Source organism: Rattus norvegicus, chromosome 17 (assembly GCF_021556685.1).
Source record: "Rattus norvegicus strain SHRSP/BbbUtx chromosome 17, alternate assembly SHRSP_T2T, whole genome shotgun sequence".
Classification (NCBI taxonomy): Eukaryota; Metazoa; Chordata; class Mammalia; order Rodentia; family Muridae; genus Rattus; species Rattus norvegicus.
In genome coordinates, this window is record NC_141550.1 from 27,213,892 (window position 1) to 27,284,695 (window position 70,804).

Consider the following 70,804-nt stretch of genomic DNA (forward strand, 5'->3'; position numbering starts at 1 on the left):
AGTAGGGAGCTGACCTTTACCTTGACCTAATCAGGCAGCTGTCCAGGAAGTGCTTGCCTCCCGGTCATCACAGGGTAGAAACTACTTCTACCGTAGCGTGATGGGCTGCTAGCACGATGTGCTGCCTCTTTACAGGCAGCAGGGTCAGGTAAGCAAGGATTGTAATTCCCAAAACTGTGATCGAGAATTAACCTTTCTTCCTTTTAAGTTGTTTGTATCAGACATTTTGTCATAGCGATGGAACACTAACACACTACCTTACTCTAACACGTGAAGGCTGAAATGGAGTTGAGTTAGAAACTCTCATTGTGTACTTCCAATGGGGTGACACTGAAATAGATTTGGACAGGTCACTGGGCATCATGGTATCAGAGAAAGAGACATGGCAAAAGTCAATTTCTATCCATTGAGTCCCTGTACATCCAAGTGTCAAGTTTTTTGTTTTTGTTTTTGTTTTTTTTAACCATAACCTTGTCAGCTTTTCCTTAGGGGAACACGTTTTCTTTCTTTTTCTTGTCTTAAGAAAGCAAGGGCATGCAAGGTTAGAATTTCCCTTCTCACGTGAAGGGTGGATACACAGGTGGGCTAGATGCTATTATACATTAGCAAGCAGATCAAAAGCAAGAACCAAAGGGACAGAATGTTTCTTCTGGGAAAAGAGCTAAGGCTTTGTGAATCATTTGTAGTCTTAAATCATTGGCTCTCAGAAACCCCGGGGTGGGGGTGCTAGGATCACAGTGGGTGGTCCGAAAGGCACAGTAAAGGGTTAGTGGCAAGACTTAGTGCTTAGGATCACAATGTAAGTGAAACTAATTCTATAGGTGGCCCCCACCAGAGAATGGTAAGAATACAATAGATGTTTGAAAGGCTCCTGTGGCTAGCACTTCAACTGCTTCTTCTCTGCCTTTTGAAGTAAACTGTCCACACTCCAGGCTCGCTCTTTGTGGCTATGTTTTAGAGAGGAAGAAAAACTCACAGAGTACCCAGTAGTTTGGGCATGATGTAAACAAGCAGCAGGTCCCTCACAGAGCCCCACCTGCGGAGGTAGTGAACCAGGGGATCTTATGGGAAGAAGGGACTAAATGGTTTGAACAAATGAAGAGTGACAGTGAACTCAGCTTCCTGCTGGTGTTGGGGTAAAACCAGCTCTGCCACTGAGTCAGGAGGGATTCAGTCTTGTTGGGATTTTCCTCAGTTTAGTACAAGTTTGGTTTAATGTCAGCTAGTCATTTGGTGAAGGTATTCAGATAAAGAGCCACATCTTAGCTGGACACAGTGCACTTCGCCTGTATTCCCATCAATTGGAAGTGATCCAGTGATCCAGTGGATCAGGAGCTCATGGCCAACCTCAGCTTCATGAAACCCAATCAATCAATTAATCAATCATCAATCAACCAGTCAATCAAGAAATCAGATTTGTGGCTTAAAAAAATCATGTAAAGATTAAAAATACAAAGTAAAACATTTTGCTTGAAAATAGTAAAAAACCAACCAAACAAAAATAATCCTGTGGAACAGAAATTTAAGTGTCAATTGTTCTAGTTGGCTTCTGCTGGATGTAAGAATGGTTCCTGTTTCTTACCTAGTCAGGTAGCTCCGTCCTTCCTCTTCTTCCTTTTCTTCAACCAACATAAGTTTGAACTCTCAGAAAACCATGGAGTAACTTCACTTTGAACTCTTCTGTCTGGATAAAGTGCTAACATCCATGGGAAACTGATTCCCAGCAGAAGACAGTCTCATACTATCTTTGCAGGAATGGTGATGTTCTCTTGTAAACTGGTTATTTAATTGTTTATATTTCAACATGTTATTTGTTTTATAGCTAAATGTTGCTGAGGGAGGAAAAACTCGGGTCTAAACTGGTCCAGGGGTCTTCAGGAGAATCAGAGAGAAGCTTCAGTCCTGTGGCGATGGTCTGAGCTGGCTCAAGAGTGGCAGGGAGGTGAGGCCTCTTCGAGCAACAGAGCATGCGTTTGTGGTCTATACCCAGGCTTAACATCAAACACTCCACATGCATCCTCTAAGTTCATCTATGTGTGGTGGTCTGAATGAAAATGGCCTCCATAGGCTCATGGAGAGGAGCATTAGTAGCTGTGGCCTTGTTGGAGGAAGCGTGTCACTGGGGGTGGGCTTTGAGGTTTCAGAAGCTCATGTCTCACTCTCTCTTCTTGCTGCCTTTGGATGTAAAACTCTCAGCTACCTCTCTGGTACCACATCTGCCTGCAAGCTGCCCTGCTTCCCACCATGATGATAATGGACCAAACCTCTGACCTTAAGTTGTCCCAATGAAATGTTTTCCTTTATAAGAATTGCCATATAAGCCACTACCTAAAGACTATACATGGACTGACCCTGGACTCTGACCTCATAGGTAGCAATGAATATCCTAGTAAGAGCACCAGTGGAAGGGGAAGCCCTGGGTCCTGCTAAGACTGAGCCCCCAGTGAACTAGATTGTTGGGGGGAGGGCAGCAATGGGGGAAGGATGGGGAGGGGAACACCCATAAAGAAGGGTAGGGGAAGGGATTAGGGGGATGTTTGCCCGGAAACCGGGAAAGGGAATAACACTCGAAATGTATATAAGAAATACTCAAGTTAATAAAAAAAAAAAAATAAGAGTTGCCATAGTCATGGTGACTCATCACAGCAATTGAGACCATAACTAAGACACAGCAATGGGAGGAGCTAGGTGTCTTGGCTGTCTCTACTTTGCTGATGGAGAAATTGAGGCATATATGTGTCTAGGTGAGGGCTAGGAGTGAATTTCAAGTAGCCTAACCCCATAGCTTGAAACTGACCTCCACCACAATCCATCATCAAGTTGAATGCTCCTGGAAGCTTGCCAGTTGTAAACTGCTCTTCAGGAATGACCCTTTGTTTTTGCCTTTACTTGTTTTGTGGTGCTGGGGACTGAATGGGGGGAGTCACACACAATAGACAAGAACCTTGCCTTGGAGCTCCGTCCCTCAGGAATTTCTTTTTTCACTGATGTATTTACTGTTGTTGTTGTTGCCGGTGTGTGTGTGTGTGTGTGTGTGTGTGTGTGTGTGTGTGTACGAGAGAGAGAGAGAGAGAGAGAGAGAGAGAGAGAGAGAGAGAGAGAGAGAGAGAGAAAGAGAAAGAGAGAGAAGATGAGAGGAAAACAATGCAGAATTTGTTCTCTTTAGCAAGCCTCTACTCATTCAGCCATCTTGCAGGCCCTAGGGATTTCGTGGTACCAAGAGTATAATCAAAAGAAGATATATATCTATAGATATAAATATATATCTCGATATACGTGTATGAATGTATTTCTTTAAGATAAATAGTAAAGTTAGACACAGAAACAGACAGGGAAATGCAAAAGATTTTAATAAAACACTCATTATTCGGTAGCTCGTGTTTATGAAGCCACCAGATTATATGTGTGTGTTTCTACTTCATGCTTCCTTCAGATGGCTTGTTTTGATTATAATAGAATTTGATTATCTGCATTGCCAAAAGATTAAAAAAAACAGCAACATTTTATTGTAAAGATCTAAACTGGCTTTCTTTCTGATCATTGACTCTGGTAACACTTCACGCCATAGAATAAAATAAACAGAGAAATACAAATCAGAATAATAATGCGGAATAGGAGAATGCTGTAGACTAGAAGAAATGCCACAAGTTGAGCAGAGAAGGTTGCTGCTATAGAAGGAGACTGACAGAGCAGAAAAGAATCCCCAAGTAGACCGGTGAACTAAGCAGCTCTTGTTAGGGGGAAACCAGAGACAGGCTGAGAACAGTAACTAATTGGTTAATGCCAGGTTACTGCTTGCTACTTCTCGGCAAGGATAAAGACAGAGAGAAGGAGGCTCATTAAGCTGATCGAAGCCAGCTGCTTGTGGAGTTTCTTCTAGGTCTTGTGGATGGAGAGTGGGGCTGAGGGAGAGACATCACGATTAGCATATGTTAGAAACCAAAAACAGAAATGGACCAGAAATTCTGCTCCTCTAAGGCTGATGTGTAACACAACACCCACCCTAAATAAATAAATAAATAAATAAATAAATAAATAAATAAAATAAAAAGTGCCCTGAGCAAACGTCCCAAGCAGACCAGAAATGGTACCACTCAGTGTGCAACCTTTGTTCCCACATCCCATCCTAGAAGCGTCCTCTTTTTAAATAAAATGTGTCTGTTTTGACTTCCACCATATGTCCCCGGTCCAGTTCCTAGTTTCCAGACACAAGAACCTAGAAATCCCAGCAAGTGCCTTCCATACTCCAGGGTCCACCTACAGCGATCTCTGTTCATTCCCAAAGGGCAGATGACAACTTAGTCAGTGAGTGAAACCTCAGCTCAGAAGGCATTGCTGCTCTCAGACTGGTCCTGGTATAGGACTTCAGTCCAGAATATTGACCTCCTATAATTGCTATTGATCACCGTCATCTATTGTGATATTTCTGACTCCTGTACTGGGTGCACGGGGAACACTATTCTTTTGTTAGAATATTCACTGAATTGGACGGTGTAACAAGCCTGTGCTACTTCAAGAGCCAAGGATGGCGAAGGGACAGAACTGACAGAAAACCATGTGGGGGCAGACAGCATCACGAGCTATTGCTCTCTTCCTAGATTATTTTTTTAAAACAATGTCTTCAGTGGGCAATGCATTCGTTCAGGTTTGTCAGTGTTAGGTGGAGGAAGCCCTGTGATGGCTCACTGGGCAGCCCCTATGGTGTTCAGAGGCAAAGAAAGGAAATGATCTTTCTGATGTAGGGCTCTTCACGGGGGAGCTGGCTGTCCCCTTGTAAAGCTGTGCTTGGCATCTTAGACTTTTAAGCTCACTAGAATGAAGGGGGCGTCTGATCTACACAGACGTGTTTCAGCTACTGGAATAGAACAGCGTCTGCCTTTGTCAGTCAGATGTCACACTCAGCCAAGAGGTGACGCGCATTGGCTTCTCTATTTATTGATAGAATGGAACTCTTAGAGGACAAGAGTGAGACCCTTCAAACAGTTGTTCCTCCTGCCCCGAGGAGGAATTTTCCAGATCTAGCCTCTCTAGGGTTCTGTTTGCTTTTGTTATCAGAGACAAAACTCCTGGTTGTGCTGTTACAAGAGGTTAGTGCAGCTTCAATGAGCACCTGAAGTTCCCGGCCGCCTTTTTAACCTCTAGAGTTTATTTCTAAAGCCAGCACGAGCTTCCAGCGCTGGGAGTATCCCACAGCTGCTGCTGGTGGAGAAGACCGAACTGCTGTAAATGTCTCCATGAAGCGCTCTCGCCCGCTCCTTTTGGAATAGTTTATTTTGTTGAGTTGGGTGATGGTGAAGGTAGTCTGTCACGAATTCATACACACGTCTGCGGGAGGGAAACAGACCTGTTTGTCGGTAATGGGTACTACACAGAAGAGAGAAGGAAGGAATGTTGGGAGTAGGAGCCCAGGAGGAAGGAGTGAGGAGAGTTGTTGAAAAGAAGACAGAATGGTCCCTCGATTATTTAAAAAAAAAAAAATCCGAAGAATTTGTCAGTTCAGCATTTATCCAGCATCTGCTGTGTGGGGCAGGATTCCAGACTTCGAGCTAATTAGGAGTTGAGAGGCTGTTTGTTTAATGGTGTGAGTCCTCTTCCTCCCTCTCTTTAGAACTAACACATGCATTAAAATGATACCCAAGGGAATTCAAATGTGCATGACTTTAAAATACTTTGCTTTATAAATTCAAAGTTTATCCATCCTGAAATAACCACAGTTCTCTCTAGGGACAGCATGGCTTAAAGAGGGCAGCTGGCCTTCAGAGCTTCATCATGACCTGATGACTCAGCACTGGCCACCATCCCAGGAGTCCGTTCCTACTGGGGGGAATCATCTTCCATTTCCGGGGAGTCCCCGGGAGACAGACACTCTCTCTCTCTCTCTCTCTCTCTCTCTCTCTCTCTCTCTCTCTCTCCTACTGTAAAAGCCAGCTCTCTCTGAAATTATAGAAGGTAATTTCCCATGTGTTCATCACCTTTTCAACCTTTTGCTAGAGGGTCTTTGCTAGCCCTTGATCTAGTTTGCAGTAGGAGTTATGGTTCTTGCTCCTTGTTAGTGGAATCAGAATGCACAGAATCAGAACAGGCAGTGTAATTTTTTTTTTCGTAAAAGAAAATGAGCTGGAAAGGTGCCGAGTGCTTCAGAAAGTACTCACCATGCTAGCAGAGAGCTTAGATTCCTAGAACTCACATGTAAAGTCACAGCCTTCTCTAACTCCAGGTCTGAAGGAGCCAATATCCTGGTCTGACTTTCTCGGGTACAAGGCACACACCTGGTGTTTATTCATACGTGTTGGTAAAGACTTAGAAAAGAAAACTAAGTACATAGACTTGTGTTTTTGAGATCACCTAAAGGGACTTAAACATTTGATCTGGTGTTAAGTATTGACACGGATTTCACCAAAACATTTTACAAAGAATGACTTAATTTCCCAAAACTCCGAAAAGGAACAGTCTTTCCTGGAGAAGGTCCACGTTGAACTGATCAGGTGAACCACGCATGTCTTTCAAAGCAACCCATTTTTGCATGGATGTTTGAAAGATGTCACTGTTGGACCTGGGTGATCTGGTTAAATGCCTACTGGTGCATGGATTCTGTAAACTTCCCTCATGGAGCAAACCAGGGTGCCCTTAGCCAACACTGACTTTGCCTTGTCTCACGGAAATCCACTGTCCAAATGACTGGCTTTGAACATGGCTGCACACCACCTGATTTCTTAAGTCTTCCTTGCCTCATGTCAAGAGTGAAGATCAACCCCCAAGTTTTGATTCCTAGGATCACCGTAATGCACTTTTTACCAGGGTGCTGGCCCTGAGCACAAGACCGTCTGCGCTCATAGTTTCTAGCTAGTGTTTCTGAAAGGGCTCTTAACTCTGACAGTAAGGGAATGGGGAAAGGGTAGGCCCTTGACAACAATTCCACAATTGATAACAGAGCCAGCCACAGCTGGCTTTGAGCATTTTAGAATTGATGAGCTGTTCCAAGTAATAATCATTATCAAGTATCACTTGTTTAGGGCAGACCATGGGTGAAGGATTTTGCGGGGCAGGACAGTTCTGTGCAATGGTGTCTCCAAAGGTACCGATTACTGACACAGGGAACAAGCGCCTTTAAAACGAAAAGCTCTGGCAGCCACCATGTGGCTAGGGACACTGTGAGAAGGCATAACTTTGTACCCATGGGGTACAACACCAAGGGCCCAATGTCACCTGCAAAGTGTCCTTGGCAAAATGTTTAGCCTGAGTCTGATAAAGCCCCGAGAGTTAAACTAGAGACAAGTTAAACAGTGGTGAGAAGAAGCCACCAGACAAACACAGAGCTTCGGAAATGTGTCCCCCTGCCCCAAACTGCCTTGGGCTCTTGAAATATATCTAACAGCAGGAGTAGAAATGTGGGAGGTGTAGAGAGATGGCTCTAGACTAAAAGGTCGGAATCTAAAGAGGTTCAGCGATCAGGTCTGGTCTGTTTGGCTTCATTAGACCCTGGTTCAGAGCTATAACAGCAAAGAAGGTGATGGGAGATGGAGAGGTGGGGTGAGAGGGAGAGGGGGATGCTGGGACATTTGAAGGAATTGGGACAATTGGAATATAGATTGAACATAAGATGATGATAATGATGTCTCCTTCTCTCCCTCCTCTCCCTCCTCTCCCTCCTCCTCCTTCTCCTCCCCTCCCTCCTCCCCTCCTCCTCTCCCTCCTCCCCTTCTCCCTCCTCACTCTTCCTCCTTCCCACCCTCCTTCCCCCCCTCTCCTTAGTGTGTTTATTGTGTCGTATTAGAAACACAGTGAATTCTTCCATTCATGAGCTAAGACTTAAGGGATGCATTTTAAGTGCTGGGAATTGTTCTTGGTGTTTGTGCTGTTTCCCCAGCAAAACAGCAAAAGGCCTGCCCTGATGGAACTGCCCGTCTAACAAGGGCGACATGACAGCCAGTAATCAATAGCGAGAGATGCAAGTAATGTCGCAGTACTTTAGAGAGAGAAATGGGAAGTGGCAGATGCTAACAGCAAAAGAAAAGCAGAGGCATAGGGGACAGCGCAGAGCTTGGCCTAGATCCCTCTTCGGGGAGAAGGCACCCCCATCTCTGCTGCTGGGGTTGTTTGCTCGGTTGCTCTTGCTGGCTCACCACTGCATCGCTCACTCAGACTTGCTAACAAGCCTCTTGCTAGAGTAATGCACTTCCAGGGCGAGGCTCATGACTATTTAATGTTTGACTAATCGGAGGGTGCAGGGTTCTGACACTTCCCCCATTTGGGCATTCTGATAGCATCCCAGCCCCAGGATTTCCCATAAGTGCCTGCGGCCTCAGTGGCAGTCAGCAACATATTTTTTCTCTGTGTCTGCAACCTTGAAGTGACTCCTAGATCTTCCTGAAGGCCTTTCTCTGTCTTATAGTCTTGGTCTAAGGAATGCAATCTATGGCTGGAGCAAGCAGCCCAGCGATCCAGGAGGAAGGGGACAATGGGATCATCACCTCAGATGTTGTGGCCAGTACCAGCAGCATCAGGGAGACGCCACTGGATAAAACTTGACGTCGGAAGAACAACCATCTATGAGTGGACACAGAATGCAAATATTTTTACTGAACAACCTAGCTAAGGTTTCTGTTGCTTCGATGAAACACCATGACAAAAGGCAAGTTGGGGAGGAAAGGGTTTAACTTGGCTTACACTTCTAAATCACTGTCAATTATTAAAGGAAGTCAGGACAGGAACTCAAGCAGGGATGGAGCCTGGAGGCAGGAGCTGATACAGAGGCCGGGGAGGAGTGCTGCTTACTGGCTTGCTCATCCTGGCTTACTTAGCCTGCTTTCTTTTAGAACCTAAGACCACCAGCCCAGGCAGCACTCACGGTGGGCTGGGCCCTCCTCCATCCATCACTAATTAAGAGAATGCCTTACAGCTGGATCTTACGGAGGCGGGTTTTTTTTTTCTTCAAATGAGGTTTCTGCTTTTCAGATAACCCCAGTTTGTGTCAACCTGACGTAAATCTAGTCACTACACTGAGTTTGCTTAATGGAAACATTGTAGCCTCACAAGGTAAGCATCACAGTCTCCTATTCTCCTCTAGAGATAAAGGGCGGGGCCTGCAGGGAGGACGGTTAAAGCAGGTGTCTGGGAGAAATGAGGCCTTAGGCACCTCCCAGGGGAACTGAACCAAGCGCCAATACATGGCAGCAGTTTCCAAGGCCAGATGCCTGCTGTGCCACTTGGGGCTTCCTTTTACATCAGCATGAATTGTGAATTCATACCATACCCAATGCTGAACCATCTGGGGAATGTGGCAGAGAGGGGCACTGTATCTAAGCCCGAGGCTCCCAAGTACCACAGCACAGCTAAATCACCTGAGACCCGCAGACCCAAGGGTCCTCATCCTTACTACGGAGTGCTGATCCTCAGAGTGTTTTCCGAGGAGACTCTGACTTGAGAAGCCTTATTTAATCATTCAGGATGAGGGACAGCAAAAGAAGGCCATAACCTAGAGCATTTAGGTAACAAAGGAAGCAGGCGGTCGTAGGCATGGTTCCTGTTTAAAGGGATAAACTCTCTCTAGTACCTAGCTAGCTAGCATACATAAGCACTCTCGAGGACAATGACTGAAACTGTTAAGTGCATGTTTATCCGGTGATAGGGTGAGAACGTTCCCCCTTTCATTTCAAGATGCAAGCAGGAGCTCTTTATTCGCGACGATCTTCCCACGTGAGCTGGATTTTACAGTACACATCTCAGACAAAACTCCTTTCATTCCACCTGCCAGTTAAGTAGTCCTCGGGGGAGGAGGAAGCTCCTTTCCGAGGCTCACCAGCGACATCAGCCCAGGCGCTGGGCAGAGGAAAGGTCCCCCGGCCAGTCCTGAGTGGAGAGAAGAGGGGGTGGAGGAAGAGGAATGATGAGTGTCGGCGAAAAAAAGAACGGACCTTGTTCTTACTCTAGCCTGACTGTGGCTTTCCTTGGCTACTTTGTCTGATGTTCAGAGAAGCAAGCAGAAGGTCCCAGGTCCTTCTTAAACAGACGAAGTATTAGAGCTTCATTTTATAAAAATAAACTTAAAGTGATAAGCCCTCTTGTCATGACGGCAAATATGGGTAGGCATGGGGTTTTGTAGTGCCCTCCCCGAGGCTTCTGCTGTCTAGCAAGTCTGTTCTTAATTGTGTTTAAACAAATACAACACGGAATGAACCAATCCCACCATTATTAAATACACGGCTGGACGGCATTCTGCCCATTCAACACCTTAAGGCACCACCATCGCCCCTCCACCTTCAGAATCTCACAAAACTCCTAAGTGTGCACCTATTAACCGTGAACCCCCAATTCGACTCTCCCATTCCCGGCAACCCAGTCTTTTTGTTTCAATCTCTGCGGAGGTGACTCCTTAGGTCTCTTTCTTAGAAGCAGAATCATAAAGCATTTGATCTTTAGCAAATGGTTAGCGTTTTTTGTTTTGGTTTTTTGGTTTTTTTTAAGAATGTTCTCAAGGTACATCACATTGTGACATGAGTCAGACTTTCTTCTTTTAGAAGAGCGTGTGTCAATGTTCATTGGTTAGTCTGTGTCAGTGTTTATCCGTTAGTCTGCCTGTAGGTCCTTGGGTTACTCCTTCTTTCTACCTACCTTTCGCCAGCAAACAAAGGACTCTCTAGAGTTTGTGAAGGTCTAACTTCTTAAGAGAAGGTATATTTAAGTTTTTTTCACTTGAAGTTGGACTTTTAGATTGTCACGTTCTCTGGGTTTTGGTGTACTACGCAATCTCTGAATGAATAACTCATACATTTTAAACGATAGTCATGAGAATCAAGTTCATAACCAGAGAGAGAACCATAAGAAGGAGGAAGGCATGGCCACCAACAGTCAGACTTGGGCTGTCCCAGACTGGTACCAGGAAGTCAAGAAGGGAGACGATACAACTCAGCGGCGAGCGTGCAGAACACACCCACAAGGCTGTGTGAAAGTGAAGGAAGCCTGTAATTTCCAGCCTCGTGGGCTGCAGTGTCTCAGGGCTTGGGTTCTGGATTGACAAGGAGACAGTGTGAACGAGTGGTGAGGAGTGTCAGGAGAATCAGCCTGACTTCTGACAGGAAGCTTCACGTGGGTCCCGGGATATGGCTGGGAATGGTTGTCTTCACAGTACGGTCTACCTGTTGGCCCAACCAGTACCATACACACTCATGTCTCTACCAGCAGAGTAGATACTCAACAACTATGGGTACCTAGCATCTCTGTAGCCTGGGACCCAATACCAGGACCTGCATTAACTTGGCTCTGAAGCAACTGTCCTTTCCTTCTGCCTCTCTGTGTGGCTTCCCGTGTTCCTTTCCTTAAATATCCGCATTGCTTTGCATTCAACTCCCATTCTCATTTATTTTGATTATGACCCAGTAGTGCTACCAACCTTACCGAAGGCTGCCGAGTTCATTGACATTGGCCAGTTGTATCGGCACCTCTCAACAGTTTGGAAGGTGTGTTGATTGACAAGTTTTATTTGCTTGTTTTAGACAGAAGCTCGATGTGTAGTTCGAGCTGGCCTTGAACTTGTGATGCTCTCTCCTTGGTCTCACAACTGTTGTGAACGCAGTCCGGCTTGTTTCACTGTGCCCGGCTTCTGGAAAGCTTGTGAATTTATTGCCCAATCTGAGTCATCTTGCTGCAGGGGTGTGGGTAGGAGAATAGCGGGAAAGGTGGGAGGATGACGGTGGGAATCCTATGGAATGCTGGGTTCCCTTTTATGCAGACTTCCATGGGCAGCCGACAAAGCGAGGCTGGGACACCAACTGGAGGAAAGGGCAGCCAGGCCGAGATGGAAGACAGCAGCTTCCTCCAGCAGCTCCCATCCCCGGCTCTGCTCCGTTTTTCACTCTTCCTTGTGTAATCCGTGGCCCTCTAGACATGACTCACTCAATGGGGAGACTGTAAAACCTCCACAGAAGGCTGGCTTTGTGAGCGTATTGTTCTTTTATGGAAGGGCCTTGGTTATATTGATTAATTAGCCAGCTAATTAACTCATCAACCTCCATATGTTTACTGAGTGTTGACTGTGTGCCAAGTGCCCTGCTTTGTCCCTTCACCGGGATGTACAGAGGCTGTTGAGCCTTGTGGACCTGCGCCCATTTGAGTTTATCTACCCTCCCAGGCACCTTCTGAGAGCTCTTCAATGCTACCTGTTACTCCCTAAGCAGTCCCGAATGCTAGAACTGTTTTCTCCATTGTAGGGTTTAGACGGAAGGTTTGGGAGGGTAGATAGCTTACCTATCTAGTCAGCAGAATGGCCAGGAAGGATGCCTTCCCAGATGGTCATCACTAAATCATGTGATCCTGTGTACCCCAAGCTGCCTTAAACAGAGTCATTGACTCTTCCCAGTGTTCCTCGCTGCACAGCCCTTTTCAAAGCTGTGCACAGAGGCAGGCACAAGGGCGGCCCTGGAAGAAACCAGACTCTCGGTATAGACAGATCTAACCCGGAAAGCGGTGTAACCCAGATGTGCACATCTGACAATAGGCTAAAGAGAACACTGTACTGTTCTGACGATTGATCTTTCAAATATTTTGTCTGTTTTATTCACTTAGGTAACTAGACTCCATTTCAATTACTGACTAGAAAAAAGTTAGGACATGCAAATGTGCCTGAAAAAAATAATAAAACAGTATCTATCTTACAAAAGAACTAGAGAAATTATGGTGCTTTTGAAACAAAATCGATCTGGCTTAAACGTTTGAGAATTCTCTAGATTGGTCACGGACGGATACTGTGTTAATTTCATTTGGTTGTACAATTGAATTCATCTTCAGCATAAACATGGTTATTCTTCAAGGAAATCACGACTGCCTTAGTTTTGTCTCTGAGATTTCCTGTGGTTCCATTCTTAGGCACTTTAACTTATTCCTTCTCATTTAAAGCCCCAAATGATGTAAATAATAATAATAATGATGATAATAATAATAATAATAATAATAATAATAATAATAATTCGGATGTGTTCTTTTTGTTTAAAGAACATTATTACTTCTGTATTTCACTTCTATCATTAAGACATGCTTATAATGTTGCTTAATCCCAACAGTGGTACATTACTGTCTGGGAATTTCAACGTCCTGGCTGGGATGGACTTCATGCTCGGGGGAAGACGGTCCTCCGTTCCTCCACAAAGCTGCTCTTGTATGCAGCACCTGGGTCATCATGAAGGACTGGGTCAACTGGAGACAACACACTGATTGTTTCCCCTCTGTCTATGTAATGTCAGAGTTAACCCATCATCTTTATAGACGTGTTAGAAAATGCTAGTATGGAGAAGAAACAAAACATTGTCAGCAGGAGAAATGGAGAAGACACACCACTATTCTGCCTCCTGCTTTAGAAGGTCCTCTGTGTTACATCCACTCACCTCGTGCTGTCTAAGGGAGTGGGCTCTGGCCAAGGCCCTCTCTCACTTCTCAGTATCACAGAAACGTCTGGTATGCTTTGCTCTAATATGGAGCCAGCAGACTGTGACCTCTAGGGCGAGCTGGTGTGCACCTGCCTTTACATGGCCCATGAACTGTGAACAGAGTTTCCACTTTAAAATGCCTGAAACAGAACATTAAAAGAAGAATGTTTACAAACAAACAAACAAAAAAGGACAAGAAATTCAAATGCTGGTGTCCCCAGATAAAGCTGATTGACACTTAGTTCTGTGTGGCTGCTGTCACTGGGCTGTGGCCAGGCTGAGAATGCCCTGCTGGTGGGCTTGTCTGTGACGCACCAGGAAAATCAAAGCCATCCTGGAAGATCCACTTTCTTCAGCCCATCAAATGTCTCATGCCCCCAGTGTTTGTCTTGGGTCTTCTGGCCTTCTCTTCTTTTACTTTTTTTTCCTCTCATGGGAGGTTGAGCCCCACTTTCTTTAGAGCACCCCCTTCTGGATGTTTTGCCATCTTTTTCTTCTCTCTCTCCTCCGCCGTATTATAAAAATTCTTTTCTACTTAATCAATCTGACACAGTTTTAAAATGTGTTTGCGGGGCTGGAGAGATGGCTCAGAAGTTAAGAGTACTGGCTGTCCTACCAAAAGTCCTGAGTTCGATTCCCAGTAACCACCTGATGGCTCAGAACCATCTGTAATGAGATCTGGTGCCCTCTTCTGCCAGGCAGGCAATGCACGCAGGCAGTATACTATATACATAATAAATAAATAAATCTTTAAAAGGTATATAAAAAGTATTTTCCGGACACAGTCAGAAAATAACTACCCAGGGCAAAACAAGTTATAAATAAGAAAGGTTACAGCACTGAGGCCTTAGCCCATAACTGCTTAACCCTGCTGATCTGAGTCTGTGTGGAGAGAGCACACCACCATGGTGGGAGAGCGTGGCAGACGGAGACCTCTCACTACATCAGCTTTGAAAGGAAATCAGACTGGCTGGAATCCCACCATCCCCTCTGAGGATACAGATAACCTAAAGGCTTCCCTTCTGACAGCGCCACAGGCTGGACACCAACCCTTCAAGAGGCAGATCCAGGTTGCAACAAACGAGACCTTTAAAAACCATTTCCCCGAAGGCTCTTCACTTGGGTCAATCAGACCAACTACAGCCCACCTCTTTGCTCTCCTCCCAGGGACATTCACCAAGGGTTTTGTGGTCACAGCCCCTCACTAACTCCTTTGCATGCTTACCATTGAACCTACTCTCACCGGAAGTACTGACCACCTAGTGGCCAACATTGGTTGTGATTTCCTTTTACTAAGGGTGACCTTTAGTCATTCTTAGTAAGGTTCAGTAAGCCATTTAGTTCCTCCTGTCTTAGGCCTGGTGTTGATGTGCCTCATATTCTCTTATCTTTCCTTCTGTTTCGATGTCTCATCCTGAGCATTCCCTGTAATGCTGTCCTGAGATGTCTTTCCTCTCTGTGTGCTTTCTGTAGATCATTTCCTTACGTTAAATGCCATTGCTGTACTTAAAGTGTATCCTGCAGAGCTGCTGTGATGGAAGCTAACGTCCAGTATATGCACTGAGATGTAGACCTTTTTTTGTTTACACGTTTTAAAAAATCCGTTGATTTTCTGTGCATGTATTCATGTAAAATGCAGGAATCCACATGTGTGGAGGTCAGAGGACAACTGGCAAGAGTTAATTCTCTTATTCCATCACACGGGTTCTGAAGACCAAACTCAGGTTGTATGGCTTGGCAGCAAGTGCCCTTACCTACTGAGCCAGCCTGTGATGTGGGACTTTTAAGAGACCATTAACTTACAATGGCTTTGTCCTTATGAATGGGTGACTATTGTTATTAAGGGAGGTTCATTAGCTATGACTTGACTCCTTCAGCCTTTCTCACATTTCTTACAAATCTTCAGTCTTGCCCTTTGCCCTCTATGTTAGGGTAGTGTGGCAGGTGGCTCTTAGCAGGTCGGGTCCTTTCCGGTTGGACTTCTCAGCCTCTGGAGTCACAGCAATAATTAAATTACCCAGCCTCAGGTATTTTGTTACAGTGGAGTGAAATGAACTATGACAATCTTCACTATGCAAACCACTCCTGATTCTAGAGCCCTGAGATCCTGACTCCAGAGCTGCAAACCTGACGTTTTCTCCATGGTGATAGATAGAAGGTAGATATATCAAATGTACCGTTTTCCACCACAAACTCTTCACCTGCCATTCCCAGCTCAATAAGTGGAACTTCTTATTGCAGTCCCAAATCCAAGACTTAATATAAGTGTGTGTGTGTGTGTGTGTGTGTGTGTGTGTGTGTGTGTCTTTCGACCTCCCTGCCCCCTGTTAGGTTCATCTGTGCCAGCTCCTCCATCCACCTCTATGCTATCCTCCTGTATCCCAACCCCTACGGCACCCGAGTCTTCACTAAGTGCTACCTCCCTTGAAGTTCTTCCCTTGGCACCCTTCGTTCCATCTCCAACCTCAGCTTCTAACTCCCTTTCTCTTCCTGCTCCCTCCTGCCTCTTCTTTAACCACACCAAGCCCAGCCCCATCTACAACTTTCTCTGGTGTTTCTCTTTGTTTAATTTTCCATCTGAGATTAAGTAGAGTCCCTCGTTCCTCCTACCCACAATCCTTTGTGAGATCATCTTTCCTTAGGACCGTTGTCGCTAACACTGCACCTTTCTTAGGAAGTTATTGGATTTTGTCTCTTTCCTCCGGAATGCAATCTCCACGAGAACAGAAACTGGGGACACATCTCCAGAGCTTAGAATTGTCCTTGTTTTTAGTCAATATATTATTTTTAATTTTTTATTCCTATTTTTAATTTATACTATTATTATATTTGGGGGATATGTGTGTACGCACATGGGTATTAGGACCCACGTGTGGGTGGAGGTCAGAGGAGTCTGTCTGGTATCCTGAGCTATCACATTCCCTCATCTCCCAGGCAGGGTCTCTCATTGAACCTGGAACTAGGCTGGTAGCCAGTAAGTCCCAGCAATCCTCCTGTCTGTGCCTGTCATGTCTCTGCGGTCATACCTCACAGTCACAGAGGCCTTTACATGGGTGCTGAGAATTTGAACTCAGATCCTCACACTTTTGCAGCAAATGCTCCTACCCTTGAGCCATCCCCCTTAGTCAAGACTTTACATTGATAACTTAAAACGTTGATCTTTAGTCTCATAACTATTCTGTGTATCTACAGTCCTCCAGCCCTGCCTGCCTCTGTTGGAGATGAGATCCAGGGTTTCTCTTACTCCCTAGACAATACATCCTCAGAGATCTATGGCCCTGCCCATTTTTTTTTCTGTTCATATTTGTTAGCATGTAATAGTTTTGCATACTGCTTTTTCCCGTTCAACAAAACCAAGTATTTTCTCGTTATTTAATCAGATTCATAAGCACCCTTATAATGGTTGCAGAATACAACATTCCACGGTTGTTTACCTCGGTGTAACGTGATATTTGGGTCATATCAAATTTTTCACGGGGATAAGCAACGTGTGCCCGAGCATGAGTGTGCGTCTGCTCACATGTGCGTGCCCGTGCACTACCCTGATTTATCTGGTCACTGGAAATGAATCCATGGAGACCCATAGCCCAGTAGCAGCCGCTCCCAGAGCAGCACACCTGGTCTGGCTTGAGACTAAGCCCAGAGTCTGGAGTGCAATTAGCATTTGAATTAGCAACATGAGGATAAACAGGTGATTATCCCATTTAACAGCTGTCGGATGGTGTTAAATAGACACTGTCTGACAGCTTGAGCTTCAGATGTAGGGTTTATTAACAAATGATTTTTAAAAAAGAAGAAAAGAATTGCTCCTTAAAAAAAAAGTGAAAGCAGGGTTTTTGGGGGTTTTTGTTTTGTTTTGTTTTGTTTTGTTTTTTTTAAATCCTTTCAAACTGCTTTTGACCAAACTTAACTGATCCCAACTCCTGAATCAGGCTGCTTGTTCGAGAAGTGAATGGCACAAATAATCCCATTTCATACTTCCCTGCCCTTTGTCTGAGCAGCTCTGTGTGGTTTACAGATGCTCTTACCACACCCCTCAGCTGGGGCAAGGAACGACTAACAGCTAACAGCATGGCCCCCACAGCTACACTCTGTTCACAGAGGAACTACAGAGCCGGTGGGCTTTGACCAGATCAGGCAGATGAAATTCGAACCCACAGCCTCAGCTTGGAACACAACACTCCTTGTTTTCTTGGTGGAAAAAAAAAAATCTATTCCCACTTCCAGCGTTAGTATCAGGTGGGAGTGTTTTGATTGCACATTATGTTTATCTTGACAGTTTTTCTCTGATTACCAGCCCTGCATTAGAGCTGTGAGAATCTATACAGTATGAGTTCACCGTGGGTGGGGTGGGTGGAACTGGGAGTAAGGGGGAGTGAGGACGCTGGTAGGATAGATTATCGAGGCTTCTCATTACCTTTGTGGTTCTTGATTTCTGTTTTTTGGGGGGTGGGGTGGGTTTTTTTGTTGTTGTTGTTGTTTTTTATCTAGGTACTAAGGACGGAGCCTAAGCCTTGCATATGCTACGCTCACACTCTGGCACTTCTGGATTTATTTGCCTTACTTGTGTGGATGTAGGATCAAAGCTGATGTAGAGCTGCAGCGGCCTACTGCATTGAGGTTGATGATTTAGGTTTCCTACGACATTTTTAAAATCCTCACTGAGCCAGTCTTCTCGGTGAAGAAGCAGGCAGCATTTCTTAGTATACAGAGAGAAGGCAAGCCTGATGAGGCAGAAGCAGACAATGAGTTTAAGGCTAGCCTGGGCTACATAGTGAGTTTCAGGGCCAACCTGGGCTACATAGTGAAATCCTGTCTCTCTTAGAAACAAACAAAGCAAAACAAAAATAAACTTGAAGACCAAGAACAGGGAAAGGCAGGTTGGAGAGAGGCTCCAAGAACTTATTGTTCTTCGAGAGGACCTGAGTTCAGTTCCAAGCACCCATGTCAGGCAGATGACAACCTCCTACAACTCCAGCTCCAGGAGTCAGATGCTCTCTGTGGTCTTCTGTAGGTGCCCATACTCGCACGCGCATGTGCACACATGGACAGGCACAAAAATAAAATAGAACATCTTTAAAAAGGGAAAGAAGGGGGTTGGGGATTTGGCTCAGTGGCAGAGCGCTTGCCTAGGAAGCGCAAGGCCCTGGGTTTGGTCCCCAGCTCCGAAAAAAAGAACCAAAAAAAAAAAAAAGGGAAAGAAGTAAGGGAGGGAGGGAGGGAGAAAGAAAGGGAGGGAGGGAGGGAGGGAGGGTAGGCCTGGGAAGAGTGTGACTTTGGAAGGTGCTAATATCATTCTCTACATTGTAAGAACATATATGCTTGGATGTCACAAAGAACTATAGACTATAGACTATACGCTATAGACACTGTCAGTTCTACAGGGCACTGTTCTTCACTTAGACTTCCCCAGTACGATGCTCAAGCAGTAGTTTATTCTTTAGCACATGCCCATAAAACACATTACCTGTCAAGAAAGGTAAAACTCCATTATCCAAATGATTTTTAAACTATTAATAAAAAAGTAGAACGGATCCCTCAGAAAATGCAGTGCTAAGCACTTTTAATCAACTTGGGTGGCATTTGCAAAGATCTGAGGAAAGATTACTAATGTCATCTATCCACGACAAGGTTTGTGATTTGCATATATGTAAATCATGTCTGTCCATTTTGTTCAAAGTCAACAGGAGGATGCAAGAATTTGGAATACCCCAAAAGGTAGTCTCTGTTTCCCGTGCTTGGAACAAAGATCTCATGTGTTCCTGACATTTCATGGTTGTAAGAAAGGAAGTTAGACTAGAGTCCAATAAGTTGTATAGCCTTGGCATATGTATGTCCCAAATATTGTATTGGACACATACAAAAATGTACTCATTTTTATTATGTGTTGTATGTAACTCACTGTGTTAAATTGGTAAGTTTGGCACAAATCTGATTCCATTCTTAAATGTTAAAATTTGGACCAAGATAGTCTCCATATATGGTCAACTGAAACCTAGGTTGATGTGAAAGCTAGCTGTAACTTAACCCAACAGTGTTTTCTGATAACCAAGTAATGGAGTCGAGCCAATCAGAGGCTACACAGTGCCAAACACAACTACAGTGTGATGCTGACTCCAGTTAAGCAAGTTGTTTCTGTAGGTCGTTTCCTTTTCTCCGGCTCTAAGTGTAGTCTGAGGAAACTGTCTGTTGGAGACTTTCTGAATCAGCTTCCCACTAGAGAGCTGCCTGTATGTATCTAGAACCTTCTTTTTGTCCAAATAAACTGTGGAAACGAACTGAACTCAGATTTTCTTTTATCACTTTTCTCTGAAAATCGTATTTAGTTGGTCCTCTCAACTTTTCATCTGCCAAGTCTGATCAGCTAAGCAAATTAGTGCTAAAACTTCTCTGCTGGGTGGGCATCCTGGCACCTTCTTTCCAGCAAGCTCTAAGCCGTGACAAGTTAAGGTCAAGGTTGGACCTTGATACCTTTTGTGCTTCCAATGACATGCTGCCTCTGTCTCTATGAGGAAGAGGGAGGGAACAGCATTTGTAGCCTCTGGTTTTCAGTTAACGTGTAATTGCTTGCCAGAGACTTCACTCACAGATGCTTTTAGGCCATTAAGGCAAAGGGCAGGAGGAGAAGGAAAGAGAGAGTAATCTGGGGAATGCAAGGGTGAGGCTTTCTTGCTCCCACCAGCTGTTCTGGAATGGTCTTTCTGCAGGGAAGAAATGTGGCCGTGATTCCAGACTCTTCAGGCCCAGCACGATGCTTGGGCTGTTAGAAAGCTTTTCCCGCGTGTTTCCTCCGGGGTATTTGGGCTTTTGTTTTCTGCTGTGCTTTGCACAGAAGCTGGAAATCTGCCTCCCCCGAAGCGGACTTCCTCCCCCTTTATAAACTGACCCCTGGTGGTTGCTATAGCAACCACAACGCGAGACTGATGAGCTGCATAAACAAGTCCAATACTCAGTGCTGGGGCAAAGCAAGCCCTCAGAAAAGAGAGAGTGAGGAGGATGAACATGATGTGCCTGAGAGGCTCCTAGGAAGATCTGTAAAGCACCCGCCCAGCTCTTCCTTTCTCCTCCCATCTCTTGTATCCCATCAGCCCCGGGCGAAGACAGAGGATCTAGGAGGGCAGCATGCAGGGGCCTGCCTTTGATGCTGGGGAAAGGAACGCCAGATGACTGAAAAATGAAATTTAAACATTTGCTCGGAGCTCTAGGCTAGCAATATGCCAACCTGACCTGGAAAAACAAATAATCCGAGTAGCTGCCACACCTGCTCTAGGCTGGGACGCCCTGCAGCCAGAAAGCTGGGCCGCTCGGAACCCAACAACTCTTGCTTTCACAATTTAGGTTAAACTGGGACAAAGACTGAAGATTGCTGAGATCTGTGATTTCTGCGGGTTTTTTTTGTTTGTTTTGATTGTTTGTTTGTTTGTTTTTTGGAAGGAAGAATGGGTAGAGAAAGCCCATCCTAAGATATGAGGTCCCTAGAATTTGTAATTATGAACGTGGGGGCAGAGGGGGGGGAAGAACGAGAGCGAGAGCGAGAGCGAGAGACCATCCGACAGACTGCCTTATTTCTTACTTGGGTACAGTGAGTTGGCCTTGGAAGTTCTGTGGATAGATGGTAGTGATGACAACACACCAATAGGGATGTCCTCCAGTTCTGTATTCTTAAACATGGCGACTTGAAGACTGCAGAGATCACTCAGTGGTAAAGAGCATGTAGAGCTCTTGCAAAGATTTTGAGTTCAGTTCCCAGTACCCCTGTCAAATGTCTTACAGCCGCCTGTCACTTCAGGGATCTGATGTCCTCCTCTGTGGCGTCCTCCTCTGTGATGTCCTCCTCTGTGGCGTCCTCCTCTGTGACGTCCTCCTCTGTGACGTCCTCCTCTGTGACGTCCTCCTCTGTGATGTCCTTTTCTGGACCCCACAGCCACTTGCACTTATATACACATCCTAGTCGCCTCCATAATTAAAAGTAAAACACATCTTTAAAAAGATGATAGGCTCATGCTAGATGTGTTCCACAATAAGAATACTGTGAACAATGTATTTAACTAGGAAAAGAAGATTATTCCCCGTTTAACCTATAGTCGATGCTAAAATTGTTAAGGAGCTGCTTTGCATAGTTTATTTCACACTTCCTTCAAAAAACACGTGCACTTTTTACATTTTAGCACATCCAATGGCCAGTGTCGAGCGATTGCCAGCAGGTGGCTCCTACACTGGGCCTCCTGTTTTAGATAATGTTTGATGGAATGTAGCTTCAGGGTCTCCAGACAGATGTTGCTTGGCCACAGGTCTAGAAGAACTCTAGCTGAGTGTCTGAGAGGGAGGAGACACCAAGCCTGTTTTTGTCCCCTGTACCTCGGGACACAGGATTCTTTTTGTGACCAGATTTAGGCTCTTCACATTCATCAATCTCCTGTGAACGGCTAGATGTCACACAGTGTAATTCAGTTCTGACAATGTCTATCTGGTGATAGCATCAGATTCCATGGGTGTAGATCTTAGCTTTGCCAACTGGGATGGGGGCATACCTGTGTCCCAAGCACTTGGGGAATGGAGCCAAGGGTATCTATCATGAGTTCAAAGTTAACCTTGGCCACATGAAAAGTTCAAAGCCAGCCTAGACCATTTGGGACCCCATCTCCAAAACAATAACAGAAATAAAATAAAATAAAATGCAAACAAACGAGAAGGATCTCAGTTTTGCCGGACTGCCTTCTCTTTTAGATTTGGGAAGAAACAGTGTGTTTCCAGGCTGCTCTTACCCTCTGTCTGATTTGGCTGCAAATCCAAGGCTCTCACAATCCTTTTGGGATCCATCCTTTGCTAGAAGTCTTCACAGAGGTCACAGAAATGCTTTCCTGACTCACCCAACCTATTGCAAAAGGATACAACTCAGGAAGAGACACACTGAAGAGAGGTACAAGGCAAGGTATGAAGGAAGGGATGGGAAGGTTCCATGTCCCATTGGGTACAACATCCTCCCAGCATGCATAGCTAGCGCTTGAAGCCCCACTATTGAGGGGATGTTGTTTTACAGAGGCTCTATCATAAGGATACAACCAACCATCAGGGCAGTCTGCAGTCCCCTTCACTTGCTGGAGGATATGGGGTGAGATATGGGGTGAGATATGGGGTGAGGCTGAACATTTTCACGGGGTGACCAGCCTCAACAGCGGATCAGCAAAAGGTCCCTGGGACAAAAGAGGCTTCTATAGCCTAGGGCATCCCACGGGATTCGGAAGTTCTGCACCAGGGACTAGGTCAAAGGTGACATATTAGGGCAGAAGAGGCTTTCTCTATTGTCTGGAAGTTATGGACTTGGGGATTCCGTGCCAGGAATCGAGGACAATGACTCCCGTAGCTACAACAGCACCTCCTCCTTGTGTGCTCTGTGCTGTGTCTGCTCCAAGGGGAGGGGGCTGCCTAACTGAAGCCCAAGCATGCCTCCTCTAAGGGGCCAGGGACAGAAGTTCCCGAGCCATTCCTGGTGACACAGATGGCTCCAGGATGCCCACCCTCAGGCATGGTACCAAGGTAGGGCTGAGAATACACATCATGAGGCTCACTGTCTTTGAGCACAAAAGGCAACATCCTTGAGAGCTGGTAAATATGGAAGGTAGATAACTTAAGGATGGGCGAGGGCTTCAAGGCTAAGTCCTGGGCAAATTAGCATCCTTATCACTGTGGAAATTGCTTTTGATCCTTTTATTTATTGATAAATGACTCTATACTACCTCCTTCCTTCCTTCTTTCTCTCCTTCCTTTTTTCCTTCCTTCCTTTTTTCCTTCCTTTTTTCCTTCCTTCCTTCCTCCCTTCTTCCCTTCTTCTGTCTTGATTCCTGTTGTCTAGAAAGTCTGTTTCTTCTGTAAGGTTGGTAGTATCTTGGTGGACAGTCTTTCCTGACACTGCGTTGAAGAAACTTAACCCTTCATGGAAACAGCTACAATAGGGAGCTTGCCGGTGAATTTCTGAAAGGCTCTTGCTTGGAATCTATAGCACACCCCCCCCAGACCTCTGATGCTTCTCTGGGGAGGGGTCGGAGTGTCTGTGCTACAGTTAAATTCACTGCTAAGAATCCCTTCATCTCCAAAACCACTCTCTCACTTCCCTGAAACCCATCCTGTCAGCTCCTGGGAAGGAAAGATGAGGTGACATTTGACTCCAGCTGTAAAGACTTCCATTTTGTGGGACGGTCAGCTCGAGGAAGGGGAATCCTGGATCGTGTAAGTGTGGGTTTTCTGGATCACTGCCCCGTCCACCAGCTGGTGATGCTGTACGTAGAACATTAACAGGACTCAACCACTTCCATCCTCTCTCCGCATCGGCTGTACGTGTACTATAGCGTATAAACAGGAAAGGGGTCCAGGGAGGAAAGATCTCCTGTTAGTTTCTATCACAGTTTTACAGCCCCAGGGTCAGTTTCCTCTCTGGAAAGGCGAGTGAACAGCTGTCACCAGCAGTCACAGCCCTGTTATCTCTGAGCACAGGAGGCTTTGTAGACAGATGCCAGGCTCGATTCTTAAGACTGGGGAGCAGGGGCGTGGCTACTGCCCAGCCGGGGGCTGCTTCTCCTAAGACTCTGCCTTCCTCTTCTCCTGGCCCTCCCCCGCCACAGGGGGCTCCCTGGAATTGTGAAACGCACCCTATTTGGGCTCTCTGGTACCTTGTCCTCTTTACACTTTGCCTTAGAAAGAGTGCTGACTGAAGTGATTCTCATTGTCAAAGCCACTGACTTGGCTGCATAGGCTCTAGAGTGTCCCAAGATTGGGTAAAACCAGTGACTGCCGTATTTGGAGGGGCACTGTGGACCCCATTCCAGGCCCAGCTGGGAAAACTGGCTTTGTGAGGCATCTGGATACTCTGCCAAGATCTGACACCCACCCACAGTGTGCTTCAGGCTTCCTCCTCTGCAGGCTGTGGATCTGAGGTGAGGCTGGTCTCTTCTGCCCGCCCTTCACCTGTCTCAACCTCAAGTCAACGAGCGCTTTGTGGACACAGTTGAGCCCAGGATCCAAGGCTGACGAGGACATTGGCATGGATGTGCAGCTTTGTTTCTCCTGGGGATTCACACCCCACAAATAAACATCCGTGGCCCAGATTCAGAGAAGTGCTTAGGGTGTAGAACTGGAGCCACATGGGGGTGGGGGACAGCCTGGGACAAGGGATCTGGGCCAGAAGCTGGCTGGGGGGGGGGGGGGGGGCGACTGCTTTACTGGAGGACTCTGAGGCAGCTGCACTTGAGCAGTGGTGAGGTCTGGAGGCAGCCCTCCTAGGCAGCACGTGGGTCCATGAGGTAGAATGAAGAAAACTGGGTTTCCCTCTTGGGGGTTCTAAATTTAAAAATGGTTCAGAATGAAGCTTGATGACAGTTTAATTAAAATTTAAGAGTAAAACAAGGGAACAGGCAAGCTAAAAATCCCAGCAATTTTCAGGAAGAAGGGAAATGGAAAAGAGAAAACAAGCCCAGACTGTGAGAAACAGCGTGCCCAGCTTTGCAGAGCCATGGATCTGAGTTCAAAGGGGACCAGATTTTAGGCTCCCAGATCCAAGGTCTTACACTCGTGTAGGGACACACGGTTAGAACGTGAGAATAAGAGACAGCTTATTGAGAAAAGAAAGGCATTTCCAAGCCAGGGAATGGGCTGGCAGGCCGAGGAAAGAGTGCAGAATGCTGGCTCATGTGGCATGGGACCCTAAGAAACTTATACATCTGTCCTCTGGGCTTCTCAGACGCATGCTCTGTTTACTAGAAGAAGCCCAGGTCAGAAAGTTCTCAGGACTGAAAGTCTTGGTGCCTCAGCTCAGCGCGTTCTCCTGCTACAGTAGGGAGAAACATCAGTACTGAAAATTGAGGTCCAGACCGGCACCTGCTGCACCCCGTCCACATCCAGCATTACCTTCACCCCTGAGCCGCAAGCCCCACCCATGTGCTACGTGGCTATCGAGTGCTTGGGTGAAATACTGCCCCACCAAAGAAAACAGTCTGAAATAGAATAATGAAGTGTGTTTTTGCATCTTGTGTAATTTTTAAAAACACACTTTGGGGAACTGGAGAGGTGGCTCAGTGGTTAAGGGCACTTATAGCCCTTCCAGAGGACCTGGGTTTTAGTCCCAGCAGCCACACGGTGGCTAACAACTGTGTGCAATTTTAGTTCTAGGAAATCTTGACTCCCTATTCTTGCTTCCTTGGGCATCAGGCACACCCATAGTATACGGATATGCAGGCAAAACATTCTTACACAGAAAATAAACATTATATATACTATATATTATATATGTGTATGTGTGTGTGTGTGTGTGTGTGTGTGTGTGTGTGTGTGTGTGTGTGTAAATTGCACTCAGATCCAGGAATCTTGGGTTCATGAGCAGTGAAGCCTGGAAAGTCTGTCTTCTAGCCCCCTTTCCCCTTGTAGGTCTACAGGGCCACAGCTTACTCCAGCGTTGGGTCAGTGTGACATCAGAGTCCAGGCCTTGTGGCACCCTTCCTTCTCACTGGCTAATTCCAAGCTGGTAGTGAAGGGAATCAGGAAAAAAACCTCTGCTGGTGCCTGTTATCAAGAGCAAGCTGGAATCACAGGGCCAGTCACATGTGCACGGAGCCATATTGGATTTGGGCCTAGCCGCTTTTTGAACTGCATGGCTCAAAGTGACTAGGTGACTCTGGGCTGTTTGGCCACAGAGACTCACCCCTAAGATGACTGCCTTAAGTCTTAAGATTGTTGAATGAAAGCCTCTCCCATGAATTTACAGCACAGGAAGATAACATTCAAGGGATGCCTCAGCTCGAACAGATACCAGTTATCTCCTCAGTCTACACCCGGTGTCTCCACCACCTGACCTCATCGCCTGACCTCTTTGCCTCCAGCTATCACTGCCTATACCCTCCTCTCCCCCTCCTTCATGTTTCACAAAGGTCACTCCCCCTACCTGAAAGCCTTAAAAGCTGTAACGTTCATCCCAATTAACGAGACCTTGACAACAGAACTTTTGCTTGGTCTCCTTCTTCTCTTCACCCCCATTTTGGCCCACAGGTAGAAAGCCTCTTCGGGACCCTGAATAACTGGGTCCCCGCTGGTGGGGACACACATGCACTCCCCCTTTCTGTCTGGGAAAGGACCAGCAACAGGGCAGCAGGCTGCAGCAGAGAGGGTTGATATCTGACCTGGAGAAAAAAAATTCCAGCTGGGCTTTCAGGCCTCAGGCTCCCAGGCTGGGGAGGTAAAGGTCTGTCTTGGGAGGGGCTTGGCTTTCTTACAAAGGGCCTGTGTTACCTGAGGGTGTTTCTATACAGCTCTGGTCAGGCGATGGCTTCTTTGTGCTCGAGTTCTCCCAGGCCAGGACTTCAGGGTGGTACTCCAGCACCCAAGTAGACAGGTCCCTGGGGGCCACTCCCAGGTAAGGGGCTGGAGATTCAGGCATTCAGAAAAGATGGCTGGCTGCCTAAGAACTGGTAAGACAGGTTTGTAGGCTGGCAGCTGCCAAAAGATGCCAGGAGGCCAAGGTTGGGAGAAACGTTAAGAAGGGGCAGGAGGCAGTGTCTGTACCTGGAGTACTAAACTCTACAACGGGGAACCTCCCTTGGGTATGTGGTAAATGGCAATCTCATCGCTGACTGGGAATCAGTCAACCCAGAAGAGTAAAGTCTGAACTGGGTTTCTCCAGGGCCGATTCTACCATGAACACGTTATGCCATCTGAGAACACGTTCCGACCCAAAATGTTTTCAAGCCAGGAGTAAAGCGCCGAGGGTGTGTGGTGGTGGTGGTGGTGGTTTATTGAAGGGACAATCTTCCGGTTGTGGAGGTGCGAGGTATGTCCACAGATGCTCTCCTCGGAAGTGGCTGCTACAGTTCTTGGAAGCTAGTTCTGTCCTTCAGCACGTCACAATGCTCAACAGCCCCGCCTTTGCCAGCGCACTTGAGGATTGATCCCATTTGTTCTTCTAAAATAATTTTTCGAGGAGAGACGAGGATTCCTCGGCCTGTGCTATTTATGGATTCTGCAGCCGAGGAAATACTTATTTTAGAACGTTTGTCTCACTTGCAAGAGATTAAATACGATGGGCGTGGTGGCTCCTGCCTGTAATCCCAGCATGTGGGAGACTGAGGCTCGAGGATAGGGAGTTTGAGGCTAGCCTGGGCTACATAACAAGGAAAAAAAAAAGTGGCTGCTCCAGAGCAGTTTTTGGTTGTGAGGAAACACGTTAATGTTTGTCAGAGAAACTAAATCAAACGGCCTAGCGAGAATCTCCTGACCCACACAGCTTTCCGGCTGCCTCCCTATCACATTTTCCCAGAACCTCTGGCGGGGAGAGCCGGGGCAGCCTGTTTGGGGTATCCCTTGCTCCATGCTTCCTTCCTCTGTAGGGTTCAGCCGACCTGTGCCAGGCCAAACATTGTTCTCTCCTTCCTCGCTGGAGGAAAGTCCCTATGGCCCACATTTTCTGAGCCGTGCTTTTCCACCCTTTCGTAGTCTCTCACTGTGACCTTGAGGGGCAGGGAGAGGCGGCTTTGTCAGGGCACATTTCACGTGGAGCCAGAGCCCTGGTATCTGTGCCCTGGTGTCATATACTGGCTGCGGCCAACATCCTACATCCTTCAGTGCTGGCACCTGCATCTAGGTGTGAGTAGCCGTGCGTGCGTGCGTGTGTGCGTGTGTGTGTGTGTGTGTGTGTGTGTGTGTTATTAGTGAAAGGCTCTGAAACGAGAGACAGAGGAAGAGAAAGCACATAGAATCAAGTGACTTTTCTATGTCTGCCTCATTCTCACCAAAGTCAGCAATAAACCCTGGACACCCCGTGTGTGGAAGTCCAGCCTTGCATGGAGAGAAGGATGCTAGGAAAACAGCAAAGAATAGAAGGAAGTGTTGCTTTATTAGAGGAGAGAGAACAGGAAGTCAGAGGAGGAGGAGCAGGCTGTGAGTACCCCACACAGCCAGGTCACCAGCCTTGGGACTCAGGGCGGGAGGGCTTCCCTCTTGGGGCCCCTCTCACGGCTCCTCTCTCTGCAGCCTCATCTCCCCTCACCCTGGTCAGGGTGGCAGAGGTTTTCCAGCATACCTCATCAGATGAAATGAAGGGGAAATCTGATTTGCCTCTAATTGGACTTACTGCAATTAGGGTAAAGCTGGCATGAGGGGGCTGTCAGATTTTCAGGGCCGCTTCATCACAGTCCTGGGAAATTCTGCCAGAACTCAAGCGGTTGTAAATCAGGACATTAACCTACAGTATCATCTTTTTTTTGTTTTTTTTCCGGAGCTGGGGACCGAACCCAGGGCCTTGCGCTTGCTAGGCAAGCGCTCTACCACTGAGCTAAATCCCCAACCCCCAGTATCATCTTTTAAATCAGGCCATTTTGCATGAAAATAACCAGTATATGAACAGACACATTATATGATGTATTTATATCATATCCATTTATATATAATAGATTCCACACAGTATACAGCTTGTGTGTGGTGTGGTGTGTACCTTCTAACTGTACACTAATCATTTCTATTCACTAGGAGAGTGAGGTACACATCCATTTATGTATTCTGTACATATACTATAGATAGGACTGGAGAGATGCTTAGTACAGACTACTTGCTTAGTATGTGAAAGATCCTGAGTTCAAGTCTCAGAATTACAAAGAAAAAAAGACCTCATGTACATATACATATACATATATTTATATACACACACATATATATACACATATATACACAGTATATATATGGTATTTATATATAGATATATAGCCTGGCATATATATATTATATAATATAGAATATTTTTTAAAGATAGGGTTTCTTGCTGGGAGGTGGTGGCACATGCCTTTAATCCCACCTCTGGGGAGGCAGAGGCAGGTAGATCTCTGAGTTTGAGGCCAGCCTGGTCTACAGAATTAGCTCCAGGGCAGTCAGGGGTACCCAGAGAAACCCTGTCTCAACAAACAAACACACACACAAGCAAGCAAGCAAACAAACAAACAGGACATGGTCTCTCATTAACCCGAAGCTGACTGATTCAGCTGGGCCGGTTGGCTGTCAGGCTTCAGGGATAAGCCTGTCTTCCCACTCTCACTGGGCTTAGAGGTATGTGCTCCCACACTAAGCTTTTCACTCAAGTCCCCATGCTGGTTGTGCAGCGGTCCCTTTACGGATTGAGTCATTTCCCCAGTCCCAGGGCCACCACCTTCATTCAACATTCCACACGTCTTATTTGTTTGTTATCTGAACAATAGTCTGAATGTTTCAAACACCATATATGTGTACGTGTGTGCGTGCACATGAGCATGTGCATGTGTTTGTGTATGTGTGTGTGCATGCATGTGTGTGTATATGTGCGTGTGTGTATATGTGTATGTGCCCGAGTGCATGTGTGCATGCCTTACGTGCGTGTGTGTGCACACACGTGTGCACGTGTGCGAGTGTGTGTGTGCCAGTAGCACCAGTAGCACCAGCAGCTCAGAGTGCTGTAGCTCTTAGGCCACATGAATGAGTCTTCCCCTCCCCCAGGGACAGAGCCTGCCACCTGCTTCGGTATAGCAACTGCCATGTCTGTTTCCATTTCTGGTGCCCAGTGACCTCGAAGAGAGCTGTTGAAGAGAAACACACAGACACGTGGTCTTTATCAGCTGGTGGGAAGCTGCTTAAACACAATGTGGCCTCAGTGTTTCTGGTCACAAATGTAGCCTCCTTGGTGACAATGTTTCCCTCTGGGTGTACTAAGAAGGACATATTTTCTACTGTAAACCTTGTCATTTCTTTGGCACTCACCCACTCCAGCAGATGCTTCTAGACCTGCTATTCCGCAGGTTCAGGACTGGGCTTACTTTGTGACCTGGGCCCTTCTGTGTTATTCTCCCTCAACCAGCTGACTGACTACTGTAACCCCCAAGGTATGCAGACCTTCCTGAAGGGGCCAGAGACATGGGGAGCATGGCCTGGCAGGGAAGCCCCAACTCCTTTAGTTCTGAAGAAATCTGTTACCCAAAGCCTAGTAGCTTTTGTTCTGAGGTTACCTGCAAAGAATTACACACGATCAAGCCAACCAAAATTCTGGCATAGAAGGGAGGGGAGTTACTCTCCAGGCCCCACCCCTTACTAAGGAGACGTAAAGGAAGAAGAATCTTTTTTTTTTTTTTGGAGGGTGTGGCCACTGGAAGATTTTCTATGCTCCGGTGGATGGCTTCATGCCTGTGTACCCCTGGACTTATTGGTTATCAAAAACAAAACAAAACAAAAAATCCGATGTTGGAGAAGAGATATGGGGTGTGGTCATATTTCATTGGAAACATAGGAAATTCTCAAGAATAAAGAAAAATGTGTGGATATATAATAGATCCAACTATAAATTAGAAAAAACGAGAATTGTCTTATAACGAGTTCATTCCCCTGATAGCCCCCCTCCACGGTGACAACAGTAAGCTACAGTTCTCTTACTAGGTCCCCATCTTCCAGGGCTGTACTGGGCAGCACCGTCTTCTGTCATCGGCTTGGCAAAGAGACCAAGCTCTCCTAGTCTTTTGCTCTCAGTTTGTGTTGCCGCTCTGCATAACCTCACCTCTAGCACCAGTGAGACCCTACTAGCAGCTAGCAGTGTCCTACTGCTTGTTTCCCACACATGTTCCCTTGTCCCCACACATAGCTTATGAGTACTGAGCATTGTCACTTCACATTCTTTCTAGATTATTAACACACGGTCATTCCCCCTAGTCACAGGGGATTGGTTCCATAAGTCGTGGGGATAAAAAAACTATAGGCACTCAAGTACCATGTATCAAACATGGTGTCTTTGCACAGACTCTGCCACTCCTCCTCCAATCTCTACATTACGTATAATATTGGTCACAGTGTGTATAGTTGTTGTATTGCTTAGAGAGTCGTGACAAATAAAACTTCATTATGTGTTCAGTGAATACACAGTTTTTTGAATATTTTTCAATGTATGGTTAGCTGAACTCACAGATATAAAACCAATGTACATAGAGAGCAGACTCTGGTGTGGGGTGTATGTGTGTGTGTGTGTGTGTGTGTGTGTGTGTGTGTGTGTGTATTTTCCAATGTATGGCCAACTGAATTCATAGATATAAAATCAATATACATAGAGAACAGACTCTGGTGTGTGGTGTGTGGTGTGTGGTGTGTGTGTGTGTGTGTGTGTGTGTGTGTGTGTGTGTGTGTGTGTATTTTTCAATGTATGACCAGCTGAATTCATAGATATAAAACCAGTATACATAGAGAGCAGACTCTGGTGTGTGGTGTGTGGTGTGTGAGGGGGTGTGAGTGTGTGTGTGTGTGTGTCTAGTAGTTGGCAATCTGGTTAGCAGTAGGAAGCATATTGACAGGCATGCATAGAAAGGATCATTTAGGTGACAAGCTTTCCTGTAGGATTGTCTGCTCAGTCATATGTAAGGTCATACTCTACTTTTTCCCATTAGATGGGTGTGGTTTAAGAGGAAAAGAAATGGCTACAGGAACAGAATGGACATTTGATGCCTGGGGCCTACACGGTGGGAAGAGAAAACTAACCAGAGGAATGGATTGGGACTGGTTTCTATTTCTGTCTTATAGATAGCAAGCCATGGCCCACCGTAGTGTCTCTTTATATTCTGCCCTTCTCTCATCCATGTTCCTTTCAAATATTTCCCCCAATCTCTATCCCTCACCATTCTGTGCCCTCCGTTCCAATGAAGATTTCTGGGCTGGAAACTGAATCGCGGCTTGTCATTTGTAAGGTGGTTTTCCTTTGTTTGTGTCTCACTAGATGATGGTACTGGGGATTGTGAGACACTGTCAGCAAGGAGTGACACATGATGTAACCATGGAAAAGCACACTACTCAGTCGCTAAGCCTTCCAGTGGTCAGAATGCCCCTTTGTGGTTAAGCATCCTTGAAGCTAAGGTTAGTCTTTCTGTCAGTCAGTCAGACGTCAGATGTTCAGGCCTGAGAATGCTCCCTGCTGCCAGATATTAACACTAATAAAGGGTCAGCATCCTCAAGAGACTCCCAGCCTCATTATAATATCATTTGCATGGTTGCTTTGATTCCCAACTCCTTGGGGGCTTTTCAAAAGGATCATGGTAAGATATACCTTCCAGGGGAGATCTGATCCACCGTGATGGGGGGGGGGGGATATTACCTCATGACATGGGATCTACCTCACAAATATTCATAAAAAGTCTTTAAAATCCAGAACATAAAATCTAGTACCCACTGTGGGGTGCTCCCCTCCAGTATAGTGTACCGTGGACTGTACCTCATCTTGATAAATAAGCTTCTTTGTGAACTGTCTCCAGCTCCTGGATGAATTCTTTCCTCAGAAGATGAGATTGAGGGAAAACCCTTTAGTCTGTAACAGACAGTGTTTAGATTTGCTGTCAGTTGACTTTGGAAACCTTACGGTTGCTGAAATAGTACAGCAGTTTTTGTGAGTGCCCGCTCTGTCAGGAGAGGATACAGTCCCCCCCCCTTTTTTTTTATCACTTAAAGCACTGTCACCATCTACTCCAAACCTGTTTGCCCCTCTATCTGGGTGGCTATGGGCCAGGCATTCTCATCCTTGGATTTTTTGTTTGTTTGTTTGTTTGTTTGTTTGTTTTTTGCCTTGATTTCTTCTTGACTCCAGCAGCGTTTTCTGTTACCCAAATCCCATCTTCACCTCTGCCAATGCCCCCATCTACCTCTGGGCTCCATGCTCTGTAATCTGTAGATTGCATGTGCCCACGGGCATTCAGGGAGTCTCCCAAACTGTCATGTGGACCCAGCTGCCAGGAGAGGTGTTCTAAAGGGACACACAGAGCCTTTTGACTCTGTGCCCTCAACTCCTAGTGAAGGCTCCCTAAACTTTATACAATCCGTCCAGAAAACAGAGCCTCATTGTTTTGACCAACACAATGCCTAGAGGTACAGAATGTTAACTGTCATACGTGACCAGAAAGAGCAGTAGTGTCACAATTCCCAGGACAGAGCAGCTGGTCCTGAGAGTCGGTTGCTGGTTCTTTTCTTTTTTGAATCTTTTACCTTGTTTTGTGTCTATTTGGCAGGGCCGGAGGAGGAGGGGGTGTTAGCATCACTGAGGAGTGTGAGGGGTGAGGCCCAGCTCACGAATCTTAGCTTTCTCTTTTTGCATAGTGTCATACCTGACTGAGCCTTGAAATTTCCAGTTTACCTGGGATGGGGTCCAGGTGAGTGACAGAACTTTCAGCTAGAGCCAGGTCAGACTCTCTAAGCCTTTGCCTTCCGGATCCTTCCAGATGAAAGCTGTTTGCATCAGTCAGATGAGTGGAAATGGTCCTGTTGCTTTGTCTAAACCAAGTCAACCAAGAATTTGATCTATATCCTTGGTCTAGATCTTGGGTCTCAGCTTGCTTAACATCCTCAGTGTAGGGGCAAGGGGACGACGGGGGGGGGGGGGGGTGAGGGATGGGGGTGGGGTAGGGTGGTAAGGTGTTACATATTCATTAGGGTAACTGAGTTCCCTTGGGAACTAAACACTTTATTACTAGACCACAGGTAACCTGGCTTTAAGCAACTAGACTCCAGCTATCGGCAAACTTCTCAGCCCCCACGCAGTGCACCAAGTTGAAAGGCAAGCCAAGGCCATGCAGATCAACAACCTTACATAATACACCAGCTTGTTCGTGGTGATTAAGTACTGAATTCTCACTGTTACCCAAATCTTGGTAGGTGTACTAGTTCAAATTAATATTTCTAAAGAAGTCTGTTGGTATCTGTCTTCATTTTTCTGGAGTTGGGGGTCTATGGTAGGAGCTCATAGTTTAGCACAAAATGTGCATGGTGGCAACGTGTTTCGCAGTGATGTGTGTAACTGATTTGTATGGGTTCCTTGTGAGATTTTTTTTTTAAAGTGTTATGGTCTGAACATAATAGGTTTTAGGGGAAAAGTACTTGGTGGGTCTCGGCCAAAGTATGCAGAAAGGATCGTATCACATGACAGATCTCACACATGAGACTTGTGAAAGGCCATCTGGAAGTGAGAACGTGAGAGAGAGATAGAGACAGACAGATAGACAGACAGACAAGGAGACAGAGAAAAAGAACAAGAGAGCCATCTGAGTGGAGAGGACCTTTCAAAGAATTGGCAACTAGCGATGCCATAGCTTCTGGTTCTGAGTCCCTGAGGGCAGACTTTGGGAACACCGGATTTCTAACAGAACCTGAGGCCTGGCACATTGGGCAAATGCTCGACCCCTAAGTTGATCTGCCATGGTAGGAGTGAAATTCCACACCAGTGAAATTGGCAAACACTACTGTCAGCAGCAGAAGAGGCCCTGGGTCCTGAGTGAGGGTGTATTGTTGGCTTGCTCATATCAAGGCCTCTCAGAGCCTCAGACCCACAGGAACTGGGAAAGCCTTCCTCTGGTTCAGATGGTGACAGAGTGCACAGAAAGCCTCAAGGGCATCTCCCCTCTCCCAGACGTTCACAGCCTGGGACTCTTCTGCAGAGATCTCCCATGAAGACTAGCGAACTCCTCATCTCACATAATAGACACACTGAGCTTCCAGGTTGCAAGCTGCTGTATCTCGGGGCCAGGATCCGTCTGTGTATCTACCCTCTCTTCATTCCCTTCATACCCCAGTCAGCTTTCCAGGACCAAGCTATGCAGGATGCACTGTATGAATTACATCCGGGCGTCCCCCACCCCTCCTCCCTTCTAAATCCAGTTTACCAGTTGACTTAGACTGGAAGAGTCTGGGAGAGAGAAGGCACCTAGTTATGTCCCTGAGCTTTTTTTTTTTTTTTTAACTCTTGCATTTTGTCAGTGAATGACTCATCATGGAACAACAAGAAGAGAAACGTATAGTATATTAAAACCAAAGTAGTTCTTCCTAAAGCAAAGAATTTTGTGAGGAAAGCTCTGTTTGGTGGTACAGCCCTGTTACCCCAGATATCTGACAGGCTGAGGCAGGCGGTTCTCAGTGAGGAACCCTGCCTAGCCTCTGTGTGAGCAGAAGCCCGGATGGAGCGACTTACTGAGATCCCGCCTCAAAGTAAGAGATAGAAAAGGGGTTGGTGGTGTGCAGGTCTCCGTGGCAGACGTGAAGCCTGGGTTGCGCCCTCAGTATGAACGAAGAACCACATGATGGCAGTTCTGCCAGACTCAGAAAGGAGACATTGGCACTGTGGAGATGCTGCTGGTACTTGGCTGGGATACAGCAAAAAAGGAAAACAACAGTTTCACCACGCTGCTGCTGCTGCTGCCCAGCTAAGAAGTATCTCCTGACTTTCTTCAGACTCAGCCACATCAGAAGGAGGCTGGCCCGGAAGTAGTTACCATTTTACTCTCCTTCCCATCCTAGGGCACAAAAGCTACAGCCTTGCTTCATGAAGAAATACCCGTGGAAGAATGCTAAGTGGCTGGCGTTAGGCCTCTGCATCTCTCAGATTTTGCTGCTTAAAGGCCCTTAGGCAAATACTTGGGAACGAAACAAATGCCTGTAGTAGAAGGAGGACATTTGAGATTCTTTTCCCTTTAGTGGCGTGAAGTAAGCAGTCGCTGTACTAAAGGAGCTGAAGTGGAAAGCCCCTCCCATCTCCATTATATTGTCTTATGGAGAAATGAGACGTCCACATATCTTCTCGGATGTCCTGTGTTCCATTGGTGTTTCTTGCTGTAGTCTCTCTTGTGGAGAGGGAGGGACAGTTTCCTTTTGAGAGCAATGAGAGGAAGCCCCTGAGGCGACATCTGAGGTCTAAATGGCTGGGAGGGACCAGCTTAACAAAATCATGGAGGAAGAAGAAACTTAGAGATGTACCCTCTCTGTCCCCTTGGCAAGAAAGGAAGGGCAGGTGAGGGAACAAGGCACAGAGAAGATGCCAAGCAGCCACCAGAGCAGTCACACAGCTCTGGCTGGGGCCCTTGTCAGCGAGGGCAGGCATGTAGTTTTGTAATAAAGAGATGTTTCAAGTCCCTCACTTTGGTGGGGCAACCAACAATAAAAATGGCCTTCCAGGAGTTGCCTCAGACATCCCTATTAACAGACATTTTTATTTCATAAGCAGGGGTAGGGAGCCCTGTGATCTGGGTACTCAGAAGGCTGAGGTAAGAGAATCCTGAATTTGAAGCTAACCTGGGCTACATAGTAAGTTTCAGGCTTGTCTGGGCTACACCGAGTGAGACCTTGTCTCAACAAAACACCACCCAACCAAACAAACAACCAACCAAACAAACAAGGGAGTTTTCATCAGTGGATAAATGGGTAAAGGAACTTTATTCATAATGAAACACCAACCACTTAAAAGGGTGGGACCCTCTCATTTAACAATGCAGATGGGACAGGCAGATGCTCCAGAAGGTGAAATAAGCCAGACAGAGGAAGACCAGCACTTCGTGATCTCATTCATTTATAAAAAGGTGATTCAGGCCTATGAGACCTCTCAACAGCTTTCACACATTCGCCACCAAACCAAAAAAACTCAGTTCCTTCTCTGGGGGACCTACATGGTGGAAACAAAGAACTGACTCCCACAAGTTATCCTCTAACTTCTGCTTAAGTGCTCAGCGGATGTGTGACACCACAGACACACACACACACACACACACACACACACACACGAGAGAGAGAGGGGGGGGGTTATGTAACATCTACAACATCTAGGGAGGATGGAGGGAGAGAGGACAGCAGGTCCCAAAACAGACAGGAGGAGTGAGCCCAAGGCACTCGGACTGCCCTGTGCAATTCGGTAATTGTTTTTAAGGAACTAGGGAAGAGTTGAGTGTGGTGGTCCATCTCTGCAATCTCAGCTCTTAGAGGCAGATGGTGTAAAATTATGGACAGTTAGACTCTGGCTGATATACACAGCAAGTTCCAGGCCAGCCTGGGCTTGTCTGTCAAAACAACAACAAAGACAGTGACAATGAGAAAAGGGGGCTTCAAATCTTCCCATCACAAGGAATGAGAACTGTTTCTGGAGAGGGATGTGTACTTGCTCCTGTTACAATCTGGGCTGTGTGTCAGGTTATCACACTAGATCCCATACCAGTGGCAAGTGCTGTATGTCAGGCTTAAGAAGAAAAATGACTAATACACAACGTGTTCTAAGATAGAAAGATAGCTAGCTAGTTAGATGATAGATACATAGATGATAGATGATACATAGATGATAGATGATACATAGATGATAGATACATAGATGATAGATACATAGATGATAGATACGTAGATGATAGAGATAGATGCTAGATAGGTAGATAGATAGGTAGGTAGGTAGATAGATAGATAGATAGATAGATAGATAATGTTCTCTGGAGGTGGGTTCAGTATTGTCCCAGGTATATTCTTTGTAGTTAAAATAAGATACAATACTGCCTCCCTCCCAACCCACACATCCATACCTCTCTCAGGGACACCCCACCACACAGACTCTGAATCAGAATCCCATGGTTACCAGTCAGCATCAGTTTCAAATGGCACCTGGGCATCATCTACCTGATGAGATGTCTTGGATGCGCTAATATCATGTTGGGGACTGAGGGAGTAGGCATTTCTCACTGACTGGTTGGTCTGTTTTCCTAGAAAATACAAAATGTCTAGAGTGTGTGCATGGGCCATCTAGCCTTCAACCTAGTTAGAGCCTTCAGCTCTGTTGGTTTGATGGATTGCAATTTAGGGACTTTTTTTCCCCTCCAGATTCATTTTAATCTTCTCTTTCGTCCAAATTGCTCTTGCACTGACCCTTGGCATGTGATCTGACACTTGAATCTCAGAGAGAGAGAGAATTATGAAGACACACACACACACACACACACAGAGAGAGAGAGAGAGAGAGAGAGAGAGGGAGAGAGAGGAAACAGAGATAGACACAGAGAGACAGACAGAGATAGACAGACAGAGACACAGACAGAGACACAGAGACAGACAGACAGAGACACAGACAGAGACACAGAGAAACAGAAGAGGGAGAAAGGAGAGAGGGAGGGAGGGAGAGGGACTTCAATATAAAACAAATTCTGGTTTGCCAGAGGAAAGAGAGCTAAGTGATCTCTTGAGAGTGGAGGCCAAAAGTCATCCTCCGGAGAGCCTTGGATGCCATTTCGATGAGTGTCATGGCTGGTCAGGTGGTGGTGAAGAGCCTTAAAGGAATTCTGAACTGGAGAACAACACAATCACACTTAAGGCTCTGAAACGCCTCCACTCGTGTAAGTGGGGAAAGGGACAGGCCAGCTTAGTATCACGGGTGGAAAACGTTACTTCAGTGCACAGTGGCTTACACAACAGAGTGGTTTTGGAGGAGGATTCCCGGGCCTGCTCATCTGACAGGCGTTGGTGCAGGGTCTCCCAGGAGGCCTCCATGAAGATCCGGGCAGAGGTGCCAGCACTGCCTGGCTTGACAAGGGCTGAGTCCATTTCTAAGTGGCTTACTGTCGCAGAGTCCAAGTCCCCAGAGGGACTGTGACTGATGCTCTGTTCCTTTTTTTTTTTTTTTTTTTGCCAGGGGAGAGTGCGAACGCAATCCCCCACTACCACAAATTATGCAGTCGAGTTTCCCCGCATTTGGGGAAATCGCAGGGGGTCAGCACATCCGGAGTGCAATGGATAAGCCTCGCCCTGGGAAAACCACCTTTGTGATCATGGTATCTCCCCTGCCAGGTAAGTATGCTCTATTCCTTTATACAGGAGCCTGGGCATAGGCTCTCAAACACCAGGCACATACTTTCAGGGGTAGTCATGCATGCATGTGTGGGAAAAGCTGCTCCCTTTTAAATGACTGTGCCCTTTAAATGGCTGTTAACATACTTTCAAAGTGGGGGTTTGTTTCAGGTTAGGAATCAGAATCACCCTGATTTATTCTTCTGAGGTGGCCTGGAGTAATCTGTATTGATTACCACAGTAAATTCTCCAAGCAGAGCCTTGCGTCCATTTTGAAAAGAAATATATATGGCAGGCTGTGGTGGTATACATCTTTGATCCCAGAATTCAGAAGGCAGAGTCAAGTGGATCTTTGTGAGTTTGAGACCAGCCTGGTTTACATAGAAGGTTCTAGGCCAGCCAATGCTACAAAGCAAGACCTTGTTGAGTTGGGGGGGGGGGGGCTGTTCATTTGTTTGTTTGTTTTTAAAGCAATATATAAAGAGGCATGACCTGAATAGAGAATGCTCAGGAATGTGCATGTCTCGTCATGTGAAGGCCTGTCTGTCTCTCTTGTGTCAATACTCATAAACATCCTCAATAAAAGTCCCTTGCCCTTTGCTTGAGGAGGCATTGCTTTTGAGAGTAATCTCCAAGGCCAGTCATGGTGGCACACGCCTTTCATTTCAGCATTAGGCAGAGGCAGGCAGAGCTTTGAAGGTTCAAGGCTAACTTGGTCGGCATAGGGAATTCTAAGACAGTCAGGGCTGGGTAGAGACTCTGTCTCAAAAAAAAAAAATTAAAAAAACAAACAGAAAACAAAGCAAAGCAAACTAAACCAAACTAAGTAACTAATGATCTCTAGTACAGCATTCGCACTGGGATCTATTGATTCCGTTACTGCTCTTGGCATTCCCCAACAGAAGCCCCCGTTACATTCAATCTCAACTGCTTGAGTATTACCAGGATGAGCTGTACCCAAGACGGATGATCTGGGAGCAAAGCAAAAGTGGCCATATGGTTACAGCCTGACCTTATTTTAGCCTTATTGTGTGTACTAGAGAAGGACATTAAATTTAGCTCACATGCAAGAAATAAAGGGGTTAGACACAACTTTCCAAAGAAGATGGGTCAATGAAGTGGTCATCGTAATTTAGACATCTCTTCTTCTACTGAGGATTTAAATAAGAGATGGTGTGTGTGTGTGTGTGTGTGTGTGTGTGTGTGTGTGTGTGTGTGTGTATGCACATGCATGCTTGTGGAGAGAGACAGACACACACGCAGAGGCAGAAAGACAGACACAGAGACACAGAGATGAAGAGAGGTCAGGTGCATTGTGAGCACAATGGGTCTGTCTGTGGATCAGAGGGCTACAGGCATATAATCTATGTTTGTAGAGGAGATGGTCTTGGTAGAGGGGTAGTGTCCCCAAGATTCAGCCATTGGGGGTGGGGGGACCTTACTAAGGCTGTCAGACAAGGTTCAGGGGTGGTGGGGTAGGTGATCATGTCTGTTGTTGTTGTTGTTGTTTTTGTTGTGCGGTTTTGTGGTTACTGTCCATGTGGTAACCTCCAGCAGAATGACTGGCTTGACTTCTGTGCCTCAGTTCCACCTCCTGAAAACCAGGCATCAACCTACCCACCTCAGACAGATACTGGGCCATATGACAGAGTGTCTCTACATACTTTGCACAGTTCACAGGATTTAATAAGTGCTCAATGAGAGGTGGTTATTGACTTTAGCAAACAACCCCTTGGCTAGAGTTTAGGGTGTGGGAGGAGAGTGGAGACAAGAACTCACTGAACAGGCTGTGAGGACTTGAAGGATTTTGAGCTGGAGAGGCTTAGAGTCTATTTGAGAATCCTAATTAGCAAGTGGATTGTAGGCTTGTGTGTGGAAATCGGGGGGTGGGGGGCGCTCTGGCTTTCTTCACAGGACCCTGGCACCATGATCTATATTGACTTTGCTTGTCTTTATTTCTATCGGCATCTTGAAGCCAGTGTGCTTCAGGGAAAAATGACCACTCGTACTCTCAGTGGGTCTGGCCAACACCAAATACAGTGAATGATGATGTATAAGAGATCCAATGTTCTGCTCCCTGCAGGAGAGCATTCTCAAAGAGGCCAGTTTCTGATTGTTCTCATCCTCCCTGCCAGCTATTAGGGACCTTCTGGGAAGGACACAATTTTCTAAACTGACTAGACCATGGCTATCTCAAGATGGTCCCTCATCATGAGGTGCGGGGATCTATGTGAGACAGGTTGACAATGAGCTAAGTCATGCCTAACAAGATGGACTTTGTTAGGTGGCTTCATATCTTTGAGTGAAAGGTCAAGCAGTGTGGCATGTATACAACTTTCAGTTACAGTACTCCTTGCCACGATAAGTTCTATCCAAGATCATCAGATGGGCAATGAGTGCAATATACCTGATGATAGCTGATGAGTCTCAGTGATGCCCAGAGACTACAAGTTCCAGAATTCATTGCACACGGTCCTCTGGGTATAGCTTCTATTCAAAGAGAAGCCCTGGAGGTTCTCCCTGCCTACCCTAGAAAAGTGCTTCCTTAACTTCCGGCAAACTGGGAGGTGGCCACCCAACCTGATCTCAGGAATGTTCTCTGTTTAGTCATTAATGGAGACTTTTGGTTCTCGTGGCTTCTTTAAAGCCTGATGAGGTAGGACAGTCAGGGCCTCTGGCAGAGCATGGCCTCGCGGCTCATTCATTCAGCCAGGGACCAGAACTCTGGCAAGATTGAGGTTTTTGTCAGATGGGAGCCATGGAGTGAGTTTTAAAAAGTGAAAACAGATGTTCTTCTCTCCAGTTGCTTCAAATATGTGCAGAGACGTGGGGGAGGAGGCTGTAAAAACGTCACAGTTCTTGAATCCCGAGGCCCAGATTTATGCACCCAGTAACCCTGCACCGTAAATCCACCACCCTTGAGGGAGTGTCGGCTTCCGAAGGGGCAGGCCCAGCTGTGGTGCTGACCCAAAGAAACTGATGGATGGGGCAGGAGGGATGTGGGTAGGAAGCCTGTGAGTGGGGAGTCTGAGAATGGAGATTGCTTTTCAAGAATTTTCAAGTGGGCAAAAGAGTTTTTACAAGGTTGGTTGGGACACTGACCTTCTGAAGAGATAAGCCAAACTCTTTTACATTTTTGTGGAGGAAACTAGAGGGAGGCAGATGAGAGCTTCCTGGGTACAGAACTTACACGCACAGCATTTTGGTTGAAGTGCTAGAAGGAGAAGGCTGGGCCGGACCTCAGAAGCCGGGGAGGCCTGCACGTACCTTGAGTACCATAGAGACATCATACTTAAGCTTAGAGTGGTTATTCTGTTGGCTATGGAAAGAAGAGATTCCAGATGACAATTTAGGGACATATATATATATATATATATATATATATATATATATATATATATATATATATATATATATATATTCCCAGGCTTCTGATGACAGGGGCATGGATGAGGTGCATGCTGGGACATGGAACGTGGTTGGTCAGACGTTCGTCCACCTCCAGAGGTCCTGACTTAAGCAGTGGAGAAAGTAAGGATGCCATCAAGTCAGGAAATCCTGGAGAAGGATGGAATTTGTTGGGGGAAAAAAGCTTGACTCTGGCTATGTTGGGTTAGCAGTCCTTACAGACATCCATGTGAACATTTTAAACAAACAAATAGAGACCTGGGCTTGAAGACAAGGAGGGAGGTCAGGACTATAATACCAATGTGTGAGTCATATTACAGAAGATGGAATTAGATTATTGACTAAAAAGCTAGAAGCAGAAGTTTTTGATGGGCTGCACAGTTCTCTGGTGTGGTTGCTGTCTCTATGGTCAGTTGTCACCTTCTGCTGCTCTATGTCGCATTATCAGGGCATGGGTGAGCATATGCGGTCTATTCCCATTCTCCATCTGTGTCCTATATCAGTCCTTAATCTTTACAGTTGAAACAGGAGGTAGTGCTACCTACTATGTGGCCAGAAAGTACCTTGACCCTAACAAGCAGAATCTGTTTGTTTGTTTGTTTAATCTGGCTCAGTTTAAGTCAGGGTTTCTATTCCTGCACAAAACATGACCAAGAAGCAAGTTGGGGAGGAAAGGGTTTATTCAGCTCACACTTCTACATTGCTGTTCATCACCAAAGGAAGTCAGGACTGGAACTCAAGCAGGTCAGGAAGCAGGAGCTGATGCGGAGGCCATGGAGGGATGTTACATACTGGCTTGATTCCCCTGGCTTGCTCAGCTTGCTTTCTTATAGAACCCAAGACCACTAGCCCAGGGATGGCACCGCTGACAACGGACCCCACCCCCACCCCCTCGATTACTAATTGAGAAAACGCCTTACAGCTGGATCTCATGGAAGCGTTTCCTCAAGGGAGGCTCTTTTCTCTGTGATAACCTGAGCTTGTGTCAAGTTGACACACAAAACCAGCCAGTATAGGCCCAGATTTTTTTGCTCTCAAAATGTTTCTACAGTGGTGACAATCTTATTATTTGATAATAATCAAGTCACTCAGCATGAATGATTGGCTTTTCCCTCTCAACCATATTGCTTGAGGTGTCACATGAGTTTCTAGTTCTAATGACTAGGTCTGGCTGTTTACAAACTCTTTCCAGGTACGCGTCTCGCCAGCTGATGGTCAGGGATTACCAGTCACCATGGCAATGCTTAGACTGTCCCTTCCCATGCTCACGGACAAGGACTCGGGTTGTGGCCTCCCATTCTGTTCATGCTTCTGCCTCATGAAATTTCCGTTCTGTGCGGCAACTATGTTTTCCATTTGTTCTAATTAAATAGTAGCAAATGTTTGTGTCTGTCAATTCCTTACATAAAATCACCCAGGCAGCCTCCTCCCTCCCTGAAGTGAAGCTGACAACAGATGCAAGGGTGTATTGTAGAGTTAAACAGTGTGCTTGTGTGACTGAAGCCAGCACAGAAGCACTGTGACAACTGGACGTCACCCTGGCTGTGGAGTATGTGTGTGTGTGTGTGTGTGTGTGTGTGTGTATGTGTAGGGCGGTGACAGTGTCTTACTGTGAGCACATACTGGCTTCTTCTGTTAGATCCCAGAATGACACCCTTTTTTATTCTACCTGTGAGCCTCCATCCCCTTCTGAACCCACAAAGCCCTCATACGACCCACAGCAAGGGCAGGGGTCAGGGAAGGCCTAGACAGGGGTGGGAATATTTGCAGACTCTCTGGCTGTTTTTCTTTGGCCTTTGCGGGCTTATCTGGGTTACTCCTGAGGCTGGATCTTCAGATTTCCTCTCCACTTTTCTTGCAGGTGACTGGGAGATCACTTAAATGTAAGCGACACAGGGATCCTGGTTCCCTTTTGTCTTTAACTTTGAGGCAACATCTTACTAAGTGTCCCATGCTGATCTTGAACACACTCTGTAGCCCCAAACAGGCCTTGGATTCAAGAACCTGCTTCTTCTTCCAAAACACACGTGGAGCTGAGGAGTAGCTGTAACTCTAAACTCGAAGCTGTGGGCTGTTTCCCAGAACCTATCCCAACCTCGGTCAACTTTCCCTCATAATCTCCTGTCCCAAAGTAGATGACTCCGTCCCTTCCCGAACTGATTACTAGACAAGGAGAATGAAATCAGCAGAATTGCCTTAGACTAATCAAGATTCATTTACTGACATTGGGGGCAAGGTTGTTCTTTCCTTGTAACATGCCCCTGCGATGGAATGCAGGGAATTCCATGAAACGTACAAATACATTTTAAGGGTGTGGGGCTGGGGAGATGATTTCGCAGATACAGTGCTTGCGATCCACACATGAAGACCAGCACCAACAGAAAAGGCATGCACTGCAGCCCTACACCTAGCACTAACGGCAGAGGTGGGGTCCCCAGAGCTCCCTACCTATCCTGTCTAGCCAATTGATGTGCTCTGGGCTCAGTGAGTGACACTACCTTAAAATACAAGTATATAAAGATATATAGACAGTATAAAAAATAAAAACAACAGCTAAGGAGGGGACTTGATGTTAACCTCTGACCTCCATGTGCATGTGTACACATGGACAAACACATAATCACACAATACAACGCTAATAGTAATAATAATAATAATAATAATAATAATAATAATAATAATAAATGTCAGAAAGATGGCTCAACAGGTAAAGGCACTTTCTGCCATTCCTGGGACCACATGTTGGAATAAAATAACTCCTACAACTTGTCCTCTGACCTCTATACTCCCTGGTCAATGTATACACACATACCCACCCCCCCACACACACACAGAGTAACTAAACGTAATAAGTACGGTAATAGGCATCAGTCTGCTGTAGTGACTACATCACTCATAAGGAAAGTAGCTAGCTGTGAGGGTGGCAAGCAAGCCAGGGAGCACCATCTTGTCACCATTTCAGGTTTCTGTGTGTTTGAGTTCCTGCCCTGACTTCCCTCAGTAGTGGGCTATGACAAGGCCCAAACTGAGACAGCATAGAATTCATTTCCATTTTCCAAAGGAGGAGACAAGGACCTAGAAGTACACTCAATGCCCACCCAAGGCTGCACAGGCAGCTCACTCTAGGCTTTATTCAGTCACCAAATAAGCTGCTGCTGGCTCTTCTTGTCCTAGAGTCACCTTTCTTGACAATGAATTTGGAATTTGGCTAAGACCTGCTTCTGATGTCTTGGTGTCTTGTTGCTGAAGACGACTGAAGGCTAAAGGCCAGGTAATTCACATGAAGGAGAGGTCTGTTTAGCACATTGTTCTGAAGGCTGAGGCTTGCAATATCCAGGGCCTAGTACCTGGTGGAGGCCTTCTTGATGACTCCTAACACTGTGGAAAGTATCACAAGGGGCTACACAACAAATGTGCTAACTCTTTTCCCCACCTCACTCTCACCCCAACCACCCTTCCCCTGAGACAGATCCTGAAACTTGCTATGTATCTGAGGCTAGCCCTTAATTCCTGAACCTGTCTTCTCTATTTCCCAAGTACATGGGTTAAAATGTATACTCCACCATGTCCAGTGCTTTCTGTCTTACAAAACTATGAATTCCACTGTGGAGATTCACGTTCATGATGTCATCAAATCTTAACTATCTTCCAAAGGACTCACCACCACGAGACCTCCAAAGACATGAACGTCATAGGGACACATTCCATCCCTAGAAGCTGGTTTCCAGAATGCGTGAAGCTTTGAGTTTCGGAAGAGCCATACACACTACCATAGGCGCCTTTCCCATGCGTTAAGATTCTAAGATGTGAAGATGATGGGCTTCTGTTAGGTTTCAAACAGCAAAGTGGGAGCTTCCAAGAACAGCAGGGTCTTAGTTTATGTACAAGGCTGACTGTAGATCCATCTTGACCTTGAAGGGCAGGTGTGCTGAGCAAAGTCCGCTGTGCATCTTCCTTGTGCCTGGAGGTTTCCAGGAAGTGAAAGCATCCTTCTGTAAGTTAACATGCTGAGAATCCAAGTGGCTAGATTGAGAAGGTCTTTCCTGTCTGCCTGAGGTCACTCTCAGCTGCCCTGGTGGACATGTGTGAATTCTGAAAGCCTCTTAGCCAAGGGCGAGCTGTGGCTGTTCAGATATACAACCACTTTTTCTTTCTTTCTTGTCATCCACCTTAGACTGGAAATTCTCTGTAAATCCCTATCTGCTTCCTTTAACACTTTTCTTTCACAAATATATATATGTGGTTTGCCCTGAAGTTATCTGTATTTTGATGCTAATTCCACTGCCCCAAGGACAGCTGCCTAGTCACTTACTCAGAACTCAGGTGACTTCACCAGAACCACCTCCCCATTGAATATGTAAAGTACAGGTGAGGGGCAGGTACAGGATAGAAGGAGGCCTGTCATTGGAGGAAAAGGAAGGATGGGAGGGAGAGAAGTTTGAAGGAAGAGGAGGAGACTAGGACAGGAAGAGACAGGAGAGAGGAGGGCTTTGTATGTTTAAGTGGACAATTATAGCTCATCAATTGGGTCAAAGATTATTGTGTTGTGTGTTCTTTTATGTGAGGGTTTGAGTGTAGGAAAGTGTGCGGCTGGGATGTGTTTCCGCTAAGATATCTAGCAGATATCTTGGGGCACTGCAGTGCAGACCAAGCGGGTGAAAGACAACTATAATTATTTATTTTGTTATTTTTACAACATATATATATACATACATATATATATATACATATATATATATATATATATATAGAGAGAGAGAGAGAGAGAGAAACAGAGAGAGAGAGACAGAAATAGAGAGAGAGAATGTGTATGGGTATATATTATATTTATGTATATATTATATATGTATAATATATTTATATATATGAGTATTTTACCCACTTGTCTGTCTGTGCTGTGCCCTCCAATCCTCTGGAACTGGAGTTACAAATGATTGTGAGCCTTCATGTATGTGCTGGGAATTGAACCTGGGTCCTCTGGAAGATCTCTTAACTGCTGAGCCATGTCTCCAGCTTCCTCCCACTTTTGGACTTAGGCAATTTTATCTTGATTCCCGCCTTCCTAGTGCCTCTGGTTTGCTTATTATTTTCTTTTTTGTCTACCTTCAACTTATCCACAGCCCACCCCTGATCCTTACTCGGTGCAGATCTCTCTGTCTCCTTTTGTGCAAAGGCTTTACCTTCTTCCTAGACACTCACTGCTAAGACCAAGATCAGGTAGTAGAGACTTCAGAGTCCCTGGGCAGTGGAGGGAAGCAACCTGAGGAGATCACTTCTTGGCCCAGTTTTGTCTAAAAATTTCATCACATGTCCCCAACTTGAAGTCATAAAGGTCACACTTTCCCAAGTTCAGTGTCTTTTTTTTTTTTTTCTTTTTTTCAGAGCTGGGGACCGAACCCAAGCGCTCTACCGCTGAGCTAAATCCCCAACCCCCCAAGGTCAGTTTCTTAATGCCTAAAGACGACCATACATTTAGGGTGCCAGAGGAGAGCTTTTGCTCCTTGGAGCTGGAGTTACAACAGTTATGACCCTCCTGATGTGGGTGCTGAGAGCTGGACTCCCATCGCTTGCAGGAGAACTACTGCCTTTAACAGCTGAGCCATTTCTCCAGCCTTCCTTATTCTTGACAGAGTTTCTCACTAAACCAGAAGCACACTGATTCAGTTAGGGTGGTTGACCAGGAAGCTCAAGGGATTTGCTGTCTCCCTCTTCTCAGCATTGATATTACAGGTACATGCCACCACACCTGGCTCTTTTTTTTTTTAGATTTATTTATTTATTATACACAAGTACATTGTAGCTGTCTTCAGACACACCAGAAGAGGGCATCAGATCTCATTACAGATGGTTGTGAGCCACCATGTGGTTGCTGGGATTTGAACTTGGAACCTCTGGAAGAGCAGTCAGTGCTCTTAACCTCTGAGCCAGCCCCACATCTGGCTTTTATGTGGGCACTGAAGATCCACACTCTGAGCTTCATGCTTGCATAGCAGTTTATTGATTGAGATAATCACAGTCCCTAGTGATAAGATCTTACAGTCAATATTGGTCAGAAACCATGAGTATACCTAATATTCATTAAACACTTACTGCTAGCTGAGCACAAGACACTCAATATTTTAGCTACACTATCTTACTTAAGTCCTGCAGTAACACTCGGAACTTGTTGCTATGACTACCACTATCTTAGAAATGAGGAAGGCAGTTGATGGAAGGGAAGCACGAATCCAAAGTGCTGTGATGAAGATGAGGTCTCCATGGTGAGTGGGACCAAACACCTAACAGTGCAGGGACCCTTCTGTGGCTGTCTCATAGGGACCGTGGAGCCTGCAGCTGAAGTGACAGCCTCTTTCAGGATGTGTCCTCCTTCGTACAGTGCGCAAACAGGTCAGAGAGGCTCCAGGCAATGTGGAAGAGCTGTCTTCTCTCTCTGGGTAAAGTCAGTTTATAAAACAAACAAATTAAACAAATCCTGTGAGTATTCATTCCACGGAGTTTTTGCCCAAAGCTACAAGCATCCGTTTGAGGTTTTAGTGACAGCAGCAGTGGGTTAGGCCATGAGTGTAGTGATCAGTCCGCCATCCTTTCTGGGGTCAGCAGCTAATGTTATGGCTCAGTATTTAGCAGGTTGGAAGAACTGGGTTTACCGTATATTTTGGAGAGTCTTGAATGGTTGTCCGTGAGAAATTTAGAATCCCTGGTTCAGTGTTATAGAAAATTAGAAGGGCTTTGCCAATGATGGCAAAGTCTTCCACGAACTCTGTTAGGTTCCTAGCCACTGTGTTCTCACTGTGAGTGATGGGTCTATCTACCAATCCAATTTAGAGGTCCCCTTAGTCCCTTTTCACTTAAGTCACGAAGCTAAAGGAGAGTCCCAAGAGCAGATCATGAAAGACACAGACACGGAATGGGGGGTGGGGAGGAGGGTTGGCCCAGAAATAATTGAGAATTGTGCTTAACAATCTCTTGACCAAGAAACATTGAATATGATGACAAATTCAAGCATGGGATGGGGAGGCTAGCTGGAGTCTTAGGTCACCTGCTGTAGTCAGGGCCAGGGCAAAGAGCGCTTCTCAACAAGGTATAAATGAGACTGGGTGCTGGGAAGGAGGTGAACAGGCGCCTTGCCCCAGCCTGCGCTTGCTGCCTGGGTGAACAGTGAACGCTCAGTGCTTGGATTTGGTAACCTGTCACCTTGAGCCTTTTGGACCAGAGCCTGTCACATGAAGGTCTTCCAGTCCCATGACTGTGAATCAGGGCTGTCCTCCAGGGGCTTGGGAAAAGAAATGAGTAACCAGATTGTACCAGACCCTCGACTGTCTCCCAGTGACCTGCACCCATGCTAGGCCCAACCCTGGTAGAAGACTTGGTAAAAAGCTCCAAGGCAGGAGAGGCAGGAGGCCACTCCTAGCTGCCACTGGGTCCCTTCTGTTGTGTTTTATTTAAAGAAAAAAAAGAAAGAAAGAAAGAAAGAAAAGAAGAGAAGAGAAAAGTAAGAGCCAAGGGTGTGTTTGGTGTGGTACCGTGGGAGGGGGCCTCTGCAGGCCCATGCTGAGGCATCCCTTCCCCCAGTGTATGTTCTTAGGAGAGTTGGTTGTTTCAAGTCTAGGCGTTTACTTAAAATCTACATCCAGGACAGCTCCAGAGAGGCAACCCACAGATGTGGCACCATCACCTCTTTCTAGTTTTTTTTTTTTTTTAATTAAACCAAAAACGGAGGAATGTTAGCATTTCTTCTAGGCTCTGCCCCACAATTACCTGGCAACAGCCAGGTATGCCTGACTCACTCTAAAAGGAGTTGTTCATCTCCTCCTTGATCTCTTACTCACTCTGCCCCTTCTCTCCCTGACCCCTTTCTCGAGTCTCTCTCTCTCTCTCTCTCTCTCTCTCTCTCTCTCTCTCTCTCTCTCTCTCTCTCTCTCTTTCTCTCTCTCTCCTTCCCAACCTCTTTCCCCTTCCCAACTCCCCTTCCCTGCCCTAAATAAACTCTATTCCTACTATTGTATGGTTGGTACCTCAAGGGGAGGGGATGCCTCAGCGTGGACTCACTGAGCCACCCCCTCCCACCTCACCATACCTGGCTCTCTCAAACATATCCTCGGCTCCCTTTCTTTTCTTTCTTTTCTTTTCCTTTCTTTTCTTTTCTTTTCTTTCTTTCTTTCTTTCTTTCTTTCTTTCTTTCTTTCTTTCTTTCTTTCAATAAAACACAACACCTCAGAGTGTGCAGCTGCTGGGGGATGCTCAGTGGTATCTCTCATTTGTCCGGTTGGAAGGAAGGAAGGATGCTGCTTTCTTACCTCGGAGGCCGAGGGTTGCAAGCAGGGTGTGTGACAGATACAGTGTGATCAGAGCCTAGCGTCTGGTCTCAGAACTGGGTCACCTTACAGAACAGCACAACGACGACGTGTCCCGTTTGCTGGGATCAGGTTTCGTCCTTCCTTGTCAAACCCAGTGGTGCCCCCAGGCTGCTGGCAGCTCCCAGGCGCTCCTTTGTCCTAGAGTTGCAGGAGGCCAAGGAGCAAAGTGACACAAAAGGCTGGGTGCCCAAGCTCCCCACCCTCTCTCTGCTCAGCTGCGCTGGCTCTGCCAGGGTCCTCTACCCAGGGGGGTTCCAGGGCAGTAAGGGTGAGATCTGCACGGCCACCGCCCAACCTTGCCAAGAGCTGGGGATTGGAGGGTGCCTCCCCTTCCACCACCCTGGATCTTTCCAACTTGTATTTCTGCTGACGCTGGAGCCCTGGTGCTTTGCCTTTAGAGACACCCTGTAATTGAAAGGAGAGGAGCGAGAAATACCTCTTGCTGCCTGGGCTCCCAGACAGACACTTGCTGCCCTCTAACGGCTTCTGCCTGTGAGTTTCCCAGGCACAGGCCTTCCTTCCTGTAGGGTCTGTGGTACGGGTTTCCTTCCCTCCGGTTAGCAGGCCCTTTTGCCTACAACTGCTGAAAGAGTCAGCCGTTTCTCATCACAAGGAAAGATGTCAAAAGTCAAATCGTGCTGGTGTGGCTGGCTCGGAGAGAAAAGGCTGGCTCAATGTTTCATTGCTGGTCCCGAAATAACCCAGAGTAGCGTTTGCGTGGCCTCTGCAACCCCGCTGTCTTCAGAAGGGACAGCTCCTCCTGTCTTTCTGCCCTGCTGCAGTTCTGAGCAGCTTCCTATACTGAGAGAGGAAAGCACACCACTGTGGCAAGAGCCAGCAATTGTCAGCAAGTTGTGCACACAAAGGGGCTTCCTTTTCCTGCCTTGATGGGGATGGGGGTGGGGCGAGAGCTGTGGACCAGGGTTCCCTCCCCTGACCTCTTCTTAGGATCCTTAAGAACCTGGAGACTCGGGTTGGAAAGAGTCCAGTTCTGTGTAGAGAGGAACCAAGCACTTTATGAAGGAACAAAGGTTAGAGATATGGCAGAAAAACCTGGGGCCCTTGCCCATTTTTGGTAGTTGGGAAGCTTGGCCCCAGATAGAATGGAGACACACTGAAAGCAGACAGCCGGGGTTTTGCCCCCATCAGTTGAGATCTGGCCCAGAGAGAATGGTGCTGTGAAAATACTTTATGACTGGTTGGGAAGAAAAGTGGATGCAAAAATCAGAGCCCTTGAGCTGGAAACACTGTGAGGAGTGAGGCTTCTTGGTGGGCACGGTGGGGGGGAGGGGGCTGTCATCTTGAGATGGAGTGCAGGATGGACTTTCTTTGGTTTTTGCAAAATTGAGGCTTGGTGGTCCCATAGGGATGAGGGTCACCAAGGAACGGGAATTCTGTAGGGAGTTCTGTGTGGGGCTGGCAAACTCCTGCTCTCCTCTGCAGAATGGAGAAGGGATGGGAGAGGCAGGAAGTGGAGCTGCTGGGCTGGAATTTGAACGGACACGGACACGGACACGAATGAGCATCATTAGTGGTCTGCCGGGTCGGGCTTTCACTTTGTGGGAAGGGAAAAGAAGCACCTACTTTTTTTCTTTTCTTCTTCTTCTTCTTTTTTTAATCTGGAGTTTAAGTTGCAGAGGTTTGAGAAATGAGTTTTACTCTTTGGCTACTCGACTTTATAGAATCATCTCCCCCTCCTCCCTTTTCTCATAATGTTGAACAAATTTGAAAAAAAAAAAAAAAGAAGAAGAAAGTTACATTAAGGGTCCAGTGTGGTGATGCAGGTCTTTAATCCCAGCACCCGGAAGGCAGAGGTAGGTGGATCTCTGTGTGTTCAAAGATAGCCTTATCTACATAATGAGTTCTGGGACAACCAGAGTAAACAGATTCTTTCTCAAAACAAAACAAAAAAGAAAACAAAAACAAAGCAAATAAACAAAAAACCCACCCACCCAACCAAAATCCATTAGACAAAAGCTAAATTTTCTTCTCTCTCTCTCTCATCCTCTTTCTCTCTCTCTCTCATTCTCTCTCTTCCTGCCTTCCTACCTTCCTCCCTCTCTCTTCTCTCTTCTCTCTTCTTCTTTCTTTCTTTCTTTCTTTCTTTCTTTTTCTTTTGTTCTTTTCCCTACCTTGTTTCTTCTTGATAGAACTCACCTGAAATTCTGGTGTCTGGTTGCCTAAAGGTGCCCATTTGTCTGCAGATCGTTAGTAGCTTTGGGAGCAGCTAAGAGCCTGGTGTGCAACTCCTTCAGCCTAACAGGGCCCACAGACTCTTGCTCCTCGGCTGTGAGCAGTTGGTCAGTCAAGGGGAAAGCCAGCTCTTGGTGTAGTCTCACTCAAGGGTGTGGAGTGGAGAGAAATAATAAATATCACTTCTGCACTAAGACTTGGATAGTTTAAGATCACCCCCTGCTCCCGAGCCCCAGGCCAGCCTGGTCTACAGAGTGAGTTCCAGAACAGCCAGAGGCTACACCAAGAAATCCTGTCTCCAAAAGCCAAAACAGCAACAACAAACCCTCGGGATCTCGCTCACTGGATGAGAGATGGCTCTCACAGACTCGTGTGTTTGAACGTTTGGTGGCCCGATTGGCGGCACTGCTTTGGGAGACTCTGAAACCTTTAACATGAGCTCAACAGGCCTCGTTGTGAGCTCCCTTCACCAAGAAGCAGTTACTTGGCTACCTACCTACCAAGGCTTGCCAGCCACGATGGACTGTTTTCTCCAAACTGTGAGACACGGTAGATTCTTTTTGTCCCTTTAGATACTTCCCTCAGGTTTTGTTCCCAGCATCAAGGGCAAGACATCCCGCGAGCCCTCTGCTCCTGAGCCAAACCCCTAAGTCACTGACTGCTGCTCCTCTTTATGTGTCTGGGAATGCCACCTGTGGTCTCACTCGCTCTAGACGATCACTCTGACTGAGCTTGCCCTAGAACTGAGCGTTTTGTGGGGTGTGTGCGGGTACGCAGATAAAAGGCGGAACACAGTGCCTTCCTTTCTCCTCCTGAAGCCAAGTCTCCATCTCTGTTCCAGCCCTTCCCACTTCCTCCTTTTTTTCCTTTTGACAGAGCTGGGGGTGGAACCCGCGGTCTTATTTGTGCTTCAGAAATTCTCTCCAACTGAGCCGCACCCTCAGCCTGACACATCACTTTGTTTTTTTTTAATATTTTATAAAGAGTTATTATTTGTAACTAGGTGTAAAAAGGGAAAAAAAAAAAAAGATGTGTGCCTGCATATCCATGTGTGCACCTGTGTGGAGGAGCCCTTGAAGGGCAGCGGCATCAGATACCCTGAACCTAGAGTTACGGACTATGACCACTTGGTGTGGGTGCTGGAAGCTGGACTTGGGTCCTCTGGGAACTGAACTTGGAGTGTTCTTAAGTGCTGAGTCATCCAGAGAGCCCTATTTTTAAATGTTTTTTTGGCTGGGTGGGTACACGTATGAGTGCATGCGATGAAGCCCTTGCTGTTTCTGTAGGCTTGTAGGGAAGTTAATAGTCCTGGAGGTCTAAGCCTCTTTCCTGGTGAAGTTGGGAACATTCTCTGACAGTGTACAGATGCAGAACTTAGTATGTCTATCTATCCCAAGGAAGTCAGTGCCGTTTGTTTTCCTTTCCTCTCCCCTTCTCTCTGTTAGTATCTGTGCAGATGAAACTGAGTTCTCCTGTGTGCTAAGCAGGTGCCCGCCTCAGAGCCACACCCCCACACCCAATTATTATTATTATTATTATTATTATTATTATTATTATTGTAAATAAAGGCTGGATTCAAAGGATCGAATGGGCTGAAACGTAAACTGGCTTCAGCTGGAGCTCTTGGCTGCGTTGAAGCTTGTGCTCCGGCAAGAGAAAGAATTTGGGATCAAAGCAGAAAGAGAAACTTTGTAAAAGAGTTGGGTGTAAGAAAAGGAGACCGTGGCCCCTTTGTAGAGAAAGCAGCTCAGATCACAGCCCAGAAATGTGTGAAAGGGTGGGTCTCAGTGGTAGTAAGAAAGAGGGAGCTGGGGAGGCCTACACTGCATGGGGCATCGGGCTAGGAATACACGCCCACAGAACCCAGGCACATGGTGGAGAAACCTGCAGAGAGACATTTTGGCAGTAAGTGGAAAGGGGGGCCTTCAGGGGCCCCAAACTGGGAACCAGTCCAACGCCCTGTCTGCCAAGGAGAGAGAGAAAACTTGGAATAACAGCGGGTAAAGTCCTGATTAATGAATAAGCTGGGGGCTGGTTCAGGTGAGAGCGCACCTGTGATTTACCTAATCCCTACAAAGCTGCACCCCGAGATCCCTTACACTCAAAACTGCGGGAAGAAAGCCTGGATTGTGCTCAATAGCCTTAAGGGGTAGGGACTCTGGGGGGCGGGGCTTAAAAGAGAAAATCTGGCTTGGAGGTGGGGTGGAGCTTTCGGGGGTGGGTGGGGCTTGCGGGGGGCGGGGGTGAAAGGAGCTGCTCTTAGTGCCAAGGAAGAACCAGAGTTGCTCTCTAAGTTCGGGCATCAACTCTAGGCAGAAGTTAACTGATTGTTGCATGTACTTATAGACAAGGTTATTATCCTCCAGCTTCGCGGACTGCCTGGGCTAGCTATTTTTGTTTCTGTTTTGTTGACAACAGTTTCTCAGACTTTTAAAGTGTGACACGCATTCAGAAAAGGCCTAGTTTGCTAAAGGTTTGCACATGCTCACTGTGAACAGCATTCTGCACAAGGTCATTCCCAGCAGGAGCCTAACTCACGCCTTTCCTAACTCCAGCTCTCGGGCCTACATCACAGCCCAGTTTGGTTGCTTTGTTTCTCCTAGCTCTGCTCTGTCCTGAGATCCAGCTTACACATATTAGGCAAGCACCCTACCACTGAGTTACACACCCAGCCCGGGGTGAGGGGGATTATATTTTGGTACCAGATGCCACAATTTGCTGTAAATCTTACTTTTTTAATGCTATTTAAACACTGTAAATGTTCAGTGTTGTAGCAGAAGTAATTTTGCCTTGTATAACCATCACCTCAATCCATCTATCCAACCTTTTTTTTCTTACTTCCAGAAGAGGCTCTCTACCCACAAACTCAAATTCCCAGCGCACAGCAGCCACCATTCTACTTCCTGTCTCAGTGAGTGTGACTACTCCAGGGGCCCCACTTTACCACAGTCTAGAGATAATTCCCAGGGCCCTGCACATGCTGTAGGCCTAGTCATGCAGCAAACACCTCGCTCAGTCTGAAGACCAGCTCAGTACCTTTATAATAGAGTACTTTGGTCAGTTCAGTTATCCAGTGATAAGCACCTGGGCTGATAAGATAATGCATTTCCACACCTCTGAACTCACTACTCCTCCATTCACAACTATCACCCTAAAATGAAAAATACAGTTGGAATCTCCCAACCCCTGAATCCCGTGTGGGTTACATTGAATCCTTTTTTTTTTTTTTTTCTTTTCTAAATCGTATTTTCAGATCCCGAGGGGGAAAATAATACCATAGAAACCAGGTTATCTTGTTTAGTTAAGTCCTAGCCTCCACTCTCAACAGATCTTTTAGAAATGTTCCAGTCAGTTCCAGCTATTGCTCAGCCATGTAGGGACAGCCTGTGCTAACGTGGTCTGTGGCAGAAACTGACTGAAGAGGGAAGAGATTACGAACAGAAGAGTGGCTGGCAGTCTCACTGGCCCTCCCTAGGGCCACTACCCATGATGGCCAGGCAGGGCAGCTATCCCTCCTGCTCTCTGGAATGTGGGGATTGAATGTTACAAGGGAGAATGACCAGCACATAGTATGTGCAGGAGGAACCCGAGTCCTCAGTCTTTACTCTGACTCTGGTCCTTCAGAGTCTTGCTTTCTCCATTGGTGGAAACAACTTACCTGGAATCTACCAAAAACAGTCTAAAAAATATTCAATGTAATTTCCAGGGAATCTGGGGATTCTCATTGCTTCAATGTTCTTTTGTAGCAGATGATTGTGGATGGAGTATTCATTAGAGAAGAAGCAAGGGCAAGAGATGTGGAAATGTGTTAACTTGGACAGTAGTCGGGGTTTGTTTTTTGCCCCAGAAAGACACCAGACCTCTGGGCCCCACATCTTTCTGGGAAGTTTGTGGTACAGGACTGAGAGCAGATTTTGCCCAAATCCAAGCTCTGTGGGTTTTGTTCCAAATGCTTTAAGCCATTTAGGAAATGATGAGCTTCAGCTCAAGGATGGTACATGCCTTTCTGCCTCTCTCTCTCTCTCTCTCTCTCTCTCTCTCTGTCTCTCTCTCTGTCTCTCTCTCTCTGTGTGTGTGTGTGTGTGTGTGAGTTGATGTTAGTGCTTTTGTTATAGTGAGGGAACGGACAGCTCAATGAGGCGGCAGAAGTCCTTGCCTGTTGCTGGGAAAGAGTGGGTTGGTGTTAACCCAGCCTCAATCACTGCGACAAATAACCAAGATCAATCCATCTAAGTAGAGGAGAGTTCTTTGGGGCTCTGGGCTGCTTTCAGAGGTTTCAACTCAGATGCTGCCCCGTTGCTTTGGGTCTATAATGAGGTAGTATTTCCTGGCAGGGAGCATGGTGGAGCAAACCAACCATGGAGGAGAGAGGTTGTAAAGGGAGGAAGGAGGAAATGAAGGAAGTGAGACAGGTGCCAATATCTTCCCCGTGAGCATGTGCCACTGACCGTCCGTAATCCATTCACTAGGCCCCACCTCCTAAGATTCCACCACCTCCCAGTATGGCCACAGGTTGACAAATCAGCCTTCAGTACATGGCTCTGGGGATACACACGAATCATAGCAGATGGGACTTCCAGAGGGAGCCTTGGGGATCTGAGTCCCATGCTGTAACTCCAAGTAGTCAGGACAGCGAAGGTAGTTCTGCTGAGAGCTTCCTGATAAGTATGCAGACTTCTCCTAAGGCAGCTGCCGTCCAAGGCAGTGACACATCAGCCCATAAGGGCCAAGAGGGAGCCCTTGGATGCTTCCTTTGCTTTTGCTTTTGGGACCTTCCAATCAACTCTGAACCTGGGGACAAACAAGGCAGTAACCAGGCAGGCAGAGAAGGAATATCTTTTCTTGTCATTGCTATCAACTATAGCCTAGGCTGGACTTGAACTAGTAGTAATCCTCCAGCCTCAGCCTCCTGAATACTGGGTTTCCCAGCTTCAGCCACCATGTCTGGATGAGACTGAATTTGCTTTGTTTTTGTTCTCTGTCTCTCTGACTCTGTCTCTATCTTTGTCTCTCTGTCTCTCTCTGTCTCTCTGTCTCTCTGTCCCTCTGTCTGTCTCTCTCTCTCTGTCTATATTTCTGTCTTCATCTCTCAGACCTCTCTCTCTCTCTCTCTGTCTCTCTCTGTCTCTCTCTCTCTCTCTCTCTCTCTCTCTCTCTCTTTCTCAAGCAGGGTCTCTAATGTAGCTCTGGCTGGCCTGGAAGTTGCTATGAAGACCAGGCTGGCCTTGAACTCACAGAGATGTGTCTACCTATCTCTGTGTTCAAGTGTAGGATTATAGACATCTATCACTGTTTAGTTTGGGTTTTTTTTTTTTGAAATGACTCATGTAACCCAGGCCGGTCTTGAACTTGTTATGCAACCGAGGCTGGCCTTGAACTCCTGACTCTATGTAGCTCTTGAGTGCTGCACCACTACACTTGGCTCCTGAAATGGAGTTTCTTACTGTTCTTCTAGTGTTTGAATGGTGATAGTTTCTTTCAACCTAAATTTCTGGAGTTGGGGGTAAATTTCCAATTGGCCCTTTATAAACAAAATGAAGATTGTCTTGTGCAGGGCTCCTGCGGGTGTGGGAGGGAAGGTGAGTGAGGTGTGTGAGTAGCATTTAACAAGCATAAGAACCCCCATGCAGTCCCGCTGGGTTGGCTGCGCTGTTTCCAGAATAGAACTCTGCATGGCTGCCAAGAGGTGGGCTTTCCAGGCTGGAGCTAAATTCTGGATCTCTTGCATCCATGCATCCGTGTATCCACACATCGCTCATGTCCATGCATCAGTATATCCATGCATTGCTCGTGTCCATGCATCAGTGCATCCGTGCATCCTTGGCTGCCAGGGCAGGATACTGACAGTGTTGCTGCTTCCTCTGGGGATGGGCAGGATGTTGACTCTGGGTGCTGAGGTTGCTGCGTTCACTCAGTTTTTATGGGAAAGAAGAGACTTAGACACTTCTGGGGAGAACGTCAACAGTTTCCTAACAAGCTTCTGTGTCTGCTACACTCTAGCTGGATGCAGAGAGCACTGGGGGAAAGTGTCTTTTGCCAGTAGAAGTCAGTTACAGGGTGAGGGAACCCACTGAGCAGAGAGGGACTTTAGTTTGAGTTGGGCCCCATGCTGGGCTGGGGAAATTAAAAGTGGTTCAGTGTGAACAACATGTTTTATGTCAAGTTTCTCAGCAGCTACATTATAAGAAGAGGGAAGAAAAAAGTTAAAATGAATTAGAATATTTTAATTTCCCTGGTGAGTTAAAAAAATCATGGCAGTATAAACAGCACCAAATATAGACAAGTTGAAATATGTAAGCGTAATTCATAGTAATTTACACGGTTTGTTTTTCATTTAAATGTTTGAATTTATTATGATGCCATATCTCAATTTGAAGTAACTGCATTCAGAAATGACCACAAGTGGCTTCTAGCTTAGGCACTGCAGTTTACAGTAAGGTTTTAACTAAGGCCAGTCTCCCATACCCATGAGATGTGTGGCAACATCTAAGGACATTTTCGTTACAACTGGGGAGGGTTCTACTGGCAGCTTTGTGGGCAGAGTCCCGGCCTGTCACCTAATGTCATATAGTACATAAGAGAATTTCCACAACATGGACTAATGTGTCCTGAGATTCTGACAGCTCCCGGGTGAAGAACACCGCTTTAGACCAAGCTCTTCCTTTGCCTGGTGCTATGCCCATAAACCTTACCGAAATCTCGTGTGCTAAAGATTTGGTCCATGGCGTATAGTGAGAGGTGTTAGAATGTTTAGAGATAGAACTACTGAAAGATGCACTAAGGGGATCTCCTAGGCTGCCCTACAAAGAAACCAGACCAATGGTTCATTAAATGGCCTTTCGGGTTCCAGCTACAGGTGGTGACTACTGAGAACAAGAGACAGGAAGTGGACAAGCAGCCCAGGGCAGGGACTCCAAAAGTGGCAGCCAGCCTCAGAAACGTGCTTGGTCGACGCAATCTCCCAGCCAAGAAACCACCAATCAGGAAAGCAGATAACTATTAAGTCACGCTAAAAAGATAGGATAGGAGATAGTTATCCCTTGAAGGAACTAATGTGCTTTCCTTTTCAGAATCTTGGTCCCCTGTGCAGTCCCTCACAGCCACAGAAGAGCAAAGCCCTTCTTCCCCCATTCCCACCTCTTTTCTGGGTGTGCTTTCTTTAGCACATTGGGTGTCACTCTTTCTCTAAAGCTCCCCTTTCCACCATGTGTCTGCTTGTCCACCATGTGTCTGATTTCCATGCCAGCTTAACCCAGACAGCTTGGCTTCCTCTCTTCCTTATCTCTTCTTCCTCCTCCAGGCTACTGCTGAGATTTACAGCTTGTCTACTTTGGAGTTTCTCTGTTAAACTCTAATAAAAATCATCCTTGAATTTTGAAGAAAAAAAAAAGGCATATCATATCACAGAACCTTCTGCTCATACAGGTCTCAAAAGAGATTGTCGGGCTGGAGAGATGGCTCAGTGGTTAAGAGCACTGACTGCTCTTCCAGAGGTCCTGAGTTCAAATCCCAGCAACCACATGGTGGCTCATAACCATTTGTAATGGGATTCGATGTCCTCTTCTGGTATCTGAAGACAGTTACAGTGTACTCACATATATAAAATAAATAAATCTTTAAAAAGAGATTGTCAAAGGTTGCTTTCTCCTCTCTTGCAGCCTGGGCACCACAATGTGAGCAACCATCATGTTTGACTTCAGCCCAGGCCCAACCAGCAAATCCTGGACTAAGGGCTCCAAAATAGTGAACCTTAATAAACCTTTTCTCTTTATAATCAGATCATCTGAAGTGTTTGTTACAGTACTGGAGAGCTGCAGAGTGCAGCTTACCACGGTGAGATACAGGGCACCAAGAGTCAAGAAACACAGGATTGGTGTTGACACACGAGTCTCCTGAGCTGATCATGGGGTGTCTAAGGGGAGCATCTTGTCATAAGAATGTGTTTCTTGCTCATTTAGGAGAGGACCCCAAATAGTTTTCTAAATGTCCTAATAAATGCTATTCTTGTCTGTCAATGGAAAGTATCTCGCAAAAAGAAGAAGCTATATCTTAAGTTGATGGGGACTAATAGTTTTGCTTTTCTCTTCTGTCTCCACAGAGGGTCTTCCCCCCCCCCCAGTTGTTGTGGAATTAAAAATTTCTGTAGAAAATAGTGGGGAAGGGGTGATGCACCCCTGGAATGAATGAAGTCTAGAAGATAGTTGGAGGTGTGAACCGGTGTTTCTTCTTGCTTTGCTGTTCAATCACCTAGCTTTGGTGATAGCAAGGGCGGATGCTCTTGATTGACCTTTGGCCTTGCTGATATCTCCCTTTTTCTTTTATCTCCTCTCTGGGTTCCTCTCCTGCTTCCTGCATTTGTTTGTGGATGGATTGATTCTACATGGAGATTATCTGGGCCATCTCCTTGGAAGTCTTCCTCTAGCCAAACCCCATGAATCTGGGTTTGGGTTGCACTATGAAAAAGTCCTTTCTGTGTCCCCTGGGACTTTCTAAGTCTGTGCCCTCTGGGCTGTCAAGGAGGGGCCCCTTTTTATGGTCCTGCTTATCTACAGTTGTTCCACTTACTCAGGCGCAGGCCTCACTCCCATGAATGGGCTTGTTGATCTGCGAACCACAGGCAGTTGATCACTCAGTCTGTTCCCATTGTACTGGGACACTGTAGCTCATCTTTGCTCATCATCATGTGCTTTCCTGCCTGCTAACTCAGTCTGGGATAAGGAAGCGGGCTCAATCCATCTTGTCATTACGGTCTGAGCTGGAAAGGAAACAGAAACTTTTGGGCATGGCGATTAGATGAGATGCTGGGTAGCTTTCACGCTAGCTTGGACTCCAACCCCATCCGTGTAATCATAGGTTAACAGTCCCAAGGTGCATACATCTCAGGAGTGGTGAAATGCCGGGAATTCCCAACTGGCCCATCAGTGCAGTTTTCTGTTTTCTCTCCACAGACCATCGTTTTCTCAAACTGTCAGTACAAGGATGAGATTTTTCTTACGTGATGAGCTGTGGGTCGCCTCTTTGGCTTTCTGGACAACAGTCTCAGCCCTTGACAGTGGGAAAGATGGGGTCATAAGCCAAGAACTAAAGGATTGTCTAGGGGAGAAGAGAACCCCTGGTCAGAGTTACGCATAGCTGAACAGATCTCCATAACGCGTCCTCTAGCTGTGGGTGTAAAATGAACCCTTGGTTCCACTGCGCACTAGATAGGAGGCAATGGCTACGGCACCAGCATCAGAACCTTTGATGGTGACCCAGCATGTTCACAGGGACAAGCACGAGAGTCTTCTGTTCCCCGCCAACTGTGGATTAAACCCTCTGTGGGTTCAGGCAGATTCTTTCCTTGGTGAATTAAGAGTGACTTTTAAAAAAAAGGTTTCCTTTCCTCCTCTCACTTTAAACCATATACCTCCAAAGAAGACACCCAGAATCATCCGGGGATCTATTTGAAAGCACAACTGACTTCTCCAGACTTCAGGACATGGCTGTTGAATATTGTTGAATGTTTCAGTCGTATGGATCTTCGGGGTGTGTGTGTGTGTGTGTGTGTGTGTGTGTGTGTATGTGTGTGTGCTCGTGTGTGTGTGTGCTCGTGTGTGTGTGTGCTCGTGTGTGTGTGCTCGTGTGTGTGTGTGCTCGTGTGTGTGTGTGTGCTCGTGTGTGTATGTGTGTGTGCTCATGTGTGTGCTCGTGTGTGTGCTTGTGTGTGTGTGTGCTCGTGTGTGTGTGCTCGTGTGTGTGTGTGTGCTCATGTGTGTGTGTGTATGTGTGTGTGCTCGTGTGTGTGTGTGTGCTCGTGTGTGTGTATGTATGTGTGCTCGTGTGTGTATGTGTGTGCTCGCGTGTGTGTGTGTATGTATGTGTGTGTGTGTGCTCGTGTGTGTGTGTGCACGCACACACATGCATGTAAACATCTGTTGTTCTCTTGCTCAGCATCTCTGAAGCTTGGCTCTGTAGAGCCATAAAGTGGGACCCAGATGTGGGGTTGTTTGCTGACCACCTTTGCATACAGGCAGCTCCCAAAGCTGAATGTCAGCACATGCTGCTGTGTAGTCTGTCCTTTTGCTGCAGTCAAACGTCAGGACAGTGTAGACTCTGCAATGTACGGGTCATAATTCATGGTGGGGAAGTGCTCCTCTTGTCTCCAGGACCACGATTTTCACAGTTGTAGTTGCTAATCTGGCACATCCTATGGCTGATCTAAAAGTGAATGTGGATGCCCTGAGATGAATTCCCTGAATGCTTCATGAAACATTTTCAGAACATGATGGCTCGGATTTTTCCATGCTTCCACAGAGAGTACGGAAGAGCTCTATTCTGGCTTCCACCGTGGAAGTGGAACTGTGGCTAGAGCATCCCGAGATAACACAGCTCATTTTTCTTTTTCATCCACAATTTCTGCTGCCCTTTGTTTGTATTTTAAAAGTCAATGCCACCTTTTGGTGGAAGGTATGTGCCCGGGGAGAGTGGCAGTTTTAGTGGAAACAAAGAAAACCTGATGTTCCGACTGTGTTTGTTTTTCTGGGCCTTTTCCTATTGTTGCTTAAGAAGCTGGGAGTGCAGAAACCCTTAGAATGCCAATGTGTGTGCCTTAATGGCACCCAAGTGGATCTTAAAGCCATCCACCCCTCCAGCTTGTCTATGTTTGAGGACTGTGAAGCCAAATAGAACTATAAAAACCATTTTGTGCAGTGACCCGCTGATGCTGCCACAGCCAGCCAGCATCCCCACCCCCTTCAGAGGAGTGTTTGCTAAGCCCTGACTGCTGGGTTCCTGCAAGCCATCACTGCTCACTTTTGCACGCCTCGCAGCATCTCCCCCAAAAGAAAACACACTCAAGACGCTGGGCCTGGCCTCTCTCTTTCGTGGCAGCTCCCGGTCTCTGTTTGGCCTATCTTCTTCCTCAGGTCTCCACCCCAGCAGGCTGGTGTGGGCAGCAGGGGAGGGTGGTGATGCATGCTTGAGCCTCAGTAGGGAGGGCTGGGAGGCTGCAGAATCCTCCCTGTCACCTTACCCTGTTTTTCTCCTCTCTTGCCTTCTTGGCATTTATCTCATTCCCTAACAGATTTCCACACTGAGAGTTTAATTCAGGCCAAGAGAGCAGCCCTGAAAGGGAGGTGAGGTAAGGGTCAGGGCATGCGCTAATGAGGCTGGGGCTCCAGTCCCCAGCAAACTCTCCCTGTGGGTCTCTGTTGGCTCCCAGGAAGGCCTTCCCACTTCTCCTCACTCTGTCTAAAGACTCAGAGAGGCTGGCCCCTTCCTTATCTCCACCCCATTGGGAAGGCAGCTTGTTTGCCTTGCTCTTTCAAGGGTGTACCTTGGTCACGAAAGCAGAGGAGTTCAGATGCCAGATACTCGCCAGCTCTTCTGGGGTTAACTGGTGGACTCCAGTGCCCCCCAGAGGAGAGTTAAGTGGAAAATACCATCTGATGCTAAGGACTTAATAGCTATTCAAACTGGCCTTATAATCATTTTTTATAGTTATAATAAAACTTTAAAGCACTAGAGCTGGGCAGATATCTACCTTATAAGCTGCGAGTATCTACTTCCCTATCAATAACCCTGAGTTATGACTTTGCCATGTTCCCTCTGGGCCACTCTTACTCCATTTTTATTTGGGGGCCCAAGAGTCACAGATACATAAAGCCACACTGTGGAAACAAGCAGACTGATGACAAAACACCCAGGAAGGAGCACTGGGGAGAAGCTTCCTGCTCACTTACCTCCAGCGTTCCTTGAGTGAACCCGAGGAGAAAGGGTAGAAGACAGAATTTAACGATGTAGAAACTGAAGGCATTGAAGTCTCTCACCAGCTTCAAGTCAAGAATTCCAACACGATTACCATTTGCTGTGGGGGCTGCCTGCGCAGAAATGGTGTCACCTTCAAGTCCTTTGTATACTTTTCAAAGAAGAACATTTAAAATGTCGGTACATTCATGCTTAAGGGCAATGCATGTATGACCTCCAGTACATCCCTTTACAAACCTGCAGTTTTCTAGGACTCTTCCAAGGACCGCCCCCATTTACAATAAAAGACTTGCCTTTACTCTCTTGTACTACCTCAGGGTCCCATGGCTTGCCTTATTGGATTACAACCCTAACCCAGGCACCTGCAGAGCCCCTCGGTAACCCCAGAATCTGTACGTGGGAAAAGGAGATTAAGAGAATTTCTCTGAACAACGTAGTCATTCCGAAAGCTCTCCAAATTCGGTAGACTGCTGGACACTTAAGCAACAGTCTCTCTTATGAAGCCCCCACCCATGCTTGGATGTGTCTTATCTGTCCCCAGATGACCCTCTTTCTTCAGCCCCTGTGCTTAAAATCTATGTTAACATTTTTCTTCTGAATAAACAACTCTGCCTCGTACCATCTCAGGCTGAAATTCTTCTCTGGGCCACGTCAAGGGTCCCTACTGTACCAAGTGGATGTGTGCATGAGGAACCTGGCTGCACAGGGGAAACCCTGTCTCTGACTCTCCTCTGCCGCTGACAGGGATGGATAACCCAGACCTGTGACTTCTTGGTTGGCAACAAATAAATATACCGACGAGTTCCCAGGGCTGTGAAGGGCGAGCTGTTGCCATGAATCAATATGGCGGAGACTTGCCAGTGACGGGGAGCAATCCCTTTACTTACCTCTCTAGTTCCCTGACTAGACTCCTTTCTCTCCTCAGGTCGAGCCTTCAGCTATTTCTGGGTTTCATCTTCTCTCTCATTGTCAACTTCAGATTACAGCCCCTCAGCCACTTCCACTATGTATAATCTTCTTTACTTCTTTTCTCTGTGGTTCTCTTTAACCTCTCTGGTTCCCTCAGCAATCTCTGTCCTTTCTGCTCTTTCAGGGGGGCAGTGGGAAGGCTTTGGTGGAGAAAAATAAACAAGGGGCCACTCCTTAAGAGTGTAGATCTCTCTTTACCCCTGTGGCAAGGACTATCCTCCAGTCTTGTTTGTGGGAAGGCTTCTACTTTCCCTATTCCTAGAAATGACTCCCTGCAAAGGTCCACCTTTCCTGTGTGTTTAGAGAAGAGCCTCTATCATGGGCTAAGTTGTGGCCCCAACAGGCATCTGCTAAAGGCCTGACCCCCACTTCCATATCATAGAATGGCTGCATATGAAGATGGACCATTTGAGTGTGAAGTCGAGTTAAAATGGTCATTTGAGAGGACACACTCATCCAACATGCCTTTATAGGAAGACACTAGGCCACTAACACACACAGGGAGACCACCTACAAGCTAAAGAGAGCCTCAGGAGCAAGTCAGGCCATAACTTAGCCTTAGACAAGAACCATGAGGAAATAGCAGCCTGCTCTTTAGGCTGCCTTATCTGTGGTTTTTGTTATGCAGCCCCAGCAAACAGGTCCATTCTCAAATGGCGAGCACTCCATGTGACACCCACAAGACTCCCAAATAACTATCCTTGTTTACCTCTGACAAGCCTAGAAACAGACCCTCCAGTTATCATTACCTGTTTATTTAATGACTCATTCAACTGTCTGTCCTGCAAACTAGCTAAACACAGAAAGAGGGGTGTCTTGTCCAGATGACTGACGGATTTCTCACATAGCAAAAGCATTCTACCTGTGTAGCAGCACCCTCAGATACAAAAGTCTAGAAGTTTGGGACACTCTTGTCTTTGGGTCCAGGTGCCCTTCTGATCACAACAGCCTCACTCCAAGGAACTCCCTCCCCTGTTAGGACGTAGAAGGAACCAGAACTTTGACCTGTCTTCTCCCGGGCCTCGAACTGCTCACTCTTCTGTGCCTCCTCCTGCCCAGACATCTTCCCATAGCAAAATAGTGAGGACTTGATTCTCACTCTTAACATTTCCGTAGGTTTTTTTGTTTTGTTTTCATTTTCATTTTCTACTTTGTTTTTCCTTGAGCACCTTCATGCTACATCAGAACATAGCAGAAGAAGAGAAAAGTAGCCAAAAGCATCCTTTGTATGCAGGGGCCTGCCTATTCCTGAGATAAGGAAACCATTCTCCTGCTATCTATCATGAGATAGAACTGTCATGACTTAAGCATCTCTGAAAGGCCTCAATTCTTAATATTGTTACCATGGTAGTTGACTTCCACAGACAAGACGAAGAAGATGCTCAAATCATGGCCATTACTAGTTTTGTTAATGGCTTGTGGTGAGAAATTAGAGATATTACCTAGAAATATAATATAGTGTCTGTTTTCACAGAGTACCTTCTCAACATCATGAGGGCTCCATCAGAGAGTGGTCCAAGTCAGCACAGTACAAACAAACGCCTTGCAGAACATAGCTAAGAACAGGATATCAAACCAGGGCAACCTGCTTCTGCCAGAACCTCCTGAAGTAAGAGATACTTGGAGATGTTGTAAACAAAAAGAATGTTAACCTTAAAACACGAAAGTGGGAAAAGCCCGTTTAGTCCATCTCTCCTTCGCCTTTGTCCAAGGGCCCTTCGTCTTACGTCCACACTAGTGTGCAAGAAGAGATAACCGGTCCCACCCGTGGGTGTCCTGCTCCCTTCCAGGTGCACCCACGGCACCCAAGCATTGTTACCACTTCTTATTTCTTACCATCCTCCCTAGGAATACACAAGCCATATCTACGGTGACAAATCTGGTAATCAATTACGGGAAGCCTACATCTGAAACTTTTTTTTTCTTATGAGAGCCCCAGGCTATGTAACACAGCTTTCTGTTTAGTTCAACTTGTTGAACTTCTGAAAAAAAAAAAATTCCCACTGGACTTTCAGTATTCTTTGTGCTCCTGAAGAGCACACATTTGATGTTCTTGGCCTCCCACCTTTTGTATTTGTCCTTTAATGGCTGTCATCGATCATCTAATTGTTCTTGCTTGCCTCAAAAGGCCCAACCCCCCCCCTTTAACCTGTCAAGTGCAAACTATGTTACTTAAAATACCTGATTCCCATTCACCTCCTGACTCCATCAACAGACCAAATCTGAGAGTCTGGACTGCTTTAAGCAGAGCTAGAACTTTCTACACTGCTTGCCGCATTACTGTGCGAAAGCAAGAAGTCCTCAAAGTCTTCAGCCTACAGTGACAGGCTTCTTTGACAAGGAGCACCAAGCACCCACACCTAGTTCCTGTAATATTTTTATCCTCTAGACAGACAAATCAATGAGATACAGCTGGTCCAAGGTTTGTAAGCGTAAGCAAAACAGTCAATCTTGTGTTCCTTCCACCTTCTGAGGACCCAGCACCGTTCTGACCTCATCGTCCTAAAGCTATTCATTCACTTTAGAGTCAATTTCGATTTTGCTTTTAAGTACACTTTCATATTCTCCTCACCCTGCCCTTTGCCCTAGCATGGAAAGGTCAGCGTATATTTGGAGAGCCATGCTCCAGGACTCTACTGAAATCAAATTTATTTCTCTGGAACCCCAGATGTACAAGATGAACCCTATCCCAAAAGTTCACATTGCTGAGACTGAAAACCTCTGGTCTTCACAGCCATCCTAATTCCAGGTCATTCTCTAGTTTAAAAACCAAATGACTACATATATTTCATTTTGCTGATGGGGACTGATTCTTACAGTCGTGGTCTGCCTGTGAATATTATGGGGTGCAACAAGGACATGAAGACAATATGGTTATCTGGTATTGTTTTTGGCTAAGAATTTGTCTTCTTGGTTGTAGAAATACAAATTAGCCCAGTGACTATGGGAATTAGTATAAATCTCAAAAAATGAAAGCTAGAACTACCAAATGGGTTGGTTACACTAATCCTGAGTATGACCTAGAGGGATCAAACCATCACATGAAGTAGACTCTTGTACGCCCATCTTTGTGTACACTATTCACAGTAGCCATGCTATAAACCTAGCCTAGTACCTATCAAAGGTTAAAGGAGATGTGGAATATAGACACAACGAATCTCTATTCAGTCATAAAGAATGAAATTGTATCATCTGTAGAGAAAGGGGTGGGCATAAAGGTCATTGTACGAAATGAAATCCATTAGACTCAGAGTCAAATGCTACATGTTTTTTTTTTTTTTCTTCATGTGAAGAATATAGAGATAAGTAGAAAGACACGAAAGAAAGGGGGGCATTTTAAAGACATTTGCACTACAGCTACAAATGTGACAGAAAGAACTACAGCTATAAATGTGACAGAAATAGCTTGCCAGGAGGTGGTTTCTTGATTTGTGGTTATCTCGTGCTACCCCATGATAACACAGAAGGCACAGAAGGACTCAGTCTACAAGGGTGGAGGAACTTGGCAGGGATCATTTATGCAGAGATGGCTTGGAAGCAGAGGGAGTGGAATCTGAACCAGAAACCTTCGAAGCCCTACTGCTGGAGTCTACTTCTGCCAGCCAGACCCCACTTCTTATGGGTCCACAGCCTCCTAGACCACAGCAGGGATGACTTGAATAGAGGAAGGTGGCCCATGGGACGGAGGAGAGGAGATGAGGCTTAGTGAGGTTGTAAATATGATTTGAGTACACTGTAAATGTATGATAACCTCATAATAAAATCCATTATCTGTATGAACGGTATATACTAATTTAAGGTCTTTAACACTTTGGTCTTGTCACATCATGAAGGGTGACTCTGAGGCATAAAGTAGTGTTGCTGGGACAATAAGGGATCACACTATGAGTGTGGCGGCCTGTGTCTCGGCTGTGGCTTCCACGGAGGCTTGCTGAGTATCTTCTGGAATGTTGCTTCTCTCTTAGGGTGGAGCAAAAGCACCTTTAGGACTTTGCTGGCTTAAACAGAACTTAGTCTAGAACAGGCCCACTCATGAATGAGTTTGGAAAGTTACTAAATCATAAGAAAGTAGGAAGGAGAAACCGCCAGAGCTCTGCCCTTCCACTGCCTGCTGCAGGCGTGCCCACCCCTAACATGTGCTTGCCGTGTGACCCACTTCCTTCCCTCTGCATGGGCTGCAAAGCTAGCTGTTGGGAAATGAGGAGGTCTGGCAGGCAGCAAGGCCAGCCAGGGGTGAGGCTCTGGGTGTGTGAAGATGGGCTGGCAGAGGCAGCTCTTTGGCATTTGTCCTCAAAATGAAGGCTAGGGATGAGCAGTGACTCAGTCGGTACTCTGCGCTCAGAGGCTCCACATTTGCACACTCAACCGACCGTGGATTGAAAATAACAAAACCTTGTCTGTGTACTAAACATGCGGTTATCTCTCGCCATCATTCATTAAGCAATGAAGAGGTGATCTGAAGCAAGTAAGTAGTCATGCTAGGTCATAGGAGGACACATCCCCAGCTTACGACGTGCTTGTGCATCTAATGCATTCTCTGCCTCTGGGGCCAGAAGAGGGCGCTGGATTCCCTGGACCCGGCATTATAGCCAATTATTAGCTGTCATGTGGGTGTACGGAATCCATCCAGAGTCCTCTGGAAGAGCAGCCAATGCTCTAAACCACTGAGCCATCTTTCCAGGCCTCCAACTACCGAAGTTCCAAACAGCCAATCAGCCTTTGTAGAATGCTAGCCTAGACATTGCTTCTTCCTGGGAGCTCTGGTTCACAGGGAAAACAGCACAACCTTTCCTCTTATTTTGTCTTTGCGTCATTTATACTGTTTTTGCTTGAGATAAGCTCTCCCTAAGTAGCTCAGGCCACTCTCAGTTACCAGGATTATGTGTGTCCATCTCTGTGTGAAGACTAAAGGGGCCAAGTTGGAAGTAGGCTCCACCGTCAGATTCCACATAGCACGCCGTTTTGAACAACTATCTAACCAAGGCATGTTCCCACCTAAAGAGGCCATACAGGGAGCACATAACCATTTACCAGTTAAGAGCCAACTTATGACCTGAACAAAAGAACTATCAGTCCAATCTCACCTAGGCCAAAGTTAAGCCGGGGGGCTCACTA

The 70,804-nt window shown here is 46.3% G+C and overlaps 1 protein-coding gene, 2 long non-coding RNA genes and 1 other non-coding gene across 10 annotated transcripts; 1 reads left to right on the forward strand and 3 right to left on the reverse strand.

The window, feature by feature from the left end:
• Positions 1-8,554: 8,554 nt before the first annotated feature.
• On the reverse strand, positions 8,555-26,988 carry LOC102549751 (uncharacterized). 7 transcript variants are annotated; one of them, XR_015641568.1, is made up of 6 exons: positions 26,694-26,864; positions 23,527-23,758; positions 22,184-22,293; positions 20,992-21,373; positions 13,377-13,558; positions 8,555-9,849 (listed from the first exon to the last, which is right to left on the reverse strand). XR_015641568.1 is itself a non-coding variant. In XM_087591829.1 (4 exons), the coding sequence occupies exons 1-4, from the start codon at positions 26,839-26,841 to the stop codon at positions 22,285-22,287; spliced, it is 624 nt and encodes a 207-aa protein (XP_087447955.1). In that variant the 5' UTR covers positions 26,842-26,925; the 3' UTR covers positions 22,184-22,284. The 7 variants fall into 7 exon arrangements, 1 of the variants encoding a protein (XP_087447955.1); XR_015641565.1 differs by lacking the exon at positions 23,527-23,758 and having other exon boundaries at positions 26,694-26,948; XR_015641567.1 differs by lacking the exon at positions 20,992-21,373 and having other exon boundaries at positions 26,694-26,835.
• On the forward strand, positions 22,784-43,809 carry LOC148000087 (uncharacterized). Its single transcript, XR_015641571.1, has 3 exons — positions 22,784-22,955; positions 38,863-39,017; positions 43,618-43,809. It is a non-coding gene; the product is annotated as an uncharacterized LOC148000087 (long non-coding RNA).
• Positions 38,860-39,025, reverse strand: LOC120098041 (U1 spliceosomal RNA). Its single transcript, XR_015642085.1, has one exon. It is a non-coding gene; the product is annotated as a U1 spliceosomal RNA (small nuclear RNA).
• A 4,369-nt stretch (positions 43,810-48,178) lies between the features above and the next one.
• Positions 48,179-51,585, reverse strand: LOC100910628 (uncharacterized). The gene is made up of 3 exons (XR_015641570.1): positions 51,219-51,585; positions 50,723-50,920; positions 48,179-48,855 (listed from the first exon to the last, which is right to left on the reverse strand). It is a non-coding gene; the product is annotated as an uncharacterized LOC100910628 (long non-coding RNA).
• Positions 51,586-70,804: the final 19,219 nt, after the last annotated feature.

Bases quoted from the DNA above. Each gene is read 5' to 3' on its own strand.
- LOC102549751 (XM_087591829.1), bottom strand. From the start codon at position 26,841: ATGCCTGAATCTCCAGCCCCTTACCTGGGAGTGGCCCCCAGGGACCTG. The intron at 26,585-26,693 runs GTAACACAGGCC...TTTTTTCTCCAG, and splicing joins CTGTATAGAAACACCCTCAG to GTCAGATATCAACCCTCTCT. The intron at 23,759-26,349 runs GTAGGGGGAGTG...TATACGCTATAG, and splicing joins ACAGCTTTTAAGGCTTTCAG to TACACGTACAGCCGATGCGG.